The sequence below is a fragment of the Ursus arctos genome, unplaced genomic scaffold (genome assembly GCF_023065955.2).
Source record: "Ursus arctos isolate Adak ecotype North America unplaced genomic scaffold, UrsArc2.0 scaffold_25, whole genome shotgun sequence".
Taxonomy (NCBI): domain Eukaryota; kingdom Metazoa; phylum Chordata; class Mammalia; order Carnivora; family Ursidae; genus Ursus; species Ursus arctos.
In genome coordinates, this window is record NW_026622930.1 from 11,995,033 (window position 1) to 12,052,845 (window position 57,813).

The 57,813-nt window shown below is 39.0% G+C and overlaps 1 protein-coding gene across 2 annotated transcripts; it reads left to right on the forward strand.

Moving 5' to 3' along the window:
* The first annotated feature begins 646 nt into the window (after nt 1-646).
* Nucleotides 647-35,461, forward strand: TC2N (tandem C2 domains, nuclear). 2 transcript variants are annotated; one of them, XM_026515439.4, is made up of 12 exons: nt 647-732; nt 12,750-12,872; nt 14,220-14,453; nt 20,566-20,733; nt 22,248-22,339; nt 23,570-23,645; nt 24,190-24,290; nt 24,677-24,793; nt 27,453-27,644; nt 31,144-31,258; nt 33,445-33,644; nt 34,377-35,461. In XM_026515439.4, exons 2-12 carry the CDS (start codon nt 12,806-12,808, stop codon nt 34,485-34,487), a joined length of 1,473 nt encoding a protein of 490 aa, XP_026371224.2. In that variant the 5' UTR covers nt 647-732; nt 12,750-12,805; the 3' UTR covers nt 34,488-35,461. The 2 variants fall into 2 exon arrangements, with proteins under 2 accessions (XP_026371224.2, XP_048075838.1); XM_048219881.2 differs by lacking the exon at nt 647-732 and adding an exon at nt 1,182-1,671.
* Nucleotides 35,462-57,813: the final 22,352 nt, after the last annotated feature.

A 57,813-nucleotide genomic window follows, 5' to 3' on the forward strand; every position in this document is an offset into this window, starting at 1 on the left:
AGTTTTTCAAAAGCTGAGCCATTCATCAACAGATCACCTAGGAAGTCACTCAACAACTTTCTAAGAACAGTGTGGAGATTCCCACCATGGGAGGCATAAAAGGGCCAGTCCACTCCTTGCCAGGGTGCTAGAGGGGATTCAGCGTAATATGGGGCGCCAGGGCGTTGAAGTAGATACCTTTAGGATTCCTTCCAACATACCTATTGCTGGCAAGGTGGTAGTAGGTATAAAGCCACAGAAGTGAAGAGGCAGACTGATTCTTACGGTAACAATACAAGGCAGCTAAGAAAACTGTTCTTCTGTTTCCAGGAAAAGGGTTCATCCACACCTCTGGCAAGAAGGACTGCTCCTTCCTCCCTATACAAAGAAGTTCATCAGTCCTATACCTCCTTTAGTTTTTAATCTCCCTTCTGACCCCTCCATGCACTCCAAACTACGCCTGGCTCCGAGTTAGACCTTTCCAGAGGGAGCAGCCAGAGCACGGGCTGGGAGCGGCGACGCGGGAGGGGCAGAGGGCGCAGGCCCAGCGCGCTCAGGTACTCGGCCGGGGGCCCCTCCCCCTCCCCGCCCCGCCCCTCGGCGCGCACCTCCGGGGGGGCGGGGCGGACCTGGGGAGGGGGCGGGGCGGACTTGGAGGGGTCGGAGGCGGGGTCTCAGGGCGCGGCCGCGCGAGGTGACCGGGGGCCCCGCTCCCGCGGGAGGCCACGGCGGAGAGCCCGCTGCCTGCAGGAGGTAACCGGCCTCAGCCGCGCGGCGCCGCCTCAGCGCGGCGTGGGGCGGCGGCGCCCGGGGAGCCGCGCGTGGACACCCCGCGCGGGGCGGCCGGGCGGCAGGTCTCCGGCGGGGAGGGGGCCGCGGGCTCAGGTGCGCCGCGGGGCAGCTCCCGGGCGCGCAGCGTGGCGCGGGCCTGGCGCCGCCGCCGTGCCGGGCGTCCGGGGCCCCTGCCCCAGCAGAGGAGCCCCTCGCCCCCAGCCACACGGGGCATATGGTTCTGTAGGGGTTTTCATCTCCTTTAACTCTTTAGAAATGTCGCCTGCGTTGGGGGGCCCCGGGGACCGTTCCCCGGTCTCCTCAGCGACGCTTGCTCTCGGGAGCCTTGGGGAGGTTTGGGGCCCCTCGACAGCCGCGTTCACGGTGGGCGGGGCGGAGCGGGGGCGGGCAGTGACTCGGAGCTGGGGGCGAGACCCGGGACAGCAGGGAGGGGAGACCCTAGCTCCGGCGGGGCCGGCCGCGCGCCCCGCTCTCTGCCGGGCCCAGGTGGGCTCTGGGCAAAGCGGGAAAGAGGGAAGCGAACTTCTTTGCCTGGAGAGTCGGATAAGAACAGATTCGCCGAGTGTCTTCTGTGATGGTTCTGAAACTTTCAGAAGCAGAGAGGGGGTGTTAAAATGTCACTTCCCTATGGCTTTTGCAAAACAGGAATTATACACCCAGCTTGATTTTAGATTTGGCTTCTGTCTCTTCCAGTTTTTTTTTTTTTCTTCTTTGCTGTTGCTTCCTTTAAATAAAGGGAAACGGTATGGCTGATTTGTGGGGTATATTGCACCCAGATAGATGTCCAGATATAGCCAAGATAGATGCCAAGCCAAAAACATTGGTTCCTTTAGCATACTTAAAACACAGCATGTGGAAAGATTGCTTTGGGTTTTGGAATTATTCTGATTCTCACTTCAGGTAGGCATGTAGGAGAATATTTATTTATTTATGTATTGTATGTATGTATGTATGTATGTATTTGTCTTGATTACTACTGTAAAAAGTAGCCTGGAAGATACTGAGAGTTAACAACAACATTCCCTGTTTACCGATTTAATATTTTGATATGTAACTTTATTGGGGTTAAAAACTGGTTCTTCTGGAAGGAAAGTTAATATTGCTTGCCCTCGAGAGCTGGGATTGGAAGAAATTTACCTTTATCTGTTGTATTGTAGCTTTTGTCAAGGACTGTGAGTTACCCTCATAACTGCAGGAAAAAGTCTTCGTAAAAATGTGTGTTTCTTTAAACCCTTCAAGAAAAGTATGTCAAAAGTATCTCTTGTATTTTCTTAGCTTTACTTGAATTATCATTGTATTCATGAATAAAGCTAACAAATTGAGAGATTCCGGTTAATTCCGGTTGAGAGAAACGGAGTGAGGTTCTTTTAGGATGTCTGGCAGACCTGTTGGGTTGGCAGATGTGTAGTATTGGGGTTTTTTGAAGTCAGGAGTTGTAAATGTTAGAAGCATGGTGGATTTGTGGTTGTTAGTCCTGTGGGAGTGGAAGAAATCATTCAAGTAAGTAGAGTGAGAAGAGAAGACCAAGGATGCCGAAATACCAACATTTAAGTGATGTAGAGAGACAACCATGGAGAGTGAGAAGTCAGGAAAGAAGGAGGAAAATCTAGCAGACAGTGGTACATAGGAGCCTGGAGAGGAAAGAGTTTGAATCAGGAGAGAAATCTCTCTCAGTCAAATGAGTCAGAGGGATCTGGAAAATAGGAGCTGATTAAGTGTGTCTTGGCTTTGGTAGTTAGGATAGGAGGTCATTGATCTCAGCAAACACAATTTAAGCAAAATGATAAGGATGGAAGTCAAATACTCTGAATGAATTTGAAGAGTAAATAGAGAATGAAGAAATAAAGATAAGGAGAGTAGAGTCCTTATTTTGAGAAACAAAGATTAGAAGAAGTGACAGGGTGGTAGAAGGGAGTTTCTAGTCCGTTTGGAAAGAATATAAGGACAACAGAATAATACCTTTATGTTAAAGTGCTTCTCACAGCGTTGTGCCTGTCTCATGGTGAAGTAGGAAAAGCTGAGAGCAAGTAGCTGAGCGTATTGAATAGAACTATTATAGGAAAGATTTTCATCTTCCCCCATTCGAATTATGACCACTGTTGTAGTGGTATTTTGCTCTGTTGGGTTCAGGTGTTACCAGTGGTAAAGTGACACTTTCACAAACTGTTGGATGGCGTTTCACCTGAGTTCCAGGACTGTGATACTCCCAGCTTACATTTAAGTCATGTATTCTTTCTTGTGTATCTCCGTGATTCTTCTCAATATCTTATGTAGAAATCAGACATTATGGTTAAATCAGAATTCATGAGGCATATGTCAGGGCCTTTGCTTCAGTTATTATTATAATAATTGAAAATGCTCTTAGGTGAAAATTTCTTTATAATGAGTTTTACTTCAATCATCATTGAAAGTTTAATTTTTTTGTTGCTGTTCAGACATGTTGTTTTATGTGTATTTACGTTTGGAATATGAAAATAATAGCCAAAATGGAAAAAGGCCAATAATCAAGTGTTGCCGAGGATATAGAGCACCTGGAACTCTTGTACTCTGCTGGTAGAAGTGTAAATTGGTAAATCATTTTGGAAAAATGTATCAACTACTGCGAAAACTGTGTTCAAACTACACCTAACAAAATTCTGGAAAATGCAAACTAGCTGAAAGCAACAGAAAACAGATTAGTGGTTACTTGAGGATGAGGCAAGGGAAAGTAAGGATGGTTGGAAAGAGGTGTGAGGAAACTTTTGGGGTTGGTGGGTTATTTATTTTCTTGATTGTGAAGACGCTTTTACCGATGTATACATATGTTTGACTCATGAAATTGTACATTTTAAATATGCGCAATTTGCTGCAAGTCAGTACGTAAATAAGGCTGTAAAAAAAGTAAATAAAATAGTGGAAGAAAACACACTATATTTTTTCTTTTCCTTTCTTTTCTTTTTTAAAAGATTTATTTATTTATTTGAGAGAGAGCACGAGCAGGGGAACAGGCAGAGGGAGAAGGAGAAGCAGAAGCAGACTCCCCACTGAGCAGGGACCCTATGTGGGGGCTCTATCCCAGGACCCTGAAATGACCTGAGCCGAAAGCAGACGCTCAACTGAGCCACCCAGGCACCCCTATTTTTTCTTTTAAATATTGTAGTTATCTCAGGGTGATGGGATTATTGATAATTTTTATTTTCCTCATGTAGTTTACAGTATTCTTCATATTTACTACCATGGGCATGCATTTCTTTAATTTTTAAATGAGAAATTATTTCATATGTACAAAATAGTACTTTTGACACATCCATAGATTTAGAGAATACCGATAAAAAACACTGTACTTATATCATGCTTTAGAGATAACACGTTGTCAGTATTTTCAAAGCCCTGATGGTATCTTTCTCTCTGCGTCTTTCTCTTTCCATGCTCCCTGATTTTCTGTATAGTTTTAGTATATAGGTATGTATTCGTAAATAATGTAATGTTTAGGGGCGCCTGGGTGGCACAGCGGTTAAGCGTCTGCCTTCGGCTCAGGGCATGATCCCGGCGTTATGGGATCGAGCCCCACATCAGGCTCCTCCGCTATGAGCCTGCTTCTTCCTCTCCCACTCCCCCTGCTTGTGTTCGCTCTCTCACTGGGTGTCTCTCTCTCTGTCGAATAAATAAATAAAATCTTAAAAAAATAATAATGTAATGTTTAGTTTTGTCTATTCCATGACTTTTTTGCACGTTATATTTATAGAGTCATCGATGTTGATGCATTATAGTTCACTTACTTTTTATCGCTCTGTAGCGTTCCATTGTATGACTTTACCACTGTTTATCCATCTCCCTGTTAATGGGTATTTAGGACTGTTTTCAGTTTTCTTTTTTTTAATTTAATTTTTACTTTTTGCCATTAAAAGCTGTTTTGTTATGGCCATTCTTTTTTTTTTTTTTTAAGATTTTATCCGTTTACTTAGAGAGTGCGTGTGCGTGCCTGCACGTGATTGCGGGTAGGGGCAGAGGGAGAGGGAGAAGCAGCCTCCCCGCTGAGTGCAGAGCCCAGCATGGGGCTCGATCCCAGCACCCCGAGTTCCAGACCCAAGCTGAGGGCAAATGCCCGACTGACTGAGCCACCCGGGCGCACCTGTTAGGGCCATTCTGATCCATGTCTCTTTGCCTAGGAGTAGAAAGAGTTGTGGGTCTTCAGGGCTGCTAGATAATAACTGAATTGTTTTATAAAGTGGTTGTCCCAGCTTATACTCTCAGAGGCACTGTGTTAGGTGTTCACTTTGTTCCCTTCCTCAACATATGAGACATCTGTACAACATTTATAGTTATCCGAATTGTTTCTTTTCAGCAATCTGGCCGGTGAGAATTGGTACTCCATTAGAGGTTTTTAATTTACATTTCCTTAATTATTGATGATGTCGAACCTTCCATAATTCCTCTTCTATGAGATGTCTGTCTTTTGACTATTTCTCTTACTTTTATAAATTGATGTATAGTTGCCTTTATTTATTTGTGGTACTTATTCTTATCAGTTAACACATGTGGCAAATATCTTTTCCCCAGTAAGTAGCTTGTCTTGTCTTTTACTTTATGTGGGGTGTGTTTGTTTGTTTACTTTATGTGGGTTTTGATGGGCGCATTCTACAGTGTAGTTGGACGTGTCAGCCTTTTCCTTTATGGTTTGTGATTTCGGCATCTTTTGTAACACGTTTATCTCTTCCTTGAGGTTGTAAAGATATAGTCTGATATTTTCTTCTGAAAGCTTTAAAATACTGACGTTCATATTTATGTCTTTAATTCATGTGCCTTTGATTTTTGTGTGGTGTGAGGTGGGGATCCAGTTTCATTTTTTTTTCCATATAGGTAATCAGTTTTTCCCAACATCATTTACTGAATATTCTGGTTTTCCTCCCTGTGATCTATAAGCATCATATGTCAAGCTTCCATATATGTTATGTGTGCATATGTTTCTGGACTCATCTTTCTTTGGTCTCTTTGTGTATCCTTGCCTGCAATCTTATTTACACTAGTTGTGTAAAGAGACATGATACCTAAAAGAACGAGTCATCTTCTCACAGTTCTTTTAAACCTAGACTCCCTTTCAAATTAATTTTTTTCTAAAGTGAACTTTTCACTGGAATGTATTTTTTATCTTAAATATTTACTGTAATCAGCTGAGGTCACAAATAATGCTGAAGGTACTTTATTTTTTTTAGAGAAGGAGAGAGGGGAGAGGGGCAGAAGGCGAGAGACAGAGAGAGAGAGAGAGATAGAGAGAATGAATGTTAAGCAGGCTCCATTCCCAGCATGGAGCCCCATGTCATGCTTGATCTCACAACCCTGAGATCGTGACTTAAGCTGAAATTTAGAGTTGGGTGCTTAACTGACTGAGCCACCCAGATGCCCATAATACTGAAAATACTTTTTAATTTTTTAATTTTAATTTTTTTAAATATTTAATTTGTTTGACAAAGAGAGACACAGCAAGAGAGGGAACACAAGCAGGAGGAGTGGGAGAGGGAGAAGCAGGCTTCCCGCTGAGCAGGGAGCCCGATGCGGGGCTCTATCCCAGGACCCTGGAATCATGACCTGAGCGGAAGGCAGAAGCTTAACAACTGAGCCACCCAGGAGCCCCCTGAAGCTACTTTAATGTAGACTATATCAGGCTGTCTTTTGTTTTTGCAAATCCTGTCCTAACTCACTAGAGTTTATTTTAACTTGAGCAGTAAATATTAGAATTTTCATTTTGGGAATATAGTTAAGATATTTGGGAAAACCTTCATACTGCAAATAGCTGAGAATGCTTATTTAAATATTTTTAAAAGGTATTTAGGAATTAATATGCCAAAATCTAAAAGAAAGCTGAAAATCTGAGACTGAAGGAGCCCTTAAGTCTTATTTGCTCTGAGGGCATTTGCTGAACTGGGGAAACTTGGTTAGATTTGATTAAGAATTTGGTGAATTTGCAGGACTGGAGGCGTAATTAGAAGTCAGCCCCGGGCTTATTCAAGGCAAGCTAACAAAAGACTCTCTGCCTTTAATTCTGAGATTCCCAAAAGTGTGTGGTGTCAAGGACAAAAACTCACTTTACCTCTTTCAAAGATCTGCAAGGAAAGTGGCCTTGATGCCAAGTAAAACAGGGGAAGAAAACCTGTCCTTGGGAAATTGTAACCACCAGTCCATGGGCGGTGTAGGGGCTGGTTCATCTCACGTTGGTGGTCCAAAAACATTTCAAGGTGTAATTTTTTTAATATCTTATTTTTCCTTATATATAATTAACATACCATAAAATTCACCCTTTTAAAGTGTACAGTTCAGTGGTTTTTCCTATACTCACAAAGCTGTGCAACCATCATCACTAATTCTAGAACATTTTTATTTGCCCCAGAAAGAAACCTTGTACCCATTAGCAGTCACTCCTCATTTCCCCCTCTCCCCCCAACCCCTGGCAGTCACTAATGTACTTTCTGTTTCTATGGATTTACTTATTCTGGGCATTTGATATGAATGAAATGATACAATATGTGGTCTTTTGTGTCTTGCCTTTTTCACTTAGCATAATGTTTTCAGGGTCTTTTCATGTTGTAACACAAATCAGTCCTTCATTCCTTTTAATAAGGTTGAGATTGAATAAGATTCCCTTGTGTGGATACACCACATTTTGTTTTTCCATTTGTTCGTTGATGGACATTTGGGTCGTATCCACTTTTTGGCTATTATGAATAACGCTGCCATGAACATTTGTGCACAAGTTTTTGTGTGGATATATATTTTTCATTCTCGTAGGTATGAGAGACCTAGGGAGTGAATTCTTGGGTTATATGGTAAGTCTGTGGTTACGTTTTTGAGGAACTGCTGGACGATTTTCTAGAGCAGCTGCACTATTTTTCGTTCTCACCAGCAATCTGTGAGGGTTCCAGTTTCTGCACATCTTTGCCAACACTTGGTTTTGTCTATCTTTTTGATTATACCCAAACTAAGTGGATGTGGATTGGTACTCACTGTGGTTTCGATTTGCATTTCCCTAATAACTGATGCTGTTAAGCACCTTCTCGTGTTTATTGGCCATTTATCTGTTTCTGGAGAAATATCTATTCACATCCTTTTCCCATTTTTAAATTAGGTCCTATGCCAAGGTATGAATTTAAACTGATACGGTAAAGGACGCTTGTGTGGCTCAGTGGGTTAAGCATCTGACTCTTGATTTCCTCTCAATTCTTGATCTCAGGATCGTGAATTCAAGCCCCACCTTGGGTTCCATGCTGGGCGTGGAGCCTGCTTAAAATAAAATAAAATAAAATAAAATAAAATAATATGGTAAGCAAATGCAAATATTCTCTGAGAGTATATTTTCATCTTTGGCTTAAAGAAGTTCTACAAGTGTAGTATCAAGGTCACTGAATAATTTGTCAAAGATAACCAAATGCACAGGAAATAAGACAACCCGAATAAGAATCAGCAAAACAACAGATAGAAGTAAATTTGCAAAAGCTTACATATTGAAATTACCCGTCATAGATTATTAAAATAGCTATGATGGGGGGGCACCTGGGTGGCTCAGTCGGTTGGCCGTCTGACTCTTGATTTCGACTCAGGTCATGATCTCAGTGTTGTGAGCTCCATGCTCAGCGAGGAGTCCGCTTGAGATTCTCTCTCCCTCTCCCCCTTCCCCTTCTGCCCTCCTTCTCAAATAAATAAATAAATCTTAAAAGAAAATAAAATAACGATGATGGGCTATATTTAAGAAAATAAAAGCCAAGATCTTTTTTTATTCCAGCTGCTTTTGAGATTTTATCACCGGCTTTGAGTCATGTTATCGTGATGTGTCTTGTGGTTTTCTTCTTACTTCCTCTGCTTCGTGTTTGTTGAGGTTCTTAGATCTGTGGTTGATAGTTACCAGATTTGAAGAACTTTGGTATTTCTTCTTCAAATATTTTTTCTGCTTTCCGCCATCTCCTTCATGGACTTCAATTACGTGTATATTAGGCTGCTTGAAATTGTCCCATGGGTCACGGATACCCTTTTGTGTTTATTCTTCTTTGCTCTTTGTTTCATTTTAGGTAATTTCTTTAACTGTACCTTCAAGTTCATTGCTCTTTTCTTTTGCAATATCTAATCTGCTTTTAACCCCATCCAGTATTTTTTTCATCTCACATATTATAATTGTCATCTTTAGAAGTTGGGTCTTTTTTTGTATATTTCACATCACTTCTTAACTTTTTGAACATATGGAGTCAGTCAGGACTGTTTTAATATCCTTAACTGTTCGTGTCATATCTGGGTGGGACTCAGAATTGGTTGATTTCTCTCTCTCTCTCTCTTTTTTTTTTTTTCATGTTTGGTAATTTTTTATTGGATGCCAGAATTTTACTTTGTGTGCTGGATATTATTTAGATTTTTATAAATTTTTTTTTTGCTTTGGGACATAGTTTTTTTGAAAATGGCTTGATCCTTTTGAGTCTTGCCTTTTCAATTTGTTAGGTGGAAAGCACACTAGCATTTAGGGCTATTTATTCCTCACAAGGGAAGCAAGACCCTCCTGAGTATTCTACCCACTATCCTGTGAATTGTGTGGTTTTCCCAGGTTGATGGGTGGGGACAGGCATTTTTACCAACCTTGGTGAGTGTTGGTATGGTTTTTGTAATCCTTTCTGGTGGTCTTTGCCCAGACGTGTGCAATTTGCTTGCATGCGTGCTCTCATCAGTTGAATACTGGAGTGGGACCCTCTGCTGATGTGTGATTCTCTCTGTGTGCACCTCTCTGCCCTCTACTAGTTGGCCATGCACACTCTGTCTGCCTTATTCTTATTCACATAAACTTGTTTCCTTTGCTGCCTTCCTGCCCCGTAGTCCCCAGTTCATTTTGGATGACTCAAGGCCATCAACTTGGAGGACCTTTTCCCCAGAAGTAGTAATCATTTTTAACCAGTCCTCCCGCAGCCCTCTCATGATGAATGTAAAGTATTTGCAGGCTGACTGGGGTCAGAAATGTGGTTTGATGAGTTCGTTAAGTGTTTTTATATGAGCTGGTTGTTCTACTCTGTTCCCTTATCTATCAACTACATATTAGCTGAGTTCTTACTATATTCCCAGCATCATATAGGGTGCTGAGTGTGAAGTAGAAAGTGAGTATAATATTGTTCCTGAAAAGTTTATATTCTGGAAGGGGAGAGAGAACAAGTGTCACAAATGTCAAGAAAAATATAAAATTCTTTTTTTTTTTAAGTTCACTAGATGTTTACAAATGCGAGAAATTAATATGGTCTGAGTGGTCAAGGAATGCATTCTTTAAACTAGGGTTGAAAGGGATTTTGCAAATGTATAAATTTTTTAAGATTTTATTTATTTATTTTAGAGAGAGAGAGAGCACGAGCTGAGGGCGAGGGACAAGAAGACTCCTCTCTGAGCGTAGAGCATGATGCAGGGCTTGATCTCACGACCCTGAGATCGTGACCTGACCTGAAATCAAGAGTTGAATGCTCAACCAACTGAGCCACCCAGGCACCCTGAAAATGTATAAATTTTTAAAACAACTAGTTACAAGATACAATGCAAGAAAAGATGCCATTTGTGAGAAGCGTACACTTAACAAGAAAAGTTCTGCATTTATATGAGAAAAACTGTAAAAACTCCCAAAGATACAAACGCAGACTTGAACAAATGTTCTGGGTAGGCATACACAACATCTTCAGAATGTCGTTTTTTTCTAAAATCCTTTATAAATATAACAGAATCCCAATGAAAGTATTATTAGATTTTTCCTCCTGGGGATAGACAGATTATGAAATTTATTTGCAAGAACAGACAAGCAAGGATAGCTAGGAAAACCTGGAAACTGAACAGCAGTAAGGATGGGAGGCTAGCCCTCCTACATTTGAAAGAATGTAGTATAAGCCATTATAATTTTTAAAATGTGGTACAAGAATAGACAGACCAATTGAAGAGAGTAGAAAATACAAAAAAGCCCAATTGTATGTAGAAATTTAGTCTGTAATAAAGACAGTATTCTAATATTATTGGAGAAAATATGGAATTTTAAGTAAGTGGTATTTGTGATACCAGAATAGCCAATTGGGAAAGGTAGGATTGGATCTTCTCATACTGTACAGCGGGCTGTTAGTATAGAAAGTAATAACACCATAGTAAGTATTAGAAGAAACCATGAGTGAAGTCTTTTATGACCTACGTGTGGGGAAAACTTTCTTGTGACTCCAAATCCAGAAGCACAAAGGGAAAAACATGGATAAGTATAACTACATGTGTGTGTATCCAAACACTTGTATGTTTCTGTATAGATGTGTACATATATTTATATATACACACATTCTTTCTCTCTCAGCAGAAAATACCATAAAAAGACAATGACAACTGGAAGAATGTTTGCCACTTATGTCATGGATAATGTGTTAATCTCTCAAGTATATAAAAATCGTCTAAAATGGAGGCAGAAAAGGACCACTAGCTTTATAGAAAGATGGGCCAGAGATAATGAGCAGCGAGTTCATAGAAACAAATACAGATCAGCCTATATGAAAAGGTGCCCACCCTCACAGTAAAAGAGATGCAAGTTAAAACAACACGAGATATCATTTCTTTCCCATCAGATGGGCAAAAGCCCAGCATTTTGACAAATAATTTGTTGGTGACCGTGTGTGGAAGCCAGAGCTAGTGTATTACATTGAGAATTTGTAGCTTGTGACCTGCGGGAGGGGGAGATGCAAGCCACCGACAGGGGTTGGCAGGTAGCTCCCTCATCATCTGAGTTCCCACTTTGGGGAAGTGAAAACCCCCGGGGTTGTTTTGATTGAAGGCGCAATTTCAGTACATCCACACAAAGGAAGTAAAGTCAGAAAATTTGTTACTCACAGATCCCAGAAACAGAAGTAGGGACGCAGAGATGAATGAAGATTCACGATGAATTGATAACTGTTTAGTCCGGGTGTTAGGGGTTTTCTTATACCATTTTATCTTTTGTAAACATTTGAAATTTCCCATGAAAAATATACAGAGTGCAAGTATGCATAAATGAAGAGAGTGCATTTGGAATTAAGTCGGTGAGTCCAAGGTGGGCAATTGGATGTGAAGTTCTTTTTTTTTTTTTTTTTTTTTAAGATTTTATTTATTTCTTTGACACAGAGAGAGCATAAGCAGGGGGAGTGAGAGGGGGGAAGCATGCTCCCCACCAAGCAGGGAGCCTGACATGGGGCTCGAATCTAGGACCTCGGGATCACGACCCAAGCAGAAGGCAGACGCCACCCAGGTGCCCTTGGATGTGAAGTTCTTAGACAATTTTATGTTCCTAATTAACTTACAACAGACTCCCGGGGTGCCTGACTGGCTTAGTCACTATAGCACATGACTTTTGATCTTGGGGTCGTCCATGTTGGGTGTAGATATTACTTAAAAATAAAATCCTTGAAAAAAATAAAATAAAACCAACTCCCTTTATTTCCAGTTTATGTTGTATGTGGTTTAGGTAGCTGGTATCTGTGTGTGTGTGTGTGTGTGTGTGTGTGTGTAATACAGTGTTTCAGATATATTTTTCTGTTAGTGTAATTCTAAATGTTAAACCAACTTATAAAGTATGAAGTTGTTTGTTGGCCCCATTATAGGACCTTTGGATTACCAAAAGAATTGATTTGGAGGAAGTGAAATTTTTCTCACACTTTTTGTGAGTGCTATATTTTCTTGGAAATTTTGCTTGGGCATTGATTTGGGTATACCTGGCAAAAAAGAAAATTGAGGGTGAATTTTTCTTTTTTTCCCCCCCGGATTTAACATTGAGATTGTTCCGTTAGTGATTTTTGAGTATGTCATTTTAATAACGTATAACAGGCGTAGGTCATACAAAATTACACGTAAGTTGAAAAATCTATCTTCCTCTAAACATTTTTGCTTTGTATTCCTCATTCATCTTAGAAAGACAGATAATATGATTTATTTGGTGATACCTAGTGGCATGAAGCCTGATCATGTTAACTTGTTTTCTATTCTATCAACAGATTAATATTAGAATTGGAAGTTTGTATCCATTGCTGAATATTGGAAATTGGATGTAATGGCAGCAGAATTTATAAAGACCTGCTGTAGAGGATGTTTTTATGGTGAAACGGAAAAGCACAATTGTGAGTTTGGCTTCTTTTGACTTCAACAAACATGTATTTAATGTCTTTTTTATTTGTGGCATTTTGTAATACAAAGATAAGTGAGACATGTTTCCTAACTTCATGGGGGAGACAGAAACATACGTCTGGGGCACACTAGGTAAGTATTAAAGTACCCTGGAGCGTGGGGGGGAGAGAGAAATTCAACATTCAACCCAGAGACACCCTGGGACGTCACTACCCAGGGGATGGCATTGGTGTGGGAGTCTCGAGGGGGTTTCAGCAGCTCAGTCAGAAGAAGGAAGTAAGAAGAGGTGAAAATTGGACCTGGTCAGGCAGGACAGGTGGGTGAAGTAGTACAGGCAAAGGCAGGGAGGGAAAAGCGTTGGGTGTGTTCGGGGACAGTATACTCTGGCAAATGTTTTCATTTGAATAAAGACAATTTCTAGTTTATGAACAGCGCATTAAAAAATGCCTCTCACAAATGAAAGCCTGATGGAGAGGAGACCCATTATTTCATCAAGACCCCATCTTTATGAAGGACTCCTGGAGGGTTCCCTTTCAATTGCGTGGTGGTCTCATCTCTTCAGAGTTATGACTGGAACTTTATTTTTCTCTGGCTTTTGCTTGTATTCCTTCATCTAGAGCATAGCTTCCTAGTATATTTGAGTACGAAGGCTTCTTTTTGCATTAAAACATTTCATAAATTCCTACACAGTAGTAGTTGTACTTTCATTCTGAAGTCAGTAGACAATACTAATTGTACATAAGGATGAACTCTGGGTGTCCCTCACCTCCCCATCCTACGTCACCAGCTTAGGAATCACGCAGCATTTGAGACAGGGGTGAAATGGGTCATAGAAGCTAGAACAGGGAGAGTCGCTATTATATTAGGGTAAAAATACATTTTATTTTGTGATTGGGTGAAGGCTTTTGTAGACCTAGAGACCTTTAGGTTCTTTTTTAGAATTCTTTTATATATTTAAGACTGATGTTCACCACCAGTACTGACAGCAAGAATTGCTTTGTTGACAGTATTTTACTTGAAAGCATCGTGGAATTAACCACCAAATAAACTTGTTTTCCATCTGCGAACTCTTTCGTGGGAATGAGTTTCTCTAAGAACTGCTTTTGCCATTATGATAAGTTAATATACTTTGGCAGTAGTGTATTAATTTCTCAAATATTGCTGGGACAGAATTAATGTAGATTCCAGAAGTGCTTGATAGGAAAACTACGTAGTAGTTTCTGTATCAGCAGTTTGTTCTAAAATGATTAAGTAAATACCAAAGCATGCTAACTTTAGATTATTATATCTAACTCCACAATCGTATTTGTGATTTTTCTTTTTTCTTCTTTTACACACAGTTTCCAGGGAGAGAGACTTTAAAGCAGCAGTCTCAGAGAGTCAAAATACCACTGTCTGTGTCCCTCCATTGAGTTCTGTTTCGGTAAAGCCTCAGGTTGGCTGTACTGAGGATTACTTACTTTCCAAATTACCGTCTGATGGCAAAGAAGTACCATTTGTGGTGCCCAGGTTTAAGCTATCATATATTCAGCCCCGGGTACAAGGAACTCCCTCACATCTGGAGGAACTCGAAGGTAAGCAATGCCACGGCAGGATTTAAAAATCAACACATAGCATGTAAATGCTATTGTTTCTGTGATTTTGCTCTTTTATATCTTGAAAGATATAAAGTTTTTTTATATATAAATTTATATTTTGTTTTTTATGTTTTGCTCTTTCTGTAGAGGAACTTAATTTATAATATTTTTGAATGATCCCTTTATGAAACCTGATCACAATCAACACATCTGTGTGTCGGTGTGGCCTTTTTAAAAAAAATTTAAAATCAATTAAGTAACATAGAGTGTATTATTAGTTTCAGAGGTAGAGTTTAGTGATTCATCAGTTGCATAGAACACCCCGTGCTCATTACATCACGTGCCCTCCTTAACGCCCGTCACCCAGTTATCCCTTCTCCCCACCCACCTCCTCTCCAGTGACCCTCAGTTTGTTTCGTATAGCGTGAGTCTCTTATAGTTTGTCTCCTTCTCTGATTTCATCTTATTTTGTTTTTCCTTCCCTTCCCCTATGCTCGTTTTGTTTTTTTAATTCCGCATATGAGTAAAATCATATATTTGTCATTCTCTGACTTATTTCGCTTAGCATAATACTCTCTAGTTCCATCCACATCCTTGCAAATAGTAAGATTTCCCTTTTTTGATGACTGAGTAATATTCCACTGTACGTAACTTCCCAGTCTAAATAGCCGCTTGAGTAAGATAGATTCATTGGGTAAATTTTGGCTGATGTTGTTAGTGGCCAATGGAATAATGATGATAAGAAGAAACAACATGTAATTCTTGTATTTTAAAAATAATTTGATTTAGTCCATTGAAACGCTGTCACAATGTTTTCCCCCCCAAAATTTTTTTATGAAAAATTTCAAACATACGGAGAAGTTGAAAGAATATGAATACCCACATAGCCACCACATAGAATCGATCATTAATATTTTACCGTACTTAACCACATGTCTATCCATTCCTCTTTCTGTTATTAATCCTCTTTAAGTTGGGTTGGGGGGTTGGAGAACACATTTCACAGTAAATTGCAGACATTAATACACTTTTTTCTAAATACTTAAGCATATATGTAATTTACCAGAGTTCAGTGTCTGTTTAGTTTTCTTCTTTTGACCTAAACCTTATACACAATGAACTGCCTCAGTTTTAACTTTGTTTTTGTTGAGTTTGAACAAGTGCATATAACAGTGTAATCGAAACGCCTATCAAAATCTAGAATATTTTTCCAAGTATGTTTTTCTGCCCCATCATTCTTCTTATTCTGGGATTCCAATTAGACATATGTTGGACCTTTTTATATTGTTTTTATGGGCCTCTGAGACTTCTTTTGCTCGTTGTTGTTCAGCGTTTTTTTTCTTCTTTCTTCTTAAGATTGGGTATTATTGATTTTCAAGTTCAGATTGGGTATTATTGATTTTCAAGTTCACTCTCTCTTCCCTCTGTAATTTCCATACAGCTGTTAAGCCCATCCAGTGAATTTTTATTTTAGACGTTGTGTTTTTCAGTTGTTGAATTTACATTTGGTTCTTTTTTATAGATTCTGTTTCTTTGCTGTGATTTCATTTTCTTTTCTTCATTATTGTAAGCCCATTTTCTTCTGTGTCTTTGGGCTTTAGTATCTTCATCTGCTAATTCTAACATCTGAGACACTTAGGTTTGGATTCTGTAGTTTGTCTTTCGAGAATGGGTCACGTTTACATGTTTCGTTGTGTATGGAGTAATTTTGGATTGTATTCTGCGTTTTGGATGTTATGTTGTGGACACTTCAGAATCTGTTATATCACTCTGAGATGAGAGGGTTGTTTTTTGTTTTTGTTTTTTTCCTTTTTTCTTTTAACCAGGCAATGAACTTGGTTGGACTCTGCTGCAAATTCTGTGTCTTTGATGGCAGCTTTTATCTCCGCTTGGTTTTTGTACCCTTAATTGGAATCTGTCCCGCATACGTGTGCTCAGGGATCAGCCGGATATTTGAGCAAACTTTATTCACAGAATTTGGGGCTTTCTCCTTTCCAAGATTTCCATCTTACTTTCTAGCAGCTGTGGTTGCTCTGAACTCTGCCCTCTGGTTCTTTAGTCCAGAAAGAGTGTGGATTTTCTTTTGGCATTTTATCTGCCCTGTGCAGTGCCAACTTTGGCTTGCGCTCAGGCTAACAGTCATTAAAAACAGGTGGCCATTCCCTTTCTTCCAGGAGTTAGTGCTGTCCTGAATATGCCCTGCTTCTTCTCACTCTCCAGTCCCTTCAGGGTTTTTGTTCATTTTGTTTTTGGTCTGCAGTGTACTGTTGTTATCTATAGGAGACTTGGGTTTGGTAGGAGTGATTGATCGATGAGCCAGCCCACCCACCCACCCACCCTTCCTTCCTCCCTCCCTCCCTCCTGGAAAGAGGAACCCTGTGCTTGGCCCACCACCTTGTTTTGCACATAAGCAGTGTCTCTCAAAAACAGTGTTCAAGGGGCACCTGGGTGGTGCAGTCGTTAAGCGTCTGCCTTTGGCTCAGGGTGTGATCCCAGCATTCTGGGATCGAGCCCCACATCAGACTCCTCTGCTAGGAGCCTGCTTCTTCCTCTCCCACTCCCCCTGCTTGTGTTCCCTCTCTTGCTGGCTGTCTCTGTCAAATAAATAAATAAAATCTAAAAAAAAACCCCAAAAAACCAGTGTTTAAAAGCTCTTGGCCACAGTGTACCCTAATTATCGGTCTTTCTCTTTCTCTTGTACTTGTTAACAGGATTGGGATTAAACCACATAAACAGTTTTGTGGTCTGTTTTATTCATATCACATGTTGTGAACACGATTTCACATTCATTGCTTTGTAATGGCCCCATAGTGTTAAGTCTGTAGATGTACCATAATTTATTTAACAAATTCTGTATTCTTAAACATCTAGGGTGTCTTATGTATTATTTTCATAATCAGAAAATTAAAAATACTTACCTGGCAATATGTGGTAGTTCCTCTTTTGTCTATTTTATTAGATCACTGGAAAACAGATTGCTTGTCGATTTGAATGAATGAGGAAATTGGTTTACACTTAAATTATAGGCTCAATGAGTATGTGGTAAAGCCATCTGATTTTGATCATATTGGAGAGAAAGATGACTTTATTAGAGTCGAGAAAGCGTTCTTGGTGTCTAAGTCTAGACGTGTGCGTGCTGTACGTGTATGCGCCTGTGAGGGGTGGGCTGAGCAGGAAATTCTGAGAGGGAGATAAGGCAGACCACTGTCAGTAATAACTGAAATTACGTGTCAAGTATTAGAAATGCGTCTTGTTTCATTGCTTACTTACTGATGGGTCTCATTACAGCCGTCGCTTACTGCTTCGTAGCACATAGATTCTGTCATTAACGTCTTACGGTGCGTGCTTTATCACATACCTGTCTATCCATTAAGAGAAGGCATTTTAAATAGATATTGAAATTTTAAATAGAGCTTTCGAGAGGTGTAAAGTAACTGTTACTTTTTGTTAGTTTTATAGCACTGTGGTTCTGTAAATTGAGAGACATTCCTCTTGAACTTTAAAAATGATATCACTGTAGACCGTTGGAGGGGAAAATTGGAATTCTGTAAAGGAAAAATGAAATCAGAATATTCTTTTTTAGGTATAGCCTGTAAAGGTCGTGAGTCATCTTTGGTGCTACGATTCCTGACAGTGTATTCTTGTTACCATAAACAGACGTGTGTGCTGAATGATTTACGGGTCGGCTTCTAAGGTATACAGGCTCCTGACAAAGCTCTCTGGCGTCGCAGCTCCGTCTTGGCACCCCTCTGCCTGTGTATTGTGCTTGGATTACACACATAGTTATTTGAACTGGGGTGAGGATAAGATCTCACCTCATAACCCCATATTTTATTTTTCTTTCCTGAACTCAGCGTGAAGCCACCTGTTTTATGGTTTAGCTTAATTCAGAAAGTATTGGTTTGTACCGTGGGTTCTATTTTAAACGGGATGAAAAAATGGCAATAATTTAAACACTTAAAAACTTTATGTCTCCATATTATTTCCAATGTGATTCTTAACTTCAAAAGGAATTTGATCTATTGTTTTACCCTTTTTAAATTGCGAGATATGCACATGTAGAAAAAAGTAGTGGAACAGAAATCCATAGCTCCTTGATTTGTTACAAAGCAAAACAGTGTACGGTCGCCACTCAGGTAAAACAAATGTGTGTCACCAGCCATACGTAGAAGCCTCCGTCTTCCCTCTTTTCCATCTCACCAGAGTAAGCAGCGTCCCAACTGTGACAGTTAATTGCTTCCTTGCTGTCCTTCCTTTTTACCGCCTGAGCACATATCCCTAAACGTCACGGTTTAGCTTTTTCTGTTTTCTGACCTTTATGTAAATGAAATGATGTATTCAGCATATAGTCTTTTGTTTATGGGTTCTTTCATTCCACGTTATTTTTGTGAGATTCATTCAAATTGTTGTCAGTAGCTTCAGTTAGCTTTAATATCCGTACAATATATTTATTGTATTTATTAAAAATATATTTATTTTTATTCTCAGTGGCATGATATACAGTCGTGTTTCTGTATAATGTACAAAGTTGTTTTTATGTAGTAAGTGTATACTACAGTCCATTTTACTGTTGATGGACGTTGAGTGTTTTCCGATTTTTGGCCGTGCTGGGTAGTGATGCTTACGCACATTCTCGTACGAGTCTCGAGGTGCACACGTGCAGGCATTTGAGTTGTGTACATGTCCCAGAACAGCATTGTCATGTCACAGGGTATATATTATCTCAGCCTTTGTAGAATTTGCCAAACTGTTTTCTACAGTGATTGCCTCAGTTTATATTCCCACCAGCAGAGTTGGGTAGCTCACATTGCACTACTCTTGCCAACACTTGCTTTTGTCAGGCTTTTTGATTTTAACCACTCTGGTGAGTCTGGAGTGGAATCTCCTTGAAGTTTTCATTTGCATTTGCCTTGCAACTAATGAAATTGAGCAGCCTCTCATGTTTTTGGCTATTTGGATAGCCTCTTCTGAAGTGCCTGCTTGAGTCTTAGAGCCAATTTATTTTTGGGCTTGCCTGTCTTTTTCTTACTGATTTGTGGGAATTCCTTATATATTCTCGCTGTGAGCCCTTTGTTGGTTATGTTTCTTGCACATGTCTTCTCCCACTCCGTGGGTTACCTTTCCACTCTCTTCAATAGTCTAGAAAAATGGAAAATTTCAATTTTAATGTGGTTCAGCGTATTAAAAAAATTTTATGATAAATGCTGTGTTCCATTTAAGAAGTTCTTCCCTGCTCTAAGGCTGTGAAAACTGTCTTACAAGTTTACTTAAATATACAAGTTTTATTGGTTTGCCTTTAACATTTAATTTAGACCCACAATCCACTTGAAATTAATATTTTGTGAATTTTTTTAGTTGAGATGAAGGTTTATTTTCTATATATCAATATCCAGTTGCCTTAGCACCTTTTAATGAAAAGACTATTCTTTCTGCACTATTTTCCAGTGTCACACTGATTGTAAATCTAATGTCCACAAAATAATGGGTGTCTCTTTCTGTTCTGCTCAATCTTATTGTGCCAGTGTTCTGCTCCTAATACCCAGTAGCACAGATCTTTCAGTCTTGTTTTTCTCCTTCAAGATTTTGTTCAGTTATCCTAGGCCCTTTGTGTTTCCATATAAATATTTTCTAATCACCTTTTTGTTGATTTCTACCTTTATTGCATTGTGGTTAGAGAACATTACTCTCTGATTTCAGTCCTTTCAAAGTTATTGAGAATTGCTCTGTGTATCACAAAAATGTGGTCAGTTTTTATAAATGTTCTGCGTCTTCGTCAAAAAATGATCATCTTTTTACTTAAAAAATGTTCTTTGCGAAAGTAGAAAAATGAAAGGAAACTCAGATCACAAAATACAGAATAGTTCACGGGACAAAGAAAAATGCCAAAAATTTACCAGACTGGCTTGAGAGCAGGGTTCTTGGCTGATCCCTGGCAGAATACTCCATGCAGAGCTCAATAAATGTGTGCTTGTTTTTTTATATTTCAAGCACATGTGATTTGGTATTACTTGAGACAAATTTTTTTTCCCTTCTGCCTTGGATGCACCGACTGTTAGCTAATAAGTCCAAGAAAAGGGTGTCGTAAAACTTCGGAAACACTTCCTTTTAGGATCTGCCAGAGCATCTTTCGGAGATCGAAAGGTAGAACTTTCCAGTTCATCCCAGCACGGACCCGGCTATGATATATACAACCCCTGCTATAAGTATCAGCACATCTCACCCGATTTGAGCCGGCGCCTTCCTCCTCGCTCAGAAGCAGCGAGACTGTATGGATCAGGTATGGACATTTTTTTGTGTTTTCTCTTTGTGTTTCTCTCTAGCAAATGTAGAAATCAAATGAAACCTCAGACCTTGGAAGAGATGATTTTTATTATCCAAAACAAAAAAATAAGAGAAAAGCGGGCTTCAGAAGTGATATGATAAATGTTATGACATCTCTGTGGTATTCTGTCTAATGTAAAAGGATTCATGAATTGTGTGTATTGGTAGTTCCAAATGCCGTTTTGTTCTTTTTTGAAAAGTTTCGTTTTTTTTTATATATCATCTATCCAGTCAGAAATTCTATAGTAGATATTTATTAGCTTTTTTCTTTCCTGCTCTAGTCAGTGAAAATTATAAATTTACAAACTCATGATGAGATTACAAATGTAAAGAAAACAGAAAATGCCTATGTGATCATAGAACTTTCTTAGTGTAATATTTGAAGACTGTACCAATTTTAGACTTTCATGTACAAATCTGATTACAAAATGCTGTTTTTCAAGTTTTTAATGTATATAGCTATTTCAACAACTGAATTCAGGGTGAGGTGCTGAAAACAAGGCAGAAGTATTAAATATTTATTTTATTATTTTTTAAAAGATTTTATTTATTTATTTGACAGACAGAGAGGCAGTGAGAGAGGGAACACAAGCAAGGGGAGTATGAGAGGGAGAAGCAGGCTTCCCGCTGAGCAGGGAGCCCGATGCGGGGCTGGATCCCAGAACACTGGGATCATGACCTGAGCCGAAGGCAGATGCTTAATGGCTGAGCCACTCAGGTGCCCCTGAATATTTATTTCAACACTGTGTTAGAATACACAGTTAATATACCGAGTTCCATTCTTTGAGAATCTTCTAGTTTATTTCTCTCTCTCTGTCAAATAAATAAATAAAATTTAAAAAATGGGGGGGGGCACCTGGTTGGCTCGGTTGGTTAAGTGTCTGCCTTTGGCTCATGTCATGATCCCTGCTCAGCGGGGAGTCTGCTTCTCCTTCTCCCTCTGCCTGCTGCTCCCCCTGCCTGTGCACTCGTGCGTGCTGTCTCTCCCTCCTTCTCTCTCTCAAATAATTATCAAATGTCAAATAAATAAAATCTTTCAAAAAAAAGAATCTTCTAGTTTAGGAGGGAAATTAGAAATATAAACTAGAAATATAGGAACACATGGAATTCAGTATTGTTTTTTTAATGTGGTAGATGCTTTTTATGTAGTTGAATCGCATGTCGCACAGAAGACCTACATTCTCTCAGAGTATTCCTGTGGAACGAAGGATTGTAATGTAAGCACAAAGAATGAATTTCTCCTGCTGGTATTTGATGCGGTTGTGAAAATGTGTTGTTTGATTTATGTTGGTTTCTGTTTAGGACAAAAGTAAAATAATTGAAAAAAAATTTAAACTTTAGTAGACTTTCTCTCTTAAGTAGATTGCATTAATATTCATGATGCACTCCTACAGAGATTTAGTTCATGGTGATTAAGTAAAATTCCAGTGTTTCTTTAATATAAAGAATTTTTTCCATGTCCCTTCGTAGTTTGTGATTTAAGGACCAGCAAACTACCCAGTTCCCCTGGGCTAAGCAAGTCTATGTTTGATCTTACAAGTTCATCTCAGCGGTTCATGCAGGTGAATTATTGATATAAATTTAATTGTATACGATAATTTATTTTCAAGCTAAAAATTGGGGAAGGTGTGAATTACGTTAGAAGCAAGATGTGTAGATCTTTTGTAGATAAATCCGTGGTAATATCTGAATAATGAACACTTGGCATTTCCTGTGTGCATTTTTTCAGGATGCTCTCAGCTGAATACTAAAAGGCAGTCTTTTTTCTTTTTCTTTGTTTTTTAATGAATTTTACATCTCTCAGTTGGTATGTACTCAGGCAATCGGAATTTAAAACGGTATGGTTAGAAGTGCTTATTGATTTAACCTTCCTTTTTGAACATAGCTACCTACTTAGCAAAAGTTAGTATTTCTGTTGAGATACAGGATTTTAATTATTCATTAATATCAACACAGCATCCTCCTATTTTTGAAATAGAATAACTTTTTGGTGTTTAAAGAGTTTCTTTTAAAAGTACAAGTAAATTGTGATTATTATTAAAAATTAGAAAATAGAGTTAAGCAAAGTGAAAAGATAAATCACCTATATTCCTGTAACTGAGACTAAAGGCACCATGAAAATACTGTTATGTGTACTTCCGGGCTTTTTTCCACGTGAACGTATATACATGTATTTTGTTAAAATGGAAATGTATTCTAAATAATCCTTCGTAATCCTCAGCCGAGTTAATTTTTTGCAGAATTACTTCTTTGTAGCACCAACTCTAGAATGTGTATCAGAATAGGTTGAAGAACTTGTGAGAATACAGCTTGCGGGTCTCACCCCCAGAGCTTTTTTGGTTGAGTAACTCTGTACTGGGGCTTCAGTTTGTATTTCCAGCAAGTTCCCCGGTGGTAGTGATCTTGCTAGTTCAGAGGGACCACGCTTCGATGACTGCTACTTAACAGGTTTTTAGGTAACAGGGCCCTTCCGAATGTATTCTTATTTTTACCGGTACTTTCAAGTAGGAAACAAGCAGTAGTAACCTCTTTTTCCTTATTACGAAACCAAACCCCAAACAGCAAAGGCTTTCCCCATATGTGATCAAGTAAGCTATTGAGTATTTTCCTGATAACACACACAGAAAGCTTTTCTCCCCCTTTACTGTCTAAAGGAGGGAAATTCTGACCAGTAACAGTGTCAACGTGGTTAGCATGCAGTTTAATACTAGGGTGGGTGTTGGGGCGTAAGTTTCAGAATCTTTAAAGTTTGATGTGCGATACCAGACTTAAGAACAATTTTTTATCTCTAGAGACATGATTCATGGTCCAGCATGCCTAGTACTTCTTCTTCAAGGAAAAATTCCCAGGGCAGTAACAGAAGCCTGGGTAAGGAATAAAGTGCCTTCTTTTTATATTCTTTTTTTTAAGGGAATGATTTCTACCTAATAGTAATTTGAACATATATGTGGTAAGGTAAAGAAGAAAACCTCTAGATGGTTGTATCTGTTACCTGCATATGAATACTCAGATCAGGTGGCCCATTTTTTAGTGTTCAGGCTATGAATGCATCTTTAAAACACACAAAGCAGTTAAATTCCTTTTGTTTGTTTTGAAGTATTCTAGTGAAGGAACTTCCGGAAGCATCCAGGATTAAAGGGAGTGTTATTTGGGAAAGTTTATCTTTGTTTTAACTTAAGTCTCAGGCTATATTTAAGTTAAGTTTCCAAGCCATGTACTTTTTAGAGTAGATCTTCCCCTAGCACTCCAGTGATAACATGGGAGTGTGATTTTTGTCTTATTAAAGTGGCAACTTAAAAAAAATAATTATGGCATTTTTCAGTTGTGCTCTTAAAATTGGATTGTATCAAAGCGTAATTGGATTAGAAGGATTGCATAGCATTTCAAATGTTCTTGTCCTTTCACAATTCAGATACAATTACTCTGTCAGGAGATGAAAGAGATTTTGGGAGATTGAATGTGAAAGTGTTTTATAATTCTTCAGTAGAGCAGATCTGGATCACAGTTCTGCAGGTAAGTTAATTTAGTTAATGCCAACTTTACTTACGAAACTGAATATTTTCATTATAAACATCTGTTGCTCGCTCTGGGGGAACAGAAAAATACTTTCTTTGGAATTTAGGATTCTGTAGTATTGTGCAGAAAACAATATTTTTAGAAGACTCTAAAGAAAATAAATCTGTAGGTCTGATGGAATTGTGGTTTTAACCCCAAGAAGGAAATTGATATGATGTCCGGAACATTAAATGTCCGATTATTGTAGACGAAACAGAAGTTCTCAGTACACTAACGTTTTACTTTTATAGTTTGTATTTAAGTCATTAACTCAAGAAATACATCGAGTATTTGTATTGTCAGGGTCCTTTGTAAAATTAAAACTGTATTTTTAATTTTTTTAGTGCAGAGATTTAAGTTGGCCTTCTAGTTGTGGAGACTCTCCTACTATTTCCATAAAAGGAACGCTAACATTGCCCAAACCCGTGCATTTCAAATCTTCAGCAAAGGAGGGCTCTAATGTAAGTGGCCGTTTGTGTTTGAATTTCTTTTTATTTTTATTTTTTTTCATATTTGTCACTTTATATAAAGAATTGGAATGAGAAAGTGTTTTATTTTGGGGAAATTGCAAATTACATATTCCTTGCTTTTTAAAGACAATTTTGTGCCTCAAAAATACTTGATATTTCATTGTCCAATATTGGGATTCATTTAAAAAGAAAATCTTAATCACTAAAGTATATACAAAATGAACATTATCTAAGGAGACTACTTTTCTTATATGAAAGGAAAATATATTTTCATCTTCTTTCCTCCTAGCCCACTTTGACTTTGAAGAATAATTGCATGATTGTAATAATTTTCTTTTAAGTATTTTCAGTTATGATAATCGGAAGACTTATGATCCTGAATTTGGTTTTGTAGATTTTAGATTTCATATTAGTTTCAATATATCTTCATTTTTGTCTTCTCATATATGTTGAAAGGTTAGTGTTTTTCCATGCAGATGAAAGGTGTTTTCTGTAAGGCCATATGACTTAAAAATAAGGTAATTCAAATAACTAATAACCATGAAAAAATTTATTCTCACTAGTAATTATAGAAATACAAATTTAAATTACATATTGCTCTCTCTTTCTTTTCTATCTTTCTTTGCTTATTAAAAATAGGAAAAATTAATAAGTACTCTGGAACATAGAACTTTCTGGAAATTATTTTGACAAAACACATCAAAGCCTTGACATATTTATATGCCTTTACATAGTAATTCTACTTGGAGTATGTTCCATGGAAATAACTTAAAATGCAAATAAAAAATATATAAAGTATTCTTGGCAGTTTTGTTCATAGGGGAATAACTGGAAACTAAATGTCTTCTATAGGGGAATGGTCGAGAAAAGTCATGCTATATATACCATGGGTATTGTAGTTTCTTTGGGTTGCTGTAACAAAGTATCACCAGTTGGGTGGCTTAGAACAGCAGAATTTTCCCTCACGGTTTTGGGGAAAGTCCGAAATCAAGGTGTCAGCAGTGTGGGAGAAAGTGTTCCATGCCGCTCTCCTGGCTTCTGGTAGTGGTCAGCTATCTTTGGGATTCCTTGGCTTCATTCTGTGCTTCCATGTTCACGTGGCATTTTCCATCTGTCGCTGTGTCTTCACTCCACTATGACCTCACCTTTGCTTCAAGAGTTACATCTTCAAGGACCCTATTTCCAAATAAGGTCACATTTTGAGTTACTGGGCCTCAGGGCTTCAGCATATCTTTTTTGGGAGCCAAATTTAAACCATAATACCATGTGATAGAGTACTAGGCAGCTACAAAAAATAATGTTTGGGAAGAATTTTTAAGGACATGGAAAAATGTTCTTAATGAAAAGGCAGTCATCAAAATTGATGTACATGTCTTAGTATCTCACTTTATGAAAATATGCATTCTAGAAAGTCAAGATGGAAGTAAGTCTTAACTCTGGTTATAATGCTGACATTCAAGGTGAATCCTTCCTGAATTAAACAGAAAGGATTTCACTTTTTGATTTTCAAATAAAACTAAGTTAACGTAGAAAAAGTTGGGGAAAATTGTTCTATTAAAACTTGCATGGAATCTTACTTTTAAAATTCATTATTATCTATCAACTTGTTGACCCTGATTGTAGCAAAATGTGAAGTAGACCAGCACACTTGCATTATGTGTTAGCTCATTGCATCTCAGTTTAAAAACATTTTATGTATACTTACACTGTTGGTGTGATCCTGGGCTCGAGACTCTGAGAGAAAAAGACAGCTCTGGAGGTTGGGAGGCTCTCAGAAACACAATTCTGATATAGAGATGTAAGCAATTACAATAAAAGTGAAAATGTGGGCACAGTATCTAAAATACTGATGTCAATTGCCCAGATAGCTTGTCTTTTCAAAAGGAAAGAAAAAGCTCCTATTCAAAAGAATGCAGTAAAGATGGGAAGAAGGTAGTGTAGAAGAAAATCAGTCTAGTGTCAAGAAGATGTTAGCCCATGGTAAGCCAAGGCTTTTAAAATATTAGGAGTAATGAAAAGAACTTTTGAAAATACTCTGAGCACAGAAGATACTGACTTGCTGCCTGGCGTGGATGGTTATGAGAAAAGGTAGCACTTTTCAAGGAGGTTGGTTTCCAGATTGGAAAGAGTGAAGCAAACATCACCGGAGGAGAAATCAAAGCCTAAGGTAGGTGGGAAGAACGTTAGACAAAGAAGAGAAACAATTCAGGTCTGAGTATGAACAGTTAGATTTGGGGCGCTCACTGAGAGAGCACACATGAGATTCTCAGACCACTAATTAACTGTTGAAAAATTGTGATGAATAGCAGGAAAGATACCCCAGAACCAAAGATGGAAAACAACCCAATTTTCAAAAAGGAGAAAAGCCGTATTCTGCTAAACTTGGTGTTGATATTGACCCGAATACTATTAAAAGAATTCCTTAGAAATTAAGAAAGTCATATTCAGCATAAATTCTGGAAAAACAGTTCATGGTCATTGTCATTTTAAGTTACATTAAAAAATATTTTTTTTGTTGTAAAAAAATTAGATCTTCCTTTCCTAGATTATAAAATGTTATTTTCATTTCTTTTGTGTCGGCATATCTTTTTTTCAGACCTTTTACTTATATTTTAAAAATTATTTTCTTGTGTGTGTTTTTTTTTTTTAGACTATTGAATTTATGGAAACTTTTGTATTTGCTATTAAACTCCAAAGTCTACAAACTGTAAGGCTTGTATTTAAGATTCAAACCCAGACTCCCAGGAAGAAAACCATCGGGGAATGCTCACTATCACTCAGAACTCTTAGCACACAAGAAATGGATTACTCTTTGGATATAATGTCACCTTCAAAAATTTCTGTAAGTGATAGAAGTATGTAATGTTAAAAGTGTCTTATACTTTTAGAACTGTTTTGTGGGTGAGTTTTGGTTGGAATGTAATTTGAACATTCTAGAACATACTAGAGGATCAGGAAGGCTCTCATGAAACAATAATAATAATGTCATTGTTAAATAATACTTTTTAAGTAAATGATAAAAGGTTAACAGAGGCGCTTTGCTTTCTCTATTGAGAAATAACCTTAGGGTTACCTTCTCCTAGTACATTTTTGTTTAAATGTTTCATACTTCAGGGAAAATAATCCTGAAGTTAGTAGCTGATAACTTAGGAAGAGCAAGAAAGAACCATAAACTCCAAACTCAGAGATTGCCTTAAAATAGATTAGGAAGCTGGTTTTAATCATGAGTAAGCTAAATATCCATCCATACTTTGGGTAAAATGGAGGTTCTTACAGCTGGGCTGTTGTTTGTTTTGGTAAAGAACTTATCTGTATTGCTTATTGATTTTTGAGACCTGATTTTTATTCTCTCAACTAACCAGCTGAACGCTGTCCTTAAATTTGTTTTGAAATCCCTAATAATTTAATTCTACAGTGTCTGTGTCAGGATAAATTACAAAAATCAGTCATAAGCTTCTATAAGGTCAAACCTATATGTGATTTTAAGTTTATATGGGATTTATATTTTACCTGCCTTCAAAAATATTTAATGTGACTTAAAGTGATTCTTAACCCTGGGTACACGTTAGAATCACCTGGGGAGCTTTATAAACATGCCCACATCTAAACCAATTAAATCAGAATTTTGTGGGGGTAGGAGGTGAGGGGAGGTGGGGTTAGACCAGAAGCATCTGTAATTTACAGAAGTTTTCCAGGTAATTCTACTCTGCAGCCTGGCTTTATGAGAACCACTGAATTAGAGGGGAATTAAATTAGGGATTAAAAAATAAAAAACAGGGGCACCTCGGTGGCTCAGTCATTAAGCATCTGCCTTCAGGTCAGGTCATGATCCCAGGGTTCTGGAATGGAGCCCTGCATCAGGCTCCCTGCTCGGCGGGAAGCCTGCTTCTCCCTCTCCCACTCAGCCTGCTTGTGTTCCCTGTCTCGCTGCCTCTCTCTCTGTCAAATAAATAAATAAAATCTTTAAAAAAAAGTTATAAAAAAATAAAAATAAAAAACAAAAGATTTCTATAATCAAGAAGTGACATTTTTTAATAGTTATTTCTTGTGTATTATTTTGTCTCCATCTCCAGTGTGTTCTCTGTACAGCATTTATTACAACTTAGAATTCAGTTGCTTGTTTTAAACAAAACTAGGCTCAAGCTCCCATCTGTTTTCTTTCTATTTTACTGTGCTTATTAAAGGCCTATTACATTCTTTGCATTGAATATTGGTACATAGGTAGGTATGAAAGAATAAATGATGAATGAAAGCATGCTATATTAGATAATTTTTATATTCCGTTTAAATATAGCAAATTTGTTTTGTAACTGTGACAGGAGTTTGTCACTTGCATGGTTGAAATTAGCTTGGTAGACAGTAATCTGCAACTGTATTTTACAAAAGGCAAAAGTAGACTACTCAAGTGGATACTTCATATATTAAAACTTCAAAGATTGATACAGTGTATCAAAAGATAACTCAGCAAAGGTATTTTCTGGGGAATTGAGATGTTATAATCTTACCTGCCTTGGAGAATCTGAATGAATGGTTATGGCTAAGTTTCCACCAAATTATTTCAGGTATTAGAGATCTTAGAAACATTTATTTATCTGAAAGAAGAGCTTAGGAGCTATACTGGACCAGTGAATTTATGTTACTCAGGGTGAATGTTTCATATTATTGGCTAATGCAAAAACAGGAGGCTTTGTTTCCTGTGTCGAGGAGGAAAATTGATGCTGTAATGGTGAAAGTGACAGAGCCAGACTTACACACTGACAACTGTGTCACCACTAACAGCAGAACTTTCGTGCAGAGCTTATGTTTTCCACGGTGCAGAATTGTTGAGCTTGACAAATAGTAATGGAAGTATTTATTTGAGAACCCAGATTTCTGTGTTGAATAATGTGGAAGAGGTTCTCGTGCAGAAATAGCTGATACTGACTTATAGACACTTAACTGCACAGGTTGGGTGGTGTTAGGTGACTTAATGCTCACACCAGATTTAGGAGATTTCAGCTCCTGTTATTCCTGCCGCGGAGACCAGCACATTGAAGCACTTGCTGGTTTCCTCCAGCTGGTAGTTGCTGAGCCAGGATTTGAACAGAAGCACTGATTCCAGGACCGGCTGTCTTAGCTCAACTATATATCGTTCCCGCCAAGGAGATACTCTCCAACATCACCAGATCGTGGTTTCCTCCAATTATGCTTAACTTTTCACTTTCAACAACAGTTCTAGGAAGACTCAGAAAGTTTTCCTGTCGTTAAAAAATGATACATTATTCAGGACCAGAGATTATATCTTATGCACTTAATATATACCTGCTGATTGGAATTTTAATTTTTTGGTGATTGGGAGATTGAAAACCACTTTGAATAGTTTTTCACAATCTAAATTAATATCCTGGAACAGAACAAGTAAGTTCAATTCTGAAGTGACACTGGCAAGTTAGGGCAAACCCTTTGCCAAACACTGCTTGGTTTTATGAGAGTGAGCTTACAAGTGTGTCACAGTAAGGGAAGTTTTGCCACCGTTAGGTATTTTCATAACTATGATCACATTGTGGGTACAAAACCATAATAAATTTTTACCTGTAGTTTCCTTGTTTTGTGAACAGTAAGTAATGTCCTTTTTAATCTATTTTTTAAATGCCAAGAACCGCAGCATTTTTTTTTAAATCAGCAAAAGCTTTAATTTATTTTAACTTTTCCCTTCTCTGTATCTTCTGCATTTCATTGTTTGCCTCAGGTTTTCTTTGACCTTTTCCTTATTATTTACTGCCTCATCATTTTCACTAGCTCCCTTCCTGCGGAGTTTCTCCTTTGGCTGGCTCTCATTCAGCACAGCAATTCAGCTCTTAACCCACACGTTGTTCCCCATAGTAATCCTTTTTCTTCTAAGTCGGGTAGCACCTACTGTCATGTCTACAATTAGAAAAAACGATGATTCTCCTATTTGAAACTTTTTATTGTACTTTATGTATTCTTAAAAATAATTCAAATGACTACATTTAAGTGTTTTAGAAGTGTACTTTTTTTGGTGTTTATTTTGTTGACATTTTCTTTAGCACAGCTGCTTAGGAATTTAATCTGTTTTCAATTCGAATTGTCTTTTGACTACTCTGATTTTGAAGGATCAAGTATGTAGGTATGACTTTGATTTTCAGAATCCATGAAAACGAGTACCTCATATTTACCGCATCCATGACATTCATCCTAACCATCTTTTTAGATCAATGCTTTGTGTGTCAATAAAAAGCAGCGTTTTCAAAACTTCTAACTATAGCTCTTTATTTCTGAATTTTTGAAATATCCCCCAAACCTTATTCTTAGTTATCAAATGGCCCTTTTTTGATATCCAGGTTTGCCATGCAGAACTTCAATTGGGGACTTGTTTTCAAGCTGTAAATAGCAGAATTCAGTTACAAATTCTCGAGGCACAATACCTTCCAAGCTCTTCAACACCTCTCACTTTGAGTAAGTATATCCGTGGTTCAAAGTGAAAAATCTTCAGAAGATATTAGTAAAAGGTAGTTTTTCCTACATTTCTTAATAATGGACATTAAAATCTTGGTTACTTTTGTTACTTAACTTACATAATTACCTTTTGACTTAAAATTACTTCAGTGGATTTCACATTTTAGCCATTGCGCCTACTTTAATCCATGCTTGCTTGGTTTTTATGCGTTTGATGCTATTCCTTATTGAGCTCATCAGTTAATACAGGTTGAATGTGCAGAGGACTGTCAGATATAGTTCACCAGCCTAGAAAATTTATCCTTTCTCTAGTTCTACACCCTTCATTGAACGTTCTGCTAACTAGAAACTTAATTTAAAAAAACTGAAAATATCAATGACAAACCTTTTCCTTCCCTTTGCCTGGGGGCACAAGATGGGGTTCTGCTATTTTGTGTTGTGTAGGCCTGGTTCACATGGCTGTTCCTAGAGCTGGAGGTTTGAGGTCAGTTCTACCTGAAGGGCTGAGAGGGGTAAGAGTGCTCCTTTATTCTGCTACAAGAAGAGAGAATATCGGAGGCAGGCAAAAGCAATGGATGTCCATCATAACTACAAAGACTGAAAGTAAATGCAACTGACCATTCAGTTCAGGAAGCTAGGAGAACAACAACAAACACAAAGGAAAGTAGAGGTGAGGAATTAAAGGTAAAGTTGAAGTTGATAATTGGAGACAATAGCAAAAGACATAATCAAAAGCAAAAGCTTTTTCTTTGAAAAGATCAATAAAATAGACAAACCTATAGTAAGTTGGATTGAGCAAAAAATAAAACTTGAACAAGGAAGAGGATAACATTTCAAATTCCGAAGAGGTTCGATAATAAATAAGATAACACCATTTAAAACTGCACCAGTTCATTTGAACATCTATATAAAATAACTGATTTTTGGAGGAAAAAAAATTGTTGAATTTCACTCCAAAAGAGAGAACATCCGAATAAAATGATAACCATGTGTGTAGGTAAAGAATTCCCTCTAATGAAAGCACCAGGCCAAGAGGATTTTACTGGTAGAGTCTACCAAACTTTCAAGGAACATTTAATTCCTATTTTATATAAGCTGTTCCAAAGCATGAGAAGCGATGGGAAAGGCAACTTTATGAGGTGAGCGTATTCTTGATATCAAAACAGAAAAGACAGTGCACGGACAAAATAGCTGTAGACTATTACCACTTATGTAGATAGATGGAAAAGTCATAAAATAAAAATAAGCAAATAAAATCCAACTTGGCATGAAAAGAATAAATTACCAGGACTACATAGGGTTAGTTCTAGGAAACAAGGATGTCAGCACAGATGCAGTTCATTTCATTAAGAGGTGTCTTTCTTTAAACAAAACTGCTAATTGGGATTATCCATGATCTGCATTTTGTAAATCTAATGGTCCATCTGGGTCCTCACTTAACGGTTCCCTCCTTTCTGGAAGTTCCATCCCCCCTTTCTTGCTGCCCTGCAGCTCCAGCTCTATCCCATGATGACCAAACTAGTCAGACTTCACTCTCTGCCTGAGCTGTAGGCGCCGTGCCGTCAGACGGGGGAGGATGCTGAGGTGGAAAGCTACATAAACCTGAACGTTAGCCGGTGCAGTTCCCCTCTTTTAAGACTAGACACTGCTCCGGTTTCTTCCTGCTTTTGGTCAGTCTTCAAGGTCTTGAACAGTGTTGTTGTTGTTGTTGTTGTTGTCCTTGTTGTTTTTATATTTTCCCCAGAGTTTATAATTGTTATCTATGGGAAGGTTAGTTTGCACAACTGTTCTGCCATTACCGGGAGCTCTTTCTCTCGCTGGCCTATGTTTACCTTCTGGAGTCTCACGCAAAGGATCGTACCTGTGTAAAATTGGGAAAGAAATTCCTCCAGCTGTCCAAAGAGCTCTACTTTTCAGTGTGTACTCCCCTACTGCTGGTTGTATGTATGCCTACAATTTCCAGTCTTTAATGATGTTCGGGTTAGAGGAGAAGTTCATTTGAGGTCGCTGTAGTTCTTTGTAAAGTGTAATCGTAAAGTTTACTAGCAGCGTTTTTTCTGTTATGCCAGTAGCTCATCAGATCTTCCTAAGTGGCTTATGTATTTTCACACCAAATATGATATATAGGTATATATCTTTATATGGGATTTAAAGTAAATTTTTACATATCACAATTTATTTTTTAGGTTTCTTTGTGAAGGTGGGAATGTTTAGTTCAGGAGAGTTGATTTATAAGAAGAAGACACGCTTACTGAAGGCCTCCAACGGGAGAGTAAAGTGGGGAGAAACTATGATTTTCCCACTTATACAGAATGAAAAAGAAATTCTTTTTCTCATTAAGCTTTATAGTCGGAGCTCTGTAAGAAGAAGGCACTTTGTGGGGCAGGTTAGTAGTGAGTTTTTATCTTCAGTTCTTTCCTTGAACTCCTCTCTGTGCATTGAGACAGTTGGTTAACAAAAAGAACACAGGCTAAAATTGAAGTTGAGTAGAGTAAAATTCGACAGCATCATAAATTAAAATTTAATGTCGCCACAAAAATGAAATCCTGTCACACTCTGCTTTCATACAAATAGCTGGAATTTCTGTGCAGTTAGGTTTCTTATCTTAAAAATATGTGTTTCTGAGCTTCTCAACGATAAATACTATAAGAAAGATCAGTTTTTCAGTACCATTGACTAGTTAGTGGTAATGATACTAAGTATTTATTTATTTTTCCTCTATCCAATACCATTTATTTTTATTATTTGAATATAATTTTTAAAATTTAAATTCAATTAATTAACATATAACGTATTCTCAGTTTTAGAGGTAGAGGTCAGTGATTCATCAGTCCTAGATTTATTGAATAATGAAGGATATTAATTACTGTTTTGGGAGAAATTATTTTAGAATATCTCACATCGAATTTTGAAGTTGGATTGGATCATATAACATTGGTCTTCAGAATGACTGAACAGGTTAAGTGTTTTGACATATTTTTGGAAAAATGGAAAGATTGTTTAATTGAAAATACGTGAACCAAACTTCCACTTGTCTTTCATCAGTAAGAGGAATTAACTGTTTGAACTCAGTTGCCGTTCTCGTGTTAAGTTAAATGACTGTACTGTTCCTTTACAGATTTGGGTAAGCGAGGACAGTAATCACACCGAAGCTGCAAGTCAGTGGAAAGAGACAGTTACGAATCCAGAAAAGGTTGTTATCAAGTGGCACAAATTAAACCCATCTTGAAGACATCACTTGTTAATTTGGTGAAGAACTTGACATTCTTTTAGAAGACTTCTGATTTCAATTTGCTACCAATGAGAAGAGACAAATCAATACATTTGTCAATTTATTTATGAAGGTCATAATTGTAATAGATAATAGATCTTATGGAAAATTAAATTTGATAAAAAATGGGATGAATTATATCAAATATCCAAAGTACAGGGAATGTTTTAAAACTTGCCAAAATAGACAGGAAAATAAAGAGTAGTATGCTGGGGCAACTAAATAAATTATACAATCAATGAAAATTTCAACCATAGGTAGTTTTTGCTAGATTATGTTTATGGGGTTTTTAAAAGCTTTACCTAGATATTAAAAATCTAGTATATCAAATCTCTGTTGGTACTATTAGAATGTAGAAGACTTTACTACTGACTCTTTCAGTGCTGGTTTTTATTGGTTAGATCTCGACTCCACTGTTTACCTCTCGCTATATATTTTCTCTCAGAAAGCAAAAATGAATTAAACCACTTCAACTCTTCTGTATTTGGGGAGAATTTGTGCCCTGTGTTTCTCATTTCTTACCCATAAGGCATTCTATTGCCACTTTGTAAATTATCTCCAAGAAACTTCAAACATAGATCACTATATTTTGGCAAGAATAAATGAAAACACCAGAGGGTTGAAGTTTAATTGGAAACCTAGTGTATACACGTTTTGCTATATGTTTTCCTCTCTCAAATAGCTTACCCTTTGTGTTAATTGGAGTTGGGATAAGAATATCATCCATATAGGGGCGCCTGGGTGGCACAGCGGTTAGGCGTCTGCCTTTGGCTCAGGGCGTGATCCCGGCGTTGTGGGATCGAGCCCCACGTCAGGCTCCTCTGCTATGAGCCTGCTTCTTCCTCTCCCACTCCCCCTGCTTGTGTTCCCTCTCTCACTGGCTGTCTCTATCTCTGTCAAATAAATAAATAAAATCTTAAAAAAAAAAAAAATATCATCCATATAGTCCATCCTAATTAGCAGAATTAAATGAGCTTAATTAGGAAGTTCAATATTTTATGATAATCATTTCCTTTTTTAAAACTTTTTTAAAAATATAAACTACTTGTTCTGTAATCCATGATATTATTTTCCCATGTTTTTAAAGAAACCATATTGTAGTATATATTTTCTTTTTCCTTTTTTTTTTTTTTTTTTGTGGGGAGGGTCAGAGGGAGGAGAGAAAGAATCTTAAGCAGGCTCCACACTTGGAACCTGACGTGGGGCTTGATCTCACAACCCTGAGATCACTACCTGAGCTGAAACCAAGAGTCGGGTGCTTAACCGACTGAGCCACCCAGATGCTCCAATTTTCTATAGCAGTTTCTCTTAGGTACTCATTAGAAGTCAGTATGTGGGCATAATGTCAGGTTAATTGGCTATACAAACCATAGCCAAAAAGAACAGCTGTTTGGAGAAACAGATAATGCCATCCTTGATCTTGGAAAGTCCAACTTCAGTTTTGCTAATGAGTGGACCAAGTGCTCTGTGATCATGGTCTTCCATTTTTCTTTCTCCCTTACCTTGTTCTACAGATGCCAAGAGAGAGATGGTGATACTTTAGGCCAGAAGATACTTTGGTATAGCTTCAGCATAACCTCTTCATTCTCGTTCTTATGTTCTGTATATCTCATTAAGATTTTCTCAAATCAATAATTCCTCTTTTCCTAGGTACCATGTCCACAAGGTACAGAATATGCCTAGTTTACATGTCCTTTGCTTCCGCTCCCCAGGGTTTATGTTATACTGTTGACAGGAACTCCTAACACTGCATTTGGAAATAATTTTTTTTCTTAGATTTGTGAAAAATGGCATATTGGTCAGTACTCACATGAACTTTCAGGAGAAATCACCTTGTATGGTAGTGTTTTAAATCTTTGAGATGAATGACTTTTTTAGAGCAATTTTACATTCACAGCAAAATTGAGAGCAAGTACAAAGAGTTCCCAGATACCCCTTACTCCCACGTGCATACAACCTCCCCCGTCAGCATCTTCCACCAGCATGATACCTTTTGTTAAAATCAATGAGCCTACAGTGACACAGCATTATAGCTCAAAGCCCGTAGATTACGTTAGGGTTCTCTCGTGGTATTGTCCGATCTGTGAGTTTTGACAAGTGCATAACATCATTTATCCACCACTCTAGTATCATACAGAGTAGTTTCACTGCCTTAAAAATCCTCTGTAAATGCACCTATTTTAATAGCCACCAAATTAAGTACATGGGATTTTAGATAATAAATAACACACATTATTGTTTTAAAAAATCTAGAATTTTATTTGGGCAGTTTTTTGTGTTCTATTAAAGCTCTCATATTCCTAAATTTATTATATGTAGTCATGTATTTAATTCCATTTTTAAGTTATTTAATTTTTAATATTTTTGCAATATGTATATAATGTATAATTTCAGAGTAAGTGTGATTTCTTGGCTTCTCGTATGTCTTAGAATCCTAGGTAAATTAAAAAAAAAAACAAAACAACTTTTCATTTAAAGGACCTTTCAGTTAGAGTAGTATTGACACAGCTAAGTTCCCAAATATTTTAATTAGTTTTACTTCAGCCTTTTTCAGGTGTAATGGTACCAAGTACAGATGATATTCGGGTTGTTCCTTTGAAGCTTTACATGAAATATAAAAAGAAACTCATAGCTGTTCCTATTATGAGAAAAACATTAGAAGTTGGTAATAAAAAATAAGATGGTAAGCAAAAATCACTTGTCTTTGTTGTTGCTTAGGTATTTCTTGACCCTTATCCTCTTAAAACAAGGAGAAGGGAATCGAAATGATGCTGGCTGACCAGAGGAAGCCGTGGAAAGGGTTCACATCGATAGCTGATAGTTTGTACAATGCTCATCCCTTGACTGTGCTTATTTATAAGGTTTCCGACTGATACAGTCGGGTAGCTGCAGCCCATGTCAAAATACATCATGGCTATTTGGCTTTCATTTGGTTTTGCGTGATTTTTTTTTTTTTAGCAGACCTCCTAGAGAAATTATTGAGCTATATCAGTTCCAGCACCTACCAGACTGCTAAGAAGGAACCAGTGGGATTTTGAACATTGTAATTGTGGTCTGAAAATAACCTGAAGTGAACTTCTGTTTGAAAGTAGTTATGCGAATTGCTCTGATACTAATGTATTGAAACTATATTTTCTGGCAAAAATTTCTATTATTTGTTTGATCAAATAATTGCTTATTTTTGAAGGATTTCAGAAATTTTCAGTAAATGTCACCATTTTATATCATGGCAGTAACAGATATTTCTTTTTTTTTTTTTTCTTTTTGAAACTTTTGTAATGGATATTTCAAAGGATGTATATTTCCTTTTGGTATTTGGTGAGGCATATTGAGGGAAGTACCAGATAAAATATCTGTATGTACACTGTGTTAGGGTTTTTCAGAGAAACAGAACCAATAGGATGAATGTATATCTAAAAATATATATATTTTTTAGTTACGAGAAATTGGCTCATGTGTTTATGGAAGCTAAGAAATCCCATAATCTGCCGTGAAGGCTGGAGACCCAAGAAGGCCAGTAGTCTAGTTCAGTCCGAATCTGAAGGCCCGAGAACCAGAGGAACCAAGGGATGAATCCCAGTGTGAGGCAGGAGAAGAGGATCAATGCCTTCTCCCTTTTGTTCTAGTCAGGTGCTCAGCATCCAGAAGATGCCCACCCACACTGAGGAGCGCAGTTTACTGAGCCCACTGATACAAATGCTGGTCATGTCCAGAAACATCCTCCCAGACACACCTAGAAGTAACGTCATCTGGGCACCCCTGGCCAGACGCATTGACACAGAAAATTAACCAGACATCTACTAGTGTTCTCTTGATGGGTCAGCTAGTGTTCAACAGTCTCAAATGTTTGAAGTTTTGGTTGAAACATTTGAGTTGAGGAAAGAATTATGAAAAGTGAGTGTGTATGAAGTACCATGTCCATGTTGAAATAGAGGCTTAGTGTTTTTTAAAAGATACTAAAAGAGTTAACGTTACCTCCAAAATTGGATATTTTGTCTGAAGATGGATGCTGCCTACATTTTAAGTCATTTCCTGGTGGAGTTTTTTTAACTTGGCAATTACTGATTTTTAACCTTTTCACATAGAGGAAATCTGATCTCTAAAATAACTTTTATTAGTTAGAACTGGTAACTAAGTTAAATTATAGAACGATAACTATATTAACTGTATGACTATATTAAACCATAGGCCTGTGATAACAGCAGATGTCCCGAAAGAAAGTTCTTCTAAGGCGGCTAAAAGGTATCTGATTCTGTGCTGAGCTAAATCACTGAGTAAGATATGTCTTTAGATGATTATGATGGTATCTATTCAGTGTTGATTTTCATACTCTTACGCTGTGGAATTTGTTTTCTGAGCCATCATTCTTTAGTTTCTGAGGCAAGAGGATGATGAAAAATACCTGTCCTTTATGCTAGGACTATATATATTTTAATAATTTTGTTGACTGTGGCTCTTACTATCTTTTAGTTTAATTTCTGGGTCTTTAATATTTCTTGATTATGCACTGTATGGAGCCTTGATCTTGAAACAACTAAAGTTTTAAATGTGCCATTTGATATACTCATTAGTAAATGTAAAAATGTTTATATAGTGCTTTTTGCAAAGAACTGTTGTAGGTGCTTTCAGGAACAGAGACGAGCCGTCTCTTTACTCTGGGGTTTTATATTTTGGTAGGGAAATAAAACAGTATAAAGCAGAATGGTAGTACAAAGCAGGATTCGAGGTATGGACAACATGCTTTAGAGGCTCAAATAAAATCAAACGGCTGAAGGAATCAGCATCTCTGATTTCTTTTATTATTTATTTATTTATTTATTTATTTATTTATTTTTTTTTTTTTTTAAGGAGGCACCACATGCAATCTGGGGCCTGAACTTAGAACCCTGAGGTCAAGGGTCACATCCTCTACCGACTGAGCCAGCCAGGTGCCCCTGCAGCTGAAGGAATTAGGAAAACTTTGGTAAATCCCTGATTTGAAACACACAAAACCAGGCAGATGGTAGGACTATTAATTCATGGTCACTCTGACTCTGCCTCACTGGGAGTCTTGCTTTCTTTATTTTGACAGCTGAGTCACTCTGTGAAAAGGTTTATACTTCCTTCCACTCTCTCCTGACCTTCGGCCCACCTGCTCCTTTCTTTACTCTCAGTGGAACCTCTTATTTTGTGCCTCACAAAGAAAACGGTGTCAGGCATTCCTTCCACTTCCACCATCATATCCACAAACTTATTTTTACCCACCTCCATCCTCCATGATGTTAGAAAGTCATTCAGTCCCTGTGAATTCTGAATCCAGTCCTCTGCTTTTCCAGGGATCTCATTCCATATGTTATGCCTATTTTCTCTCCTATTCCTTTGAGTCCCTGCTTCTCTACTGGGTTCTAGCATCATTCCAACTTCCCTGGTGTGTGCTACTGTCTCAGGATAGGTGGGTGATGTGTCTAATGGAAAGAAACCCAACGAACATAATGTTGGGGGTTAAGTCTCTGTGCTGATGAGGAAGCCGTGGAGACACCATAACGCCAGGAAGTTCAGCATGCTCCTCGGGAACCCCCCCATACTACTATGACTGAGCCTACCTGCAGCCCGTGGAGATTTCCAGAAGCTCTGTTTTCATTCTCACTGGGGTTTTTATTCTTTCCTCTCCTCGCCTTCCCTCTCCCACCAGACCATTCTCAGGCCTTCATTTCTGCTTCCTCAACAGGTGTTAGTAACCAGTAGAGAACAATGCCAACAGATTCCTGCATAATTACTAAGGATTCAGTGTAAATGAACTCAGTGAGTAGGTGGTTTAGTTTCTCCACACAGCCTCTCTTAGGTCACCTGTACTTTAGGCCTCTCTCTGGTCTGTTTCCTTCTTTAAAAAATTCCTAGACTTCTCACCCTGTTCTAGATTGTGCCTTATTTGGTCTCCCCTTTATAGATAATTTCCAACTGTTCTGTTCTTAGCCTAGTCTCTTCTTTCATCCCCACACTACACTGAACCTCATTCTGAAGTCTTAAATGCTTTTCAGTTATTCTTTAATACCAACTTCCTTCCTTCCTTCCTTCCTTCCTTCCTTCCTTCCTTCCTTCCTTCCTTCCTTCCTTCCTTTTTATTTTTTTGGAGAGAGGGAGAGAGGAGGGTGCACACGCAGGTGGTGGGGGAGACAGCGGGGCAGAGGGAGAGGGGGAGAATCATAAACAGGTTCCACGCCCAGCTAAGAGCTGGATGCAGGGCTCTATCTCACGACACTGAGATCATGACCTGAGCCGAAATCAAGAGTTGGAGGCATAACCGACTGAGCCACCCTGGTGCCCCCACTCATCAACTTTCTTAACGATGGAACTCTCGCTCCTTGAAATCACATCTTTCCTTAGCTTTCATGTCATTCTGCCCTGTTGGCTGTCTTACTACCTTTCTAGCCTTTCCTTTTCTTCTCTGTTCGCTCATCTTTGTGCACTTTAAACATTGGGACTTCTTGAGGACTTTGTGCTAGGCCATCTTCTCTTCTCACTCTGCGTTATTACTCCGGGGCAATCTCATCTATTCCCCATGGCCTCACATCTACTGGCCAAAGGCTGCCAGATTTTTATCCCTGTCCTAGTTTGCTAATAAGCTCCACTACCATTTGGCTGATGTGGACATCTTTTTTTGAACATCTCCCAAACCAAACTTTGGATTTCCCATTCTACTACAATCTGGACTTCACTGTTCCCCCATCTTAATAAAAGGAGCTGTCATCCACCTGTTTAGTCATCCCACAAACCCAGGAGCCACTCTGGAACTTCTCTCTCTCATCTCCCATACTCAATCACCTTATTCAGTGGTGTGTATGCCGTGTAGATTCTGAATCCGCCTACTTCTCCGTCCCCACTGTAACTTCTCTAGTTAAAGACAGCATCACCGCCTACTTTCCACACCGCCCCCCTCCCGCCCCAAGTTGATCTTCCTGCCTCCTCCTGGTTTCCTCTGAACAATTCTCCACCCAGCAGTAGGGGGATACGTTTTAAATACAAATATAACGGTCACTCTTTAGTTACCATTGCTCTTGGTGTGAAATCCAAAGTTTTTCAGTCTACAAGGCCCTACGTTGTCTGAGCTCTGCCTTTCATTCCAGCCTCGTCCTTCCCACTGATGTGTCTTCAGTTCCTGGGAGGCAGTACGCCCCTCCCTCCTTCAGGTTTTCACACACATCATTTCATCCATGTGCAATAGTTTTCCTCTTCATGCTTCCCTCGGCTAATCCCACTCCCACCCCCTGTGTAGGTGCTAGCTTAAATGTCTGTTCCTCAGAAGTCTTTTTTTTTTTTTTTAACATCTTAGGCAGTGTTAGATTCTGTTTTCATATGTAACTTTCCTTCATTGCTTTTATCATAATTGTGATTGAATAATTGCATAATTTTTGTTCCATTCAGTGTGTCTTCTCCAGTGTGGTTTCCATGAGAACGGGGTCATGTTGGTTGCTGCTTTCCTGAGGCTAGCATAGTACCTGGCACGTAGGAAGTGCATATCTGTTTATTCATTCACTTAACTGATAAGGCAGTGTTTTGAGTGTTTGGGGTACAGCAGTGAATAAACAGAAAAAAATGAATGAACACATTGAGTCATGTCCTATTTCACAATATAGTGGGACTTGAAGGCTAATATCATCCTGTTGAGAGAGATAATGCTGGATTATTTACCTTATTAGTAAATTTACTTTTAAAATTCATTGATGCGTTTCTTAATTATGGAAAATAGAAATATGATACCCTTACACTATGAGTTCTGGCCCAGAGAAAAAATTTCTGAAATTCTCAGAATTTATATTTATTTCTCAGTTTATAACATATGATTCTATTCAGTAGTATTTAATTTGAAATTTTGTAGATTGCTGAGATAGTAATCAGATTTTACCTAATTATTGCATAACAGCTTACTATGTATAATTACCAAGCACAAAAATTGTATTAATTTGTTTAAAACATTTATTTTCTGCAGTTAAGTTTGATTCCTTTATAAAATAAGAAGTGTGCTTAGATTGAAAATTTCCTGTACTATGTAAATAACCTATTTAAGTTATTCACCAGCCCAAACAGGATTTGCATGACTTTGCATGACTTCTGTAGAAAAGAAGACGAACAGAAGATCGGATCCTTGACAGGTCTAATGCTGAAAGGATAGAATGAGAGATTTGGAGGCCGTCTGTGATAGAATTTAAAGACAGGATTCAGGGAAGAGGCTGTAAGAGAAGCAAGCCTAATCCCACATGTCTCAGTGCTAAGGACAGGTCTTCAATGGATAATGAGTCTGGAGATGAGGAAGGTGGGGAAGATTGCTGAGTTATGTTTTCTTACTCGTAATGGAAAAGGAGCCCTGGGAAGGAGAACAGATTGGCAGCCAGAAGGAAGAGAGGCCTCAAGGAGGAAGGACAGCTTGCGGAGAGCAGTTAAGGACGGAGGTGGGAAGGTAAGGATGTTGTATGAGGTGTCTGTATGCTTCCTGATACTGTATACTCTTCTTTTTACATAAGACACCTTGTAATTCAGATTTCCTTCAAAGGAATGTATACAGAACTGTCCCTCCCCCTCCTTTCCTCAGCCCTGTTCCCTCCCCTCCTTCCTTCCTCACTTCCTCCCTCCCTCCCTCTCCCTACTGTTTACCAAAACTCATGTTCAATTTTCGCTTTCTTGATAGAAAATCTGAAAATTAGTTTGGCCTAAGATAGTAAAATCATTGACTTTTATGTCTGGAAAAGACCTGAAGAGTCCTCTAGTGTAAATGCCCACGTGCCTACAACATAGGGATATTTATTCAACAAAGGAATATTGGGTGACTAACAACATTGTGCCTCTCATTTTAGGTGCTGGGAATACACCTAATAAACAAACCCCCACCCCCTAGAGTTTATATTCTAGTGAATATACCAGAACATACAGAGTAAAAATTTGATGGATTTGTGCAGTCAGTGAGCAGATAGATGAGAAAATCTGTTCCTGGTCTTTCCTTCTGTGTAACTGCTTCATATATTGATCGTCACTTCAAATACTCATGTTCATATATTGATGTGTTACTATCTAGGGTTGTTTTTTTTTTTTTAAAGATACACTTAAAGATACTATTTTCCTTAAGTTACTCTGAGCTAAAACAGGACACAGAGAGATGTCAAGTGACCATTTGAAAAGAACCACCTCAGAGTTCTTAACCCGGGCAAGTACTGTGATAATTTTAGGAACAACACACTTGCAAATAATTTCTATCTGTGCTGCTTGTGTGTTTGGGTTTTCCTGGCCTCAAAATACAGTAGAGATGAAGTTGATTTTCTAAGTGTGATTTTGTTTTTACTGAATTTAGACAAAAAAGACAATGGACATCTTTGTATTGTAGGAAATTATTTTCAGAGTATCTGGAAGGGGCAAAAAGAAAATATGTTTGATTTTCTGTGTTTACTTTCTGTGTTTGTTCATATTTATACACCTCAGCGTAGTCACAAGTCAGTCCTTTGCTGGCTCTTTAAAAAAGATCCGTTTATTTATTTTAGAGAGAGAAAGAGAGAGACAGCATGAGTAAGCCAGGGAGGGGCAGAGGGAGAGAAGCAGACTCCCCGCTGAGTGGGGAGCCCAACGTGAGGCTTGATCTCAAGATCCTGAGATCCTGACCTGAACTGAAATCAGGAGTCAGATGTTCAACCAACGAACTGATCCACCCAAACACCCAATCCTGTTCTGGCTTTTAAGGCTGGAAGCTAAAGGAAGGAAAGGCAAAAGCTATCAAAGACATTTTCTTAAAGTGGTAAAACTAGATTGTTTACTAGGTACAGTTTCTTCTCTGGGACACTGAAAAAGTGATTGAGTCTTTTCTAAAAGCATTTCATTTCTTTTTTTCTTAAAGATATTTTTATTATTTTGAGGCCTATGGGCAAGGCAGAAGGAAGGTAGGCTAAAGATAGTGGGCTTTTGTAGGGAAGTGGTGACATCGGGGCCCAGAAAACCACATTAGGCAGTAGGATTTGGCTTATGGGTGCACGTGCGTGCGTGTGTGCGTGCGTGCGTGTGTGTGTGTCTGTCCGTGTGCCCTGCACACATGTCCTTTATCTTGTAGAATTAGAAAAATGACATCTGTTTTCTTGAAAGGAAGGGGAAGAGATGCTTCCAACAGGGTTGGAAGAACGAGGGAAACATGATGACAGATCTGATCTACGGTCAAGTGTGTTTCTTTTCCCAGTCCAGAAAAAACCAAGCTTGAGAAATAACAAAGGGAAAAGTTTCCCCTTTCCTAGTCCAGAAGAAAGTACGTTGCAGAAACAACAACAAAATGGGAAAGTGTTTGGAAGGGTGCCTTTGTTTATTTGGCTTAGAGAGTGCGGTTCTGATGGGCGGGAGCTGCTCATGTGTCTAGTATTCCATTTCCGCCATGTGGGTAATAAATAATGCATGCTCCAGGGGTTCCTATTCCTGGTTCCCTCCTGAAAGCTGAAAGCGTTAACACAATTTTTCCCCCAAATGATCTTACCTGGGTATGTAAAACAAGATAATAGTTTTTGACTTGGCTTTTTTTCTTCTCCTACATGCCCAAGGGTGGGACACACTTCCGTCACTAACAGTGAGTCACAGTGGCAATAATTTGCACCAGTTTATGGTTCTTGAAAGAAGTCCTCTGGGTGACTTGTTGAGTTATTGAAGTTGGTAGACCACAGTGAAATTCATACATATACCTAGGCTATGAAGTCTTCTGATTTTTTTTTTTTAGTTTTTTTTTAAATTGTAAAATAGACATAATATTTACCATCTTAACCATTTTTAAGTGTATAGTTCATTCGTATTAAATATATTCAGGGGCACCTGGGTGGCTCAGTCGGTTAGGCATCTGCCTTCAGCTCAGGTCATGACCCAAGGGTCCTGGGATCGAGTCCCGTATCGGGCTTCCTGCTCAGCAGGGAGTCTGCTTCTCCCTCTCCGTCTGCCTGCCGCTCCCCCTGCTTGTGCTCACTCTGTCAAATAAACAAATAAAATCTTTAAAGATGTATATTATATATATATATTCATAATGTTCTACAGCCATCACCACCGTCCATCACCATAACTCTTTCCGTCTTATAAAACCCAAACTCCGTACCCATTAGAGAGCTCCCCATTTCTCTACCGTCCTCCAGCCCCTGGCAACCACCATTCTACTTTCTGTCTCTATGATTTTGACTACTCTAGGTCTCTCGTGTAAGTGGAATCATACAGTATTTATCCTTTTGTGACTGGATTATTTTACTTAGCAGAATGTCCTCAAGGTTCATCATGTTACAGCCTGTGTCAGCATTTCCGTCCTGTTTATGGCTGAATAGTGTTCCACGGCACGTAGATACCACATGTTGCTTGATCATTCATCAGTGGTTGCTTGGGTTGCTTCTGTATTTCAGCTGTTGTGAATAATGCTGATACAAACATGGGCGTACAAATATTTCTTCGAGATTCTACTTTCAGTTCTTTTATCTATATACTCACAAGTGGAATTGCTGGATCAGGTAATTCCATTTTTTTCTTAAAGGTTTTATTTATTTGAGAGAGAGAGAGAAAGAGAACATGAGCTGGGAGAGGAGCAGAAGGAGAGGGGCATATGGACTGTGTGCTGAGCACGGAGCCCACCACGGGGCCCGATCCCAGGGCCCTGAGATAACGACCTGAGCCAAAATCAAGAGATGGACGCTCAACCTTCTGATAATTCCATCTCTAATCTTTTGAGGAACCACCATACTATTTTCCGTAGCCGCTGTACCATTTTACATTCCCACCAACAGGGCGGGAACAACAAAGCTTCCAGCTTCTCCACATCCTTACCAACACGTGTTGTTTTCTGTTTTGTTTTGGTTTTTTGAGCAGAGTCCTAGTGGGTGGGAGGTGGTAGCTCCTTGTAGCTTTGACTGGCATTTCCCTGATGATGAGGGACCTTGAGCATCTTTTCATGTGCTTATTGGCCATTTGTATGTCGTTCTTGGAGAAATGCCTATTCATTTTTAACTTGGGTTTTTGGTTTGCTTGTTATTCAGTTTTAGGAGTTTTCTATATGTTCTGGTTATTAATCCCCTATCAGATATATGGTTTGCAAATATAGTCTTCCATGTCGTGGCCTGCCTTTTACTCTGGTGATACTGCCTTTTGATTTACAAAATTTTAAAATTTTTGTGAAGTCCAGTTTGTCTGTTGTTACTTTTGTTGCCTGGGCCTTTGGTGTCATATCCAAGAAACATTGCCAAATCCCAGGTAATGTGGTTAGGTAGTTTTATCTTTAGGCAGTTCACACATTAAAATGTAATTTAATCTTTTGAATTTTTCAAAGCCCTTGTTCCTTTTTTTCTTCCAAATTTTTATTTAGTTCTAGTTAGTTAACATATAGTATAATATTGGTTTTAAGAGTAGAATTTAGTGAGTCATCACTTACATACAAATGCTCATCCCAACAAGTGCCCTCCTTAATGCCCGTCACCCATCTAGCCCTTCCCTACCCACCTCCCTCCATCAGCCCACAGTTTATTCTCTGTCTTTATCTTTAAGAGTCTCTTATCGTTTGCCTTTCTCTCTCTTTTTTTTCCATTCCCCTATATCCATCTGTTTTGTTTCTTAAATTCTACATATAAGTGAAATCATGGTATTTGTCTATTCTCTGACTTACTTCACTTAGCGTAATACACTCTAGTTTCATCCACATCATTGCAAATGGCAAGATTTCATTCTTTTTGATGGCTGAGTAATATTCCCTTTTATATGTACACACACACACACACACACACTGCATCTTTATCCATTCATTAGTCGATGGACATTTGTCAAGGCCCTTGTTCCTTATTAATATTATTTAATATTAATATTAATAATGATATCAATAATAACATTATTAATATTATTTTTTAAGTCCTAAGAATGAGGAATGTAAATAAAATACATATACTTTATTTTTAAAATCAAAATGTTGGAAGGTTAATCTTTTGGCCTTTGGGCCACATTTAGGAAAATGGATTTAATTACTCAAATTATTCCTCTGTAAAGTAGAAAAACGTTTTTCAAGACCTTGCGTAATTGCTGTTGCTTGCCATAAGAGAGTAGATAAATTTGGTTGTTGCTGGAGAAGGGAGGTGGGAATAACGGGGAGACCAGCACTGCTCAGGACAGCACCACATGAGTGACATCTCTGAGCGACGTCTCTGGGCACCCAGCTCTGCAAGGCTTGAGTTTTCATTCTGTCAGAACACTAACAAATTTGGACAATTGGCTCAGCTAACAAAACTTTCCAAAGGCTGATGTACGAACTACAACACCAGTTTACTAATTTATGAAGGGAAGAGAGTCCCTTCCATTGACAGTAATGTCTATGTCTGCCTCCGTAATTAATCTGTTTTGTGTCAAGGCACCTACAGAATTGAGTTTTGGAAGCCAGATGATTGTGCAGAGAGCATGAAATCAAAGCAAAGGGAAGTGGATTGTAGACAGAGCTATTACCCAGGCTGTGGTGTGGCCCATTTAGCAGTGTGCCCCTACCGGGATTACTGAAGATCTTACCGTCTGTGTCCGTATTTACTGTCTCTCTCCTGGACCCACGCAGTTCTTTCTGCCTCTTCCGCTTTCCCTTTTGCTGTATACCATTCTCATCATCCTCACTTATTCAGAGTCTCTGGCTGGGCAAGTTTTCACTTAATTGAGGTTTCAGCTTGCCGCTAAGTTATAATCCCATTTTATGATGTCTCTCAGACACCCAGGTCCTCTGAAGTGTAGTTTTAAGAATTCCCCTCACGTTTTGGTAATATATGAATGTATGTCTGAAGTCTCCAGGTTTGTGATTTCTGTTTTATCGGTGGCATTTGAGGTATTTAACACAGTTCGTTATTCCCTCCTTTTAAAAACACTAGTCTTCATTTTTAAGAAACTTTTTTTTATTCGTTTAATACTGCATTGGCAGGGGTAGCTCTAAGCACTGTAGAGATACGAAGGAAATATGGCACTGCCACCCACAGGGTAAGGAAACTAGGTGGGGTTTGTTTTATGCTTGTGTGAGAGGCTTCATTGCACAGGGAGGGCAAGAGAAATTCAACAGTGCAGAATTCGTCTCTGGCTTGTCCAAGAACATCTCCAGTTATCGTCATCCTCTTCCTCCTCATGTGAATCTGCATCCCAAGAACATGGCATTTTGAGATTTGGGTGACTGGAGCTCACCTCAGACAGCTCAAATAATGATCTGTTTTCCAAAGATAAGAGGGAAATTGTTGTTAATGAGACACCTGTCTCATCTTTGTGTGCTGCTCACATTCCAGCAAGATTCCCATTTTTTATTACATCATTTGGAAGTGTGCAAAGTGTACTTTTGATACTTTTTCTCATCTTAGTTGACTTATCTGAAAATGACAGTGCTCTCTTATTTTTTCTGCCTCAGGAAGAAAATGATGAGAAACAGCTTTTTCATTCCAAGTATGGTGTATAGCTGTTTTGAAAGAAACGTAGCCTTATATTGTTATTATGTGTTAAAGATTGAGATTCCCTGTACTGTCACAATAGTTTCTGCAAGTTTCAGGAGTTTCCTTATTATGAGAACATTAGTTCATAATACAAAATTACAGATTTTATACTTACAAATATAAATTAGTTTATACGTCCATAAATTTGAAGGAAAGAGATTCCTTTATGCAGTGCTGTGTTTCCCCCTTTTGTGGGGTGCTGTTACTGAAAGTTACCTGAGAGCAATTTATCATCTGCATTATTAACCAACACGGCAGGGTGGTCATTATCTGTTCGGCGTATTACTGCAGTGTTTGCTGGGGAAGTTGCAAGTTCTCAGGGCTAAAGCTGCTGAGGAATGTACTGACTCTAAGATGCACCTTTATGCTTGCTGTCTTTAAGATATGGCTATAATGACAGGAACCATCAGTAACTTTTTGGAGGGTTACTATAGGGTATTTATAAAAAAACAGCTGAAAGTCTACATTTATGGAAAAGACTATATCTGCTAAGTTTCCAAATAATTTTGTCATAGAGGCGGAGAACCAATGAGAAGACGAATACGTGCAAAATTCTAGCGTCCAAGCGTGGAGAAAAAACACGAGCAAAACGTCACTTTTACCACTGCTAATTGGTTTTAAATGTGATCATGTCCGTTTGAAGAGGTTAATTTCCATAACCAAAGAAAATTACAAATTATAAGTACATGAGAAATAGTTTATCTTATAAAGATAAGTGACTTAAAATTAAGTGGCTTTCAAATCAACCACTGTATACCGAGTATCTGTTATATGTGGGATCCAGAGAAGACTGTGTCTCTGTATTTTTTTCAGTTTTATGACTAAATCTATGTCCCAGTCATTTAAAATTTTTAATTTTTAATTTATTCAGCATGTGTTTATATCTTGCCTCAGATAAATGTCTATGACAACGGGGTGGGAAGGCTCAGCTGATTTTCCTGTAACAGAATGATCATTAATGGTTGGCTATCTTCCAAATTGAGTCTGACTCAAGTTAAATAGCAATAGTTAATATTAACCAAGAGAGATTAATTACATGCCAGAAGTCTCTTCAAATAGTCTTTCCTGAGAAAAAGAGAAGTAATTTGATAATAGGTAAATCCTTATTCTCTGGGAATGCTTATCTCTTATTTTCTCAGAACACAGACTAAGAGACAGATCCTGATAACATCTAAGTACCTGGTATCAGTAGCTCAGGTCTTGGGGTTTATGTGTGGGTACCTGATATACAGTGTTGCCCTTTGGGGCTATGCTCATGGTGCTTTCCACTGCCTTCCCCTTTCTTTTCCACTTTACCTACCTAATTTCTACATATTATGAGAGTCTCAGCCTACAATCACTTTCTCTAGGAAAACTTCTGTATTAGCCAGGTTCTCTGGAAAAACAGAATCAATGGGATAATTCCTATTTTAAAATATTAGTTACTTAGCCCATCTGATTGATTTTAGAACCATGGAACCCTAGAAGCTATATGAACATTTTATAACAAAACACTGGGGTCCAGGGATGACTGGGTGGCTCAGTCAGTTAAGCGTCTGACTGTCGCAGGTCATGAGCTTGGGGTCCTGGGATCGAGCCCAGCTTCGGGCTCCCCACTCAGTGGGGAATCTGCTTCTTCCTCTCCCTCTGCCCCTTCCCTCTGCTCATTACTCTCTCTCTCAAATAAATAAATAAGATCTTAAAAAGGAAAGTGGGGTGCCAAGTCAATGTAGCATAGATTTATTAGCTAATTAGTGCTGGAGCTGAATCAGGGACTCGTGTTTACTGATGTCTAGTGTAGTGATTCAGCAGCATCAAGTACCTGTTATAGCGCCGGGTGATGTATTAAATGCTATATTTTGGTTAAAATCGTTTTAGAATGTATAGCAACTTTATTACATAAGTCACTGTCCATTTTAGTTGTAGAAGAGGAAATACAGAAATGTCAAATGTTATTCAGGCCGATGTTGTTGTATAATTCAAAGTTCAATCATTTTGTTATATCTTTGCCTTAGTTATTGATAAAATTCTACTTGCTCTACTGTCTGCTACTAGGAACTGTTCCTTTAATAAGTATGCTTTAAATATCATTTATTTAATAATTATTTAACCAAATAGAGATCTGCCTGGTTGAATTACATTACTTCCCTTCCCTGTCTCTCCTTTTTGAATAATGAAATGAGGTTATTTGGATATGACTGGACAGGAAACATATCTTACTTTAAGGGTGCGCTTTGCCTTGATTTTTTGTTGTTTCCACATCAAATAAGGATTGACGTGTCAACCTATGAAGAAATCAGGGAAATCTTGTTTTTAAGTTTATTACGATTCCTTAAATACTACAAGTGGCAGTAAAACAGCCTTCATTTGAATCAGTACCCTCAGTCACCCCACACCTTTAAGAATGAATGTATTTTACAGAAGCATATTGGAAAATCTGGAGTTGAATCTCAATAAATGTTAATTCCATTTTCTTCAATTACATACAGTGTCCCCATGAGAGGAAAGGCATAACAGGGTTTACAAAAATTGCCATTTAGTTTTTTTAATTTTGCATTTAGTAATCATAAGAAGTACGAATCACAGTTTAAAATATTTACTTTTCTTCTGACTAAAACGTGGGCAGTTGTATTATTGAGAGCAGATACTCAGCTTTGAGACTTTGGATCCGAAACGTCGGAAGACTGTATCCTGGTTAAACACGTATTGGTTTGGCAGTTGACGGCAGGTGGTTGAAGTGCTTTGTGGTGTGAGTTGTAGCAGTTAGGATCGAGGCCCTTCTCCTGCTGGGAGGTCTACCAAAGACACCAGAGAGAGGAGAATATGCCTCTCCTTGCCCAGTTCCTGATGAGCCGGTCTTGGGGGAAGGGCAGGGTGCAGGCCATCCGTCTCTGGAGCCAAACGAAAACTTCGGGCTCCAGCTCAACTGTTACCCTACCTTTCAATGGGCAGCCACTGGTCTTTAATAAATAAAATTTTAAGCTCCTTAGAAGATTTTCTGATGCACATTTCAATATGCCATTATCAAAGATGAAAGAGAATTCATGATGTCAGACCTACTTCCAAAACTAAGTTTCTTCTTAAATCACTTTCTAAGAAACTAACAATCCAGGAATGAATGTTTTCATTTTCACCTACCTATTGTGGCTACTGGAACAGGGCGCCTATCTGATAATGAAACTGAGAAACCTTTTCGTTTCTAGAATTTCCTGTTGGGAGTGTAGAGTTTTCTAAGTAATATGTGACATTGGCTAGTTACACAATACGTTGGATTTTACTGCCACCTCTTTGTTTAAAGAGGGCGTGAGAGGTTTGGACCAACAGGAATGTGAAGTCAAAGTTAACCATGATGTCATCTTACTGCCTGTCACATTAATAAACCAGACTCATAAGTAAATACATTGTATGTTAAAATCTTTTATTAACGCTGATAAGTCAGCTATAAAATAATTAGCCTTTTCTAGCACTTACCTGCATATGATTTGGGGAAACTTTTTTTTTTAAGATTTTATTTATTTATTGGACAGAGATAGAGACAGCCAGCGAGAGAGGGAACACAAGCAGGGGGAGTGGGAGAGGAAGAAGCAGGCTCCCAGCGGAGGAGCCTGACATGGGGTTCAATCCCAGAACGCCAGGATCACGCCCTGAGCCGAAGGCAGATGCTTAACCGCTGTGCCACCCAGGCGCCCCTGGGGAAACTTTTTCTTTTCCAATTCAAGGAACATGTTTAGAGGAGAAAACTTGGCCCCCAAAATTGTATCCACAGGTGAATGGACATGTGAGGGCGGTTTCTTCAGTGATTGCAGGGGAGAGGGATGTGCCCTCATAGAATATTTAATTCCCCTTATGTGGCCGAGAGTTGATTCTTCAGAATCATGTCCAACTTGCTAAGATTCAGGCCTCTGCTGTCCTCTGTCTCTAGCTACACGCACAGGTGCTTAGTTCTGCCACATAACATTTCAAGTTCTGCTTAGAATAAGAATCTTACACAGGAAAGTGTCAAGACTCTATGCTGGGTTGGTTTTTTTTTTTAAGATTTTATTTATTTATTAGAGAGAGCACAAGCAGGGGGAATGGCAGAGGGAGAAACAGGCTCCCTGCTGAGCAGAGAGCCCAACACGGGGCTCAGTCCCAGACCCCAGGATCATGACCTGAGCTGAAGGCAGGTGCTTCACCGACTGAGCCACCCAGTGGCCTCTATAGTCTATGCTGTTTTTAGAGGTGTATTGAGAGACCATGCTATATAGTTTCCTTCAAAGCACGTTGCTTCATTTAACGATCAGGAATTCCTTAAGTTAATATCTAATTTGTCTCTTCAAGACAGGGTTTCTCAGCCTTGGCACTACTGACATTTTGGGCTGGAGAATTCTTCATTGGGGCAGGTGGGACGGGGCGGGGGACTTCCCTGTAATGTAGAATGGTTAGCAGCACGTCTGGTCTCTCTATTCACGAGATGCATCCCTGAGCCAGCTATGACAACCAAAAATGTCTCCGAACTTTACCAAATGTTCCCTAGCGGGGCAAAAATTGCCCCTGGTGAAGAACCACTGTCCTGAGGCAAAATAGAATTTAGAGAAAAAAATCTTAGCAATTATCCAGTTTTCATTTTCTCATTTTCCATTTGGTTGTGATTTACTTAGGATCTCATGACTCCTTAGTCTCAGAGATGACTCGGGTTTCCTGACTTTTTAGTTTCTTTTCCTATCATATCATGGTTTCTTGGTTTGGGTTTCGGATACTCTGACGCCCTCCTTAGGGGCTTGTCCGACCAGGTGGGTTCTGGTAGGGCATAACCACCGTTTAGTAACCTAGTCCATACTATGTACCCCAAATCTGTAGTTATCCTTAAGTATCCATGTGTACATACTGTTTTAGGTTTTTCCTCTCCAGAAGCAACCCTGAGATGCAGATTTGAATAGAAGTGGTTTATTAGGAAGTGTTCTCAGGAAAAATCGGTAGGGCGGTGGGGAAGTGGACAGGGAGGAGAAGGGAACCACGTAAGGACACAATCGCAGGCCGACTTCCAAGGAGGTTATTTTAGCTCAGCTGATAGGAGAGCTCTGGAGAGTGTAGATCCTATCTCAGAAATTTCCAGATCCGGCACAAAAGACCTGAGTATCTACACTTCCCTGCCCATCAGTCATTGTTTATGGTGGAATTTCTCAGCCTAGACACTATTGACATTTCGGAGCTAGTTCTTTGTTCTTTGTTGCAGGAATCTGTCCCCTGCTTGTAGGGTGTCCAGCAGTGTCCCTGGCTTTTGCTTCCTGGATGCCAGTCATCTCCCAACCCCCTCCCCCAGCCAGGGATGACAACCCAGAATGCCTCTAAACAGTTTCACCCCCAGAGGTCAAAATTACCCCCCAGTTGAGAACCAGTGGTTTAAGGGTTGCCCCTGGGGACGTATGAATTCCCAGGAATCTGAGGCTATCAGGCAAAGTGGTCTTTGGCAGGCTGAAAGCAGCCCTCAGACAAAGACACACGTGGTGGCTGTGGGGCGGTTGCCAGTGTGCAGGAAAGGTTCATGAGTCCGAGCAGATGTACGCACAGCACTGACATCATCTCCTACACGTATATGAACTCAGTCCATTTCTACTCAACTACATGAGCCGTAGGAAGGATCCGATACGAAGGCCCCATTTTTCTTTAAGGGCTTGGCCTGGACTGGCTCAACCAAGAGTGACCTCACCACCGCAGCAGTCCTGGAATCTCCCTGCCGTGGGCCGCCGTGCACCTGAACTGCGTGGGGCTCCACGGGGGCACATTTGAATCTCCGTGGAATTGCTTTGATCAGAAATATGATTTGAGAAAGACTTCAATAACTTGGAACCATTCCTGCAAGACTAGAGTTTCTGATTTTTGTCTGCTGCCTCACAGGAAATCACTGTTCTGGCTGTAATCTCGGACATACTTTCTTGTTTCCCTTCCTCCTGTCTACCTATTCATTTATTCAACAAGTGTTTATTGAGTGCTTTATAGATGCCCAGCACTTTGCTAGATGCTGGGAGGATAGGAGGAGACAAAAGAGATATGGCTCTTGCTTTCAGTCTAGTAGAGGAAAAAGACAAGAAATAAGTAGTAGTTCCAAGAGCAGGGCTGTCTGAAAATGGCCATGAGTCCTCACTCTGGGTTTTCTGGACAATGAGCACCGGGAGCTCCTCTTCTCCCAGTAGGAGGGGCTGCGCACAATTCTTGCAGGACCAGTGGCTTTGTCTTCCCAGCAGAGGTGATTGCGACTTTATAGGGAAGCTGGCATTCTTAGACAACTCCAGTAGATGGCTGCCTGGCTGCCACAGTCCTCCTGCCTGGCACCAAGTGGTTTGTGCATTCCTCCAATGTGAAGGCTCTATAAACAGGGGCCCGTTGTCTTTCTATCAGAAGCAAAGCCCAGTAGCATGATGTTTCCTGTAGGAAGACACAAGATACTCATATCTTTTCTTCTAAACACTGAGGAAGTTAATCCTATGAGGACCTAGGGGAAGAGCCTTCTAGGCAGAGGCAGAATATGGGAAATCCCTGAGGTGGAGAGGAGCTCGATGTGTTTGAGAAATTGGAAGAAGGCTAATTTAGGTGCACAGAGCAGAGTGATTGAGGGAGGGGAGGATGAAGGTGGCATGAAACATAGGTGGAGAAGTTCAAAATACAGGTGGGATCAGATCATAATAAATGGCCTCATTGGCCTTGGTTAGGAATTCTTACTTTATCCAAAGTACAATGGGAAGCAGCTGATTTAGGTTTAAAAACGTAACTGTTGTTCCTATATGGAGAATGGTTTAGAACGGGAGCAGCAAGATCAGGAAACTGATGTAGGAGTCTAGCTGAGAGATGGTGATGGCGCTGGTTAGGGTGATGGCACCACTGTACGTGGAAACGAATGTAGAGAGCTGAGATCAACTGTGGAGGCACAATCCGCTGGACAGGTTGGCCAACGGGATGGAAAGGAGAGAGGGCGAGTCGAGGATGACTCCCGAGTGTTTGACCTATGCTGCTGGTAGGTGCTGAGATCAGGGTGTGGGGGGGGGAGATGCTGGGAGGAGCAGATTTGTAGGACAGGGTGCAGACTGCCATTTTTGTCGTGTCAAATTTGAAATGTGAGCCATCTGAATAGAGATTGAAGTGGGCAGCTGAGTACATACCACTTAGAAGTTTGGAGACAAGGTCTAGGATGGAAATGTAAGTTTTGGAGTCATTGGCATGCATGTGATATTTAAAGCTAAGAACCTTAATAGGTTTGCCAAGGGAACAAGTGTAGGCAGAGAGGAGTACCACGGACTGAGCCCCGAGGTTCTCCGATATGAAGAGGGCAGAGAGGTGAGGAGGAACCAGGAAAAGATACTCAGATGACGGGCTATCTACAGTACTTTTGGTTAATGTAACAAAAATTAAAAATGGGGGTTGGAAAGAGAAAGGTTTACCATGACTTGTTCTTTCTATTCAGTCTTGGAACTATAAGGAAAGTTATAGATCATGAATACATCCTTGGGCCATAGAGTTGTTTGCAGTATTCGGCTATATAAGGTCATCCAAATGGTACAGAAAATGACTGTTAGCTTTTCAGCATTTTCATAGAAATGAAAACACAACACTGGAGGATCCAAGAAACCTTCCCTATGCCAACGCGACTGGTTTTATGCTTCTCCTATGTACTCATTACACATATCCTTATCACCGCATTGATAGGTAGGATCATATCGTGGGAAGAACCATCAGGAGTTCACATGCTGTTCCCTCTGCCCTCCACTCTCACCCCTGTAAGTGCACAACTCTTCACATGAAGGCCTCCTCTCCCCTTTTAGTTTACGTGTCATCTCGAGAGGCATTCCCTCAATAGAACTTAACAGAATTCCCTTGCACCCTTATTCCCTATCACAGCACACGACTACTCATGATCTCTTCCTAATTTATTCAGTCATTTACTAATTTCTGTCTTTCTCCTCCACTGGATTATAAATTCCATGGAATGCAAAGACATGGCAGTATGTCATTCCAGTCTGCATATATTCGATAAGTACTTTTTGAATGAATGAGTAAAGTGATTATGAAAAAATTTTGAAAATTAACAATAAGCGGAGATGTAAAGAGTTCTTTTTTCTTTCTCTCGCTATACAAATATCAATGTCTTACCATACGTAATTATTTTGCATTATTACTTTTTGGTGTCTAGCTATGTGACAACGCTTGCCCCCACCTCCAACTTCTCCCAATTTCTTTCAATTTCTCAAGTGTCGTGCTACTTCCGCCTACTCTTCCGTGCAGGGCCATACCTGCTGCTAGCCGCCTGTAGTTCTGTGCTCGCTCCTCACCTTTTAAAACAACCTGACCTTTAATAACCATATTCTTCCAGCCTCCTTCTTGCCTGACTTCAACTTGCTGCGTTGTTCGTATTTCTGGTGCCTACCTCCAACCTGTCCACCTATTCCATATCACTGGCTTCACATCGGCTTCCAATTTCCAGGTACATTCCTGGGCCTGTGCTCTTGTTGGGAGCCCCCAGGCACTGTACTGATTTGAAGACCTCAGAGAGGGGGAATTGAAAGCGGGGCCAAGCAGTGACTGGTGATGGGATAATCAGCTGTTACTTGGCTGATATGCCTGTGCTCTTCCACAGATAATTTACCCCTGCTTTTCTTGGAGGCCTAAGACTTTGGCACAAACAGAGGATTTGCCCTGGAACTTCTCCACTCTATGGATGTCCGCCTACGGTTTTTCAGTTTCAGAGGACCTTCAGCTCTGATTTTTTCCAATAAGATCTTTTGCTTGGATTGTGTCTCTGCCTACTCACTGCAATCTTAGTTATTTAAAAAATCTTAAATAAAACAATCTGCCTTAGTTTTGGTCTTATCCTG

Bases quoted from the DNA above. Each gene is read 5' to 3' on its own strand.
- TC2N (XM_026515439.4), top strand. From the start codon at position 12,806: ATGGCAGCAGAATTTATAAAGACCTGCTGTAGAGGATGTTTTTATGGT. The intron at 14,454-20,565 runs GTAAGCAATGCC...ACTTCCTTTTAG, and splicing joins ACATCTGGAGGAACTCGAAG to GATCTGCCAGAGCATCTTTC. The intron at 27,645-31,143 runs GTAAGTGATAGA...TTTGATATCCAG, and splicing joins TGTCACCTTCAAAAATTTCT to GTTTGCCATGCAGAACTTCA.